The sequence below is a fragment of the Gastrolobium bilobum genome, unplaced genomic scaffold (genome assembly GCF_033153095.1).
Source record: "Gastrolobium bilobum isolate Gb01-03AN ecotype WA unplaced genomic scaffold, APGP_CSIRO_Gbil_v1 utg27505, whole genome shotgun sequence".
Classification (NCBI taxonomy): Eukaryota; Viridiplantae; Streptophyta; class Magnoliopsida; order Fabales; family Fabaceae; genus Gastrolobium; species Gastrolobium bilobum.
The window spans coordinates 166059-237974 of NW_026898864.1; the positions used below are offsets into that span (position 1 = coordinate 166059).

The 71916-nt window shown below is 34.8% G+C and overlaps 6 protein-coding genes across 8 annotated transcripts; 3 read left to right on the plus strand and 3 right to left on the minus strand.

Annotated features, from left to right (window-relative positions):
• The first annotated feature begins 11705 nt into the window (after positions 1–11705).
• On the plus strand, positions 11706–19782 carry LOC133284796 (G-patch domain-containing protein 1). The gene is made up of 11 exons (XM_061481899.1): positions 11706–11905; positions 11994–12078; positions 12191–12267; positions 12372–12396; positions 12479–12572; positions 12856–12922; positions 13787–13880; positions 18200–18384; positions 18595–18819; positions 18899–19015; positions 19422–19782. Exons 1-11 carry the CDS (start codon positions 11828–11830, stop codon positions 19485–19487), a joined length of 1113 nt encoding a protein of 370 aa, XP_061337883.1. The 5' UTR covers positions 11706–11827; the 3' UTR covers positions 19488–19782.
• A 4035-nt stretch (positions 19783–23817) lies between these two features.
• On the plus strand, positions 23818–25081 carry LOC133284776 (probable WRKY transcription factor 29). The gene is made up of 2 exons (XM_061481854.1): positions 23818–24179; positions 24460–25081. The coding sequence occupies exons 1-2, from the start codon at positions 23818–23820 to the stop codon at positions 25079–25081; spliced, it is 984 nt and encodes a 327-aa protein (XP_061337838.1).
• A 2758-nt stretch (positions 25082–27839) lies between these two features.
• LOC133284767 (uncharacterized) lies at positions 27840–38600 on the minus strand. Of its 3 annotated transcripts, XM_061481841.1 has the most exons (9): positions 38345–38600; positions 35623–38250; positions 35437–35540; positions 34746–34815; positions 32478–33263; positions 31135–31337; positions 30214–30340; positions 29000–29206; positions 27840–28587 (listed from the first exon to the last, which is right to left on the minus strand). In XM_061481841.1, the coding sequence occupies exons 1-9, from the start codon at positions 38522–38524 to the stop codon at positions 28444–28446; spliced, it is 4449 nt and encodes a 1482-aa protein (XP_061337825.1). In that variant the 5' UTR covers positions 38525–38600; the 3' UTR covers positions 27840–28443. The 3 variants fall into 3 exon arrangements, with proteins under 3 accessions (XP_061337825.1, XP_061337827.1, XP_061337826.1); XM_061481843.1 differs by lacking the exons at positions 27840–28587; positions 29000–29206; positions 30214–30340 and having other exon boundaries at positions 31189–31345; XM_061481842.1 differs by lacking the exons at positions 27840–28587; positions 29000–29206; positions 30214–30340 and having other exon boundaries at positions 31189–31353.
• A 3794-nt stretch (positions 38601–42394) lies between these two features.
• On the minus strand, positions 42395–46962 carry LOC133284759 (serine/threonine-protein phosphatase PP1). Its single transcript, XM_061481824.1, has 4 exons — positions 46419–46962; positions 44502–45061; positions 43678–43890; positions 42395–42748 (listed from the first exon to the last, which is right to left on the minus strand). Exons 1-4 carry the CDS (start codon positions 46594–46596, stop codon positions 42734–42736), a joined length of 966 nt encoding a protein of 321 aa, XP_061337808.1. The 5' UTR covers positions 46597–46962; the 3' UTR covers positions 42395–42733.
• A 14516-nt stretch (positions 46963–61478) lies between these two features.
• Positions 61479–66374, plus strand: LOC133284793 (uncharacterized). Its single transcript, XM_061481895.1, has 7 exons — positions 61479–61852; positions 62629–62967; positions 63056–63211; positions 64216–64550; positions 64767–65274; positions 65463–65498; positions 65642–66374. The coding sequence occupies exons 1-7, from the start codon at positions 61720–61722 to the stop codon at positions 66157–66159; spliced, it is 2025 nt and encodes a 674-aa protein (XP_061337879.1). The 5' UTR covers positions 61479–61719; the 3' UTR covers positions 66160–66374.
• Positions 66375–67297: 923 nt separating this feature from the next.
• LOC133284808 (protein LURP-one-related 17-like) lies at positions 67298–68161 on the minus strand. The gene is made up of 2 exons (XM_061481912.1): positions 67880–68161; positions 67298–67693 (listed from the first exon to the last, which is right to left on the minus strand). Exons 1-2 carry the CDS (start codon positions 68159–68161, stop codon positions 67298–67300), a joined length of 678 nt encoding a protein of 225 aa, XP_061337896.1.
• Positions 68162–71916: the final 3755 nt, after the last annotated feature.

Sequence of the window (71916 nt, forward strand, 5' to 3'; positions counted from 1 at the left end):
ACGGTTATCATTTATTGTGAATTAATAATTAATTAAAGAGTTTAATTTGCGAAAATCATAACCGTATATTGGCGGAAATCAACGGTATTAAAATAAGGTTGTAAGGGATTGTAAAAAAAAAGTTGTAAGTATAATCTTCCTATTGTTTTTTCTGCAAGAAAGTTGAAATAATAAAAGCTTTCTTGCATGAGCCTTGTTGCTTGTAATTTGATTTTGATTGAAAAAAAAGGTTCAACATTTGCAAACATATTTAACGCATGAAGAGATTGGGAGAGGGGAGAGAGGTCGAGAAGGTGAGGAGAAGTTGCAAAATAATTGGGGAAATATTATATAATAGCACCAAGCCAAGGAGAGGAAAAGTATGAGAACTTTCGAAACCGAAAACAAAGGCACATGCAAAGATATATTCCTATTGAGTTATCCATAACCTCTAAAACGTGTTGCTGTTGGAAAATACTGGTTCTCTCAAGCTCGGCTCAGGGGCCTTTGCAGAAGTCAGTCAATGAGATCCTCGATCTCAGATCTCAGCAATACCTCGGCCTGAATTTCACCAGGTCGGGCAGCGCAGTGGAAAAATCAAAACGAAAAACACAAAACAGGAGAAAGAGAAAAAGAACACAACCAGATTTAACGTGGGAAAACCTTCTTCAATGAAGAAGTAAAAACCCACGGGACCTGGTCCAGATCAAAAATCCACTATGAAAATAATGGTTACAAAGAATCAAATACACCAATGTGGTGGTTAACTCAACCTATCCAACAATGGTGATAATCAAACTACCCTAGAGATGTTTCACTCAAACTCTCTCTAAAGATCTCTCAAATGCAAAGCATAAAGCTTTGCTCAAACAATCAAATAATTATCTCTCAAATTTTCTCTCTCATTCACTTAACCTAGCCTCCACCCACAACTAATGAATATATAGAGGAGGTGAGATCTAGGGTTAGAATTTTTAGGAAAACCCCTTAATGGGCTTGGGCTTAGCATTGAAGGAGGAAGCCCAACAAATCTCCCCCTCCGACTTCAATGCGTCGGCTTCAGCATCAACCCGGCTCCTTCACAGCAGTCTTCAAATTTCCTTGTTGGAACTGGCTTCGTCATCATGTCGGACCAATTTTGGTCAGTGTGCACTTTGACAAGTTCGAGCTCTCCACCTTCCACCACATCCCGGATCCAGTGATACCTCACATCAATATGCTTAGTGCGGGAGTGATAGGTCGAATTCTTCGCAAGATGGATTGCGCTTTGATTGTCACAACCCATCTCGTACTTGTCTTGATCATGGCCGAGTTCCATGAGGAACTTCTTCATCCATAGCATCTCTTTGCTTGCCTCAATAGTGACAATGTACTCAGCCTCAGTTGTCGATAATGTAACACATTTGATGAGACAACTCCTCCGGCAAATCTCATCAAATATCCTGTAGTCGACTTCCTCGAGTTGGCGTCTCCCCCTAAATCAGAATCCGAGTAGCCTTGCAACTCAGCTTTGCCTTCTCCAAATCGAAGGCATAAATTGGTCGTACCTCGGAGGTACTTGAAGATCCACTTCACTGCTTCTCAGTGCTCTTTGCCGGGATTTGACAAATACCGGCTTACCATTCCAACTGCATACGCCAAGTCGGGTCTAGTGCAAACCATTGCATACATCAAGCTTTCGACAGCGGATTGGTACGGGACTTTCATCATCTCATCTTTGTCTTCATCAAATCTCGAACATTGCTTTTGGTTCAGCTTTATGTGTCTGGCAAGAGGGTGCTCACTGTTTTGGCTTTGTCCATGCTAAATCTCTTCAGAATCTTCTCAATATATTTCTCTTGACTCAGCCACAGTAGCTTCTTCTGTCTATCTCGGATGATCTTGATTCCGAGTATCTGCTTTGCAGGGCCGAGGTCCTTCATTGCGAAGAACGAGCTCAACGCCTTTTTTAGGGCGGCTATCCTCGATTTGTCTTTCCCTACAATAAGCATTTCGTCTACATATAACAACAAAATTTAAAAATCTCTGGCCTCATACCTCTTCACAAATATGCAATGGTCAGCTTCTGTTTTTTCAAACTTATGATCAGTCATGAATGATTCAAACTTCTTGTACCACTGTCGAGGTGCTTGCTTCAAGCCATAAACTCTTCTTCAACCGACATACCAAGTCTTCTTGGTCTGGAGCTTGGAATCCTTCAGGTTGCTCCATATATATTTCTTCTTCTAAATTACCGTGAAGAAATGTCGTCTTCACGTCCATTTGTTCTACCTCGAGGTCCATCGAAGCCACCATGGCTAACACAGTTCGGACCGAGGTCATTTTTACCACAAAAGAAAAAATCTCCTCAAAGTTTACTCCTTTCTTCTGATTGCAGCCTTTCACTACAATCCGGACTTTGTATCTCGACTTTTGCCCGTTCTCTTCATTCTTAATATTGTAGACCCATTTATTTTTCAAAGCTCATCTTCCTTTAGGCAACTCGGTCAGCTCATAAGTCTGATTCTCGTGCAGAGATTTCATCTCGTCTTGCATTGCCTTTTTCCATTCTTCTTTCTCTGAGCTCGTCACAACCTCATCATAACTCTGAGGCTCACCGTCTTCAGCAACAACGGTGTATTCATCAGATGGGTATCTTGTAGAGGATCTTCTTTCTCGAGTTGGATATCTCGGCTGTTTTTCAGCTTGAGAACCCGGTTCATCATTCTCATCCCGGATCTCATCATCAACTCGGACATCAATGTCTTGGTCATCCTCAGCTGGTTGCTGGTCATCAATTTCTTCATTTTCATGATTTTCTCCCCCTGCTTCAGCTCGGACAGGAGGATTGGGTTCTTCACGTCTGACAGTAACCCGAACTTTGGGCTTCGAGATGTCATGAATGTTCTCATGCTCATGAAAGATCACATCTCAGCTTCTCACGATCTTCTTATTGATTGGATCCCAAAGTCGGAACCCGAACTCACATCTCGGCGAACCAAGATAAATGCATTCTTTGGTCTTTGCATCAAGTTTAGCCCTTTCATCTTTAGGGATATGCACGAAAGCTCGGCATCCAAACACCTTCAATTGATTGTAGGTCGCTTTCTGACCTGTCCAGACTTCTTCTGGAATTTCTCCTTCAAGTGGTCGTGATGGTGAGAGGTTGATCAAGTCAACAGTTGTTTTGACGGCTTCTCCCCAGAATGATTTCGGCAATCCGACATTGGATAACATGCTTCGGACCTTTTCTTCAATAGTTCTGTTCATCCGCTCAGCCAGTCCATTCAGCTGAGGTGTCTTGGGGGCGTCTTCTCAAGTCGAATCCCGGCCACTCTGCAGTATGCATCAAATGGGCAGCAATACTCACCACCATTATCAGATCGGACCACCTTCAATTTCTTTCCAGTCTCCCTTTCAACCATTATGTGGAATTCTTTAAAGGATTAGAGCACCTAGTTTTTAGACTTCAACAAATATACCCACACTTTGCGGGAATGGTCATCAATAAATGAAACAAAGTACTGAGCTCCTCCAAGGGATCTTTCAGACATAGAGCAGACATCAGTATGGACGAGGTCAAGAATATACCTACGTCATCTAGGTTGATCCGGTCTCACAAAAGAAACCCGGTGCTGCTTTCTAGCTAGGCAATGCGTGCAACTCTCCAACGCTCGGCATTTCAACTCGGCCAGTAATCCTTTCTTGTTCAGGATCTGGAGCCCTTTCTCGCTCATGTGGCCGAGACACTTGTGCCATAGCTCCAAGCTAGGTTCATCTCGGACAGAATTGGCTTCTCCGCCATTGATCTTTCCATGCATCACGTACAAGGAGCCTTCCTTCTTACCTCGGGCCACGACCAAGTTTCCCTTAGCCAGCTTCCATCTAACACTACCGAAGTAGTTTACTAACCCGACATCATCAAGTTTGCCTACCGAGATTAGGTTCAAACATATGTCAGGAACATGCCTTACATCTTTCAACACAAGTCGGCATCCGACATCCGTGGTCAGAGTTACATCACCAACACCAACAATCTTGCTAGTCACTTGATTTCCCATCTTCACGACTCTAAAATCACCACCTCGGTAAGAGGAGAAAAAACCTTTGTGTGGAGGAACGTGAAAGGAAGCACCAGAGTCAACAATCCAGGTGCAGTCATCATATGCGACATTCAAATAATTATCCTCACCAAGGAGGAATATCTCGGCATCCGGGTTGGCAGCCACCGCAGTGGTGCTCTTGTCTTCCCTCTTCTTGGGAATAATCTGATCCGGTTTCACAGAGTCGTTCTTCTCATCATTCTGCAGGGTCCAGCAGTTTGGCTTCTTATGACCTGTCTTTCCACAGTAAAAGCACTTCAACTCATATTTTAGCTTTGACCGACCTCTGGACTTTTCTCGTCTGTCACGACCTCTACCCCTGCTTTTGCTTCTACCCCGGGAGTCGGATTTTCCTTTGTTCTCAGCAACGTTGGCCTCAGACGTGCTCGAAACACCTCATTCTCTTCTCCTGACTTCTTCGCTCAGGAGGCTGCCTGTCACGACATCCATCTTCAACTTTCCTTCTGGAGCTGAATTACTCAAAGTCACCACCAGAGTATCCCAACTTTCTTGCAGCGAGCTCAACAGCAACAAAGCCTGCATCTCATCATGAATTTTCATCTCAACTTTTGACAGCTGATTCACAATACCTTTATAAGTGTTGAGGTGTTCAATCATGCTCATGTCATCCTTGTATTCAAGCTTCACAAGTCGGCGAACCAGGTATGCTTTATTCCTGGGAGTCTTCTTCTGAATCATGGACTCCAGGTTCGTCCACAACTCATACGCGTTTGTGAACTTGGACACGTGCTCAAAGAGGCTTTTATCAATATATTTCCTGATCGTGGCTACCGCCTTCCGACTCAGGATCTCCCACTCCTTATCAGTTTTTCCTGCCGGTCTCTCATCAAGGATAATGGGCTCATGTAAATCTTTGCAGTAGAGATGATCTTCCATCATCGGTCTCCAATAGGTGAAATTATCAACAGTCAACCTGAACATGTCTCCATCATTGGTTATGCCACTGGTCTCTATCTCGTCTCCCTCAGAACCCGTCGAACTCGGGCTCTGATACCACTGTTGGGAATTATCGGTTCCCTCAAGCTCGGCTCAGGGGCCTTTGCGGAAGTCAGTCAATGAGATCCTCGATCTTAGATCTCAGCAATACCTCAACCTGAATTTCACCAGGTCGGGCAGCGCAGCGGAAAAATCAAAACGAAAAACACAAAACAGGAGAGAGAAGAAGAACACAACCAGATTTAACGTGGAAAAACCTTCTTCAATGAAGAAGTAAAAACCCACGGGACCTAGTGCAGATCAAAAATACACTATGAAAATAATGGTTACAAAGAAGCAAATACACCAATGTGGTGGTTAACTCAACCTCTCCAACAATGGTGATAGTCAAACTACCCTTGAGATGTTTCACTCAAACTCTCTCTAGAGATCTCTCAAATGCAAAGCATAAAGCTTTGCTCAAACAATCAAATAATTATCTCTCAAATTTTCTCTCTCATTCACTTAACCTAGCCTCCACCCACAACTAATGAATATATAGAGGAGGTGAGATCTAGGGTTAGGGTTTTTAGGAAAACCCCTCAATGGGTTTGGGCTTAGCATTGAAAGAGGAAGCCCAACAGTTGCACCCGAAGTCCCAATCACACATGAAATTTCAACAACATGCATTACTCGAGTTATACAGTCAATTATGAAACTTCACAAATTTGTGCTCCAAACCCGCACTAAATGAACAATATTTTCAGCACAAATTATGAATGTGGCCGAGGATAAAAACAGGAAAATTACAGAAACAGAGTCACCCAAGTTTGAGTTTTAGCTTCCCTATCTCGCGTGATGAAACTCGTTCGATGGTTACTTACTGCACTGGTAGTTGCTTTTTCATCGGTTATCCGTCGGTTATCGGTGGATAAAATGAGGGTTGTATCTAGGGGTGTGAAAAATAAACAAAAAACTGAATCGAACCATGAACCGAACCAAACCCTCTTAAAATAACCGGTTTTAAAAATCAGTTCATGAACCGAACCGATTTTTAGAACCAGTTTAAGAACCGAACCATTTTGAACCGAACCGTTTTCAAATTGAACCGAATTTATTTTTATAACTTTAATTTTTAACTTTTTAATTTTTTTCTTTTCAAAAAAGGGTCGACCCGAACCGGTTTTGAACCGAACCGAACCGTTTCCAACCAAACCGAACCACTTCTGAAATACTTCTGAACCGAACCAGTTTTGAATCGAATCGAATCACTTCCGAACTGACCATTTAAACCAATTCGGTTCGATTTTTCAAAAAATCCGGTTCAGTTCGACCCATGCACATCCCTAGTCCCTAGTTGTATCTATAAGGTCGTCCAAATTTTAAGTTGCAAGTAAAAGGAAGATGTGTATTTTATGGCTTGAGCATTTGCATTTATAGTGTATTTGACACTTACTTCTGTCACTTGCAGCCTTGGTTGTTCAAGAGGTAATTGATACGAGGCTATTTGGATTTTTTTTAAAAGGTAAAAAATACTTATAAACTTTGGTTAAAAATAACAGCTTTAAAAGTAGGTAAATGTATTTTTGATGTCAATGGAGAAGAAAAAATTTGCAGCAACACATAGAAAGTCATGATACGTATACGAATCCTGATTTTTTTTTAAATGTCAGGATCCGCATGCAGATCCTAGTATATATGTAATTGCTGTAAAATTTCTCATCTGCAGCAATATTAGAAGTGACGAACCCTTAAAAGTAAAGCTACAAGTTATCTGATAATTATATAAATTTTTTGGCTTAAAAGCTATTCATTTGAACAAAACACACATTTCAAAAAAAATTGATACAACTTAAAAAAAGTTCTTTACAAGAGCTTTTGGCTTTTGGTTTTTTCTTCGTTATAAAAAAAATTATTATAAAAGCTTTTGTAAAATCTTGTTTAGCCTCTCTTTTGCTTATAAGGAGAATAGATCTAAAAAAAGAGAGGATTCAAACAGCCACTAAAATTTTTAGCTTAAAAGTTGTTCATTTAAACAAAACATACATTTCAAAAAAAGTTGATAAAACTTAAAAAAGCTCCTCCTATAAACTTTTGGTTTTTGACTTTTTTTCATTATAAAAAAAGCTTTTTTTTATTATAAGAGCTTTTATAAAAGTCTGTTTGACCTACTTTCTGCCTACAATGAGAAGAGAAGTAGTTAAAAAAAGAGGTTCCAACAAGCACTAAGTAGGACCAAGATGCCTACCTAGGAATGTGGTTAGGGCACAATGATTGAGTCTTGTGCCTATTAAGATGCTATTAACTCCGAGATACCTACCTAGGGAATAAATCTTTGGTGTTACTGTTGCATCAAAATTCAGTGCATCCCACCAATGAAAGCATTACACATCATAGGAGAGAGAAAAAATTTGACAAAGAAAGAAACTTTAGCTGAATTGGTGGAATGTACTGAATAAATGACACCAAAGATCTCTATTGGTGGGATGTACTGAATCTTTGGTGCAACAGTAGCACCAAAGATTTATTCCTACCCAGGAATGAATTTTCAATACACTAGTTGTATGTGGTACTTCCACTCAAAAATGACACATGGATTAAAAAAAAAAATTCTTCCCCGTACAACTAGCACATTCTTTCTCCGGCTTTGATTGGCTCGTCACACTAAATAACTGGCGCGACAATAGTATTTTAGAAATTTCGCTACCGAGTGCATTTTCAGTGCACGGTTGCATGTTACTTCCACTCAAAAAATGACACATGGATTAAAATAAATAAATCTCTCTTGCCTGACACGAGCTGTTGAACTCACGCAAATTAAAATAAATTAAGTTTAATAAAATTTTGTAATATAGTGCAAACCAATGTTATTAAAACCGGCCCGGTCGAGGTACTGGGTCACTGGTTCAACCGCATGACCCAGTAATTATATGCAATTTTATAATTTATATTAAAAAATTATAAACATACTCTGATATCTAAAAAAATGATAAAAATTTCAAATATTTTAATATAAAAAATAATAAATCACATATTATTATCTGATAAAAGATCAAACAAAAATATAATGATCGTGATACGGGGCTTTAGGTTCAGAAAACGATATCTCTAACTATAAATCAAATCAAATTTTTTTGAACAGTGCATAATTGAGATAATATTAGTGTTGTAGGTACATTACTTATGTAAGTCAATAAGCAAAAAAATATTCAAATATATCCATTATTATTTCATTTTTTTTGAAAAAAAAAATTTGAAATTTTTTTTGGGACCGGGCTGGGTCACCGGTTTTCATGAAAACTGCCCGGGTCGCACCGGTTCTGATGCATGATCGGTCTGTTGCTTAAACTGGACCGGTTATATAACCGGTTTACCAGTTCCCGGGTCGACCCGGCCGGGTCGGTCCGGGTTTCTTAACACTGGTGCAAACTTGAGTCGTCTCTCTAGAAAATTTCAAGAGTTAAAAAGGGGTTTTTTTAATTGATTGAATTAAAATAAAATAGAATGTAAAAGTTGAAATTTTATAATTAAATAACCAACCTAAGGTTAGGATTCATAGGATGTCCATCATCGGATAAATAGATTTCAAAGTCGTAATTGATCTTAATTGATTCAGAATCCTTGCATTCAATTGAAAACCCTCTCTAAATAATCGTCTAGTGTTTGTTCAAATACGATTCTTCTACTCATAATATCGCAGAGTACTAGCCCGTTAGACTTAAGGTCACAAGGTTAATCATTTTGATCATCAAATTTGATGATCAATATCTTTCCAAAATTGCAATCACATATCTCAGATTGAATATCCACAATTGTGCAATATCAACCTGAGTTGGATAAAGAAACAAATTTGATTAAAGAGGATACGCAGATCCTTTAGACTCCTACGTGGAATCCATTACCCTTAGGTTGATTAAAAGATGCTTAGCCTAACATGGCTAAGATAAATATAATTCAAATTAAGAAGAAGAAGAATAAAAAAAAGAAAAAGAAAAGATGAAGAACAACAAAGAAAAGTATATTGATTGTTAGAGATAATTTGTCAATCGTACAAACTCCAAACTGAAGACTGCCAAAAAATTTCCTAAACGAACCCTTTTAACCCACATCCAAACTGGGTTAGGGTTAAACTAATTTCAGCCCACAATAATAACAAGAGTAAAATGGAATTAAACTAAATGAATGGTCTTGGACCTTAAGGTTAAAATGCCATACTGTGTTGAAGACCAAAGATGCATAAGCCTTCAACTTAGATTCTAAATCCAGACATATTTGGCCTATGTTAGTAAGAGGAAGACCCTATGCAACCTCAATGGTGGGGCATGTATGTTAATTCCATCGACAAGGGCTTATTCTTGGAGTCGTCGATACTTAAGTTACGAGAGTTTCACAATATGAAAAGAATAAGAAAAAATGATGGCTTTTTGACCCTTTTGACCTCATTAAATTAAAAAGTACCACTTTGTCCCTGTTCCAAATTACACACCAATCTGCCTTTGAAGGGACTTGGTCAATTTTTTTTTCCAAAAACTGCTTCATTGTGACCTTTTTGGCCTATTTTATCTCTGTAGATGATGTTATTTAATTCCTATTCTTATTTTCACTTTTCAATACTAAAAAATAATCATTCCAGTTTGTAGATCTCAAGACGTTACATGGAATAAAAAAAATACCACTCAGACCTCGAGGCAAAATTTATTATCTTTCAAAGTTTTATGGTAAATTTGAGTCATGTAATCGATTACATAACTTATGTAATCGATTACATCAACCAGTCAACGGTCAAATAGAGGCAGATTGATGTTAAGTTATAGTAAATGGTCAAAGTTTTAAGTAGTATAAAAATGGGGACATACTGCTAATTTTATTTTTAAAATGGACAAAAGAGTCAAAAAGCCAAAAAATGAGAATGGATTCAAGGAGTAGCGGTTCTTGCATGACTCAAGTGAAGAGGAAGATGCCATCGCCAAACTATGAAAAACACAAAGAAAGTTATATTTATTACCATTTTAAGCTTACATTCCTTACTACTTTGGTTACCGTTTGAAATCAATGTTCAACCGTTAATTTCAAATTAGTCCAACAGTAACTAAATAGATAGTAAGAGTTGTAAGCGTAAAATGATGATGAGTATAACCGCCTCCGAAAAACATAACTTTGTTACATTTAAATTTTGGTAAAATTATTTTTAAATGAATTAATAATAAAAAATTGATGTTAAAAAAATAACTTATATTCGAAAATAGTACTTAAAAAAGGAATTTATAAGAATTATTTTTATTTAAAGGATAATAATAAGTATGTTTATAAAATTTTTATAAGTCTCATACTTAGATTTAATTTTACCGACATAAAAAATTTAAATTTTTTTTTCTCCAAATTACTTCTACTTGCGAAGTTAATTTTTGTTACTAAAGAAATTAACTAAATTATGATCAATCAGTGTTCAATTTCATATTTGCCCGTATGGATGAGCTTTTTTTCTTCAAAAGCTGCTTTTTTCAAGAAAAAAAACACTTATCGTTTTTAGTTCGTTTGGATGTCTGTTTTTTAAAAAAGCAAAAGTCACAAAAAAGTCAAAAATCTACTTTTTTTCAAAAGCTAAAAATTTAACTTCTAAGAAAAGCAAAAGTCAAAAGCCAAAGATTTTTTTAAAAAACTAAATATTTTAATAAAAATATAAATAACTTTAACTTTTATAAAAAACACTTCTAAAATAAAGTAGATATAAAAGTTACTTTTTTGATAAGCCCAAACAAACGGGCTCTTGATCGCTCAACATAATTTTGATGCAAAACAAAAGACACTTTAAAAATTATATTATTATTATTTTAAAATTAAATTAATTACCATCAAACACATGAATCAAATTGGTAATGAGTTGTCTTAATTTAACCAATAGTTTGGAGTTTCCCGTATGTGATCTCTAAAGTAATGTTGAATCAATGAATAATATATAAAAAAAATCAATTTGTAATAATTTTTGAACTTATATTTTTTTTAAAAAAAATTAATCTGATTTAAACATTATACATTTAAAATAATAGTTAATTAATTTTATAAATAAATCATAATTTTGTTGTTTAAGAATTACTCATAAACTACCAAGATAATTATCATACAACCAATAATAAAGTAATGTATTATTCCCCCCTAAGATATTGTAACAACTAATTAAAGTTATTATCAATTAATTTCATCGTTAGATCGATTATGTTGATCTAATGATTATGTTTATTTTCATCTTTGTATGATTATGATTTCTCATATTTAATGCTTTTATATTAAATATAAAAAATCATAATCATACAAATGTGAAAATAAATATAAAATATTAAATATGAAGAATTATAACACTATAAAAATGAAAATAAATATAACCGTAAGATCAATATAATCAATCTAACGGTAAAATTGATTGATAATAATATTGATAATAACCTTAATTGATTGTACAATATCATATCCTTTGTTATAATATAATACTAAAATGAGAAATATTTTTCTCATGTTACATAAAAAACTTATTTCATGTTACACACCCATTAAAATCCGAGTCAATATTTTTTTTTTTTTTTTTAATTATAGGACCACGTAATTATGTCTCTGGGTGAAACAATGTTAACTCATTTAACGTGAGAAAAGCATAGCGCTGCTGAAATATATGAAAACAAATAACACGCAAATATATTTGTTTACTTCAGAATCACAGCAGAGTAGGTAAGAGTATAGCTTTGGTTTCTGAAGCCCTAAGGTTCAGAAGAGAAATTGGTGTTTATAAGAATAAGAATAAGGAAAAGCAGCGGGGCGGCGGTGCAGTGGTCGGAGCCATGGCGGCGCCTGAAACCCCTCTTTGTTACGTCGGTGTCGCTAGGCAATCCGCTGCTTTTCGCCTCATGAAGCAAATGGTCACCTTTCTATTTCTCTTTCTCTTTCTCTGTCTCTGTCGTTCGTTTCTTTGATTGTTTTGCATATTGAATTTGATTAGTTATTTAGGGATGGGAAGAAGGAGAAGGTCTTGGGAAAGAGAAGCAGGGTATCAAAGGACATGTTCGTGTTAAAAACAAGAAGGACACCATTGGTTTGTTTCTTCTTCTTCTTCTTCTTTGCTTTTCCATTTATTAATTTCAACCCAACCTCCTTCATCATATGTTGAATCTAATCTATCATGCTATGCATTCATTTTTAATTAGGTATTGGTTTAGAGAAGCCAAACAATTGGGCATTTGACACTACACAATTTGATGATATCCTCAAGAGATTGAAAGTTGTATGTTTTCTCTCCATCCATTGCTTTACCTTGCCTGACATAATTATCTTATTATTCAATTCTTTTTCTCTTCACTGAAACCTTTCTTTACATGTAATGTGTAGCAAGCGCCACCATCCCATGATGCAGGTATAATTATTTCCTACAAGTTTTCCTCTTCTCTCTCAATGTGAATGTATTATGAGGATTGTGTTTTTATGTACTGTGTCAGACATAGACACTAACACAGCTAAGGTGGAAACCGAGACTAGTGTTCCTGTTGATGATCGGGATTCTGTCTCCAAAGCTACTAGACCACAAGGAAGGTCTGTATGATTTCTATTTAAATTGTTGCCCTGACTGATCTATAACTACAAGCCCATATTCCCCGGAGGGAAGAGGGCTTCAACTGGGATTATCCGAGGCAAGTACTGCCTGTTTCGGAACTCCCGCTGCACGGGAGTGGTGACCGGACCTTACTGCCGTTCCCAGCTTAAGCGTCTACACCTCCCAACAAAGTGAATGTACCTTATGGAACCTCCGCAGGGACTTGGAGTCTATTATTTATTTAATCATACATGTTTTTTTTTTTCTTTGCTGTATTTTTAGGTACAAGAGAAGAGAGAGGGGGAAGCTTGTCTCTGAGTATTCCTTGAAGGATCTTGAAGGAATTCTTGTAGGTTCCAAATTCTAACCATGGATAAATCATTCATTGCACATCTTAAAGAACCTGAATAATATGCTTATTTTTATTATTAGTTTGTAGAATTTTCAAAAACGAAAATGGTGATGCTGCGTAGCTGCAATGTGATGTTGATTTTGAGATAAATTAAATATCTAGTGTCTGTTTTGATTTGGTATCCTAAATTGTGAAAGTATTGATGTAAATGAAATGTGTTTTTATTTATATTTTAAATTAGGTGCGTGAAATGATTTTCCAGAATTGAATGAATCACCAACTAAAATTGTTGGAAATGGAATTGGGTACTGATATTGGCCTTCAGATTCTATTTACCAAACCCTTTTAATTAGTGGATTCTACTTGTGGTTATTTTAGTTACTAGATTCTGTTCAAGGGTCTGCTTCTGTGTTTGATTTAATGAACATGGAACACCTATAACTTTTACATGGTCACTATCTCCATTTTAGAAGATATGTTTTCACTTAATGGGGTTTTGTCATCATCTGCATTGGTTAATGAACATACACAAGCTGATATTTATATTCAGAGTCTTAAAGTTGATTTGTGTATTCTAATACCTGAGAATGCCCAACTTTTATTTCATTAAACTTAATTCGAAGAAGAACTAACCAGAGATTGTAATTACATGAATCGATGCTTGAAAATCAACTGCCCCTTGTGCTTCTTTTATTTGAAATTTTTTTTCTGTTACTTTTAATCTTAAACTTCGAGTATTATGCTATTGTTATTCTGTCTATACTATTAGCATTTTCTATTATCAAGATTCTTAGATGTATATTTCAATTTATTTGATGCAAGGTTGTCACTTTTTGTTTACTTCTGTGATGTTGGTGATAGGTCAAAAAGGGTGAAATATCTGGGGACACTGATAATTCTGATGGTGAACCGGACTTGTTAAAGACATCTGAAATTCAAAACTTTGAAGATGAAGGTATAATCTTGGATTGCCATGAGTTTTTTCGTGCTATTTATATTGATTATGACATTACATGTGATGTTTGGACTACATTGCTATATTTTGCAGGTTCAGGTTAAAACCTCTTATCTTCTCTCTCTTTCTTTTTCCCTTCATGATGTTTTTAATCCTGTAGCTCTTCTATTAAGATAAAAATTCAATAGATGATTCCCCTACACCTCCAATTGCTTTATCGTATGCTAGCGATAGGCATCGTCATGTTAACAGTTAGGCCAACTTTTGTTGTGATTTTTTCTTTGGATACATGCGAAGGGTGCACCTTCCTATATGGAGGCCCCCTCATACGCCCCCCCCCCCCCCCCAAAAAAAAAACAACACACACACACAAATTAAAAGTAAACAGAGCTATCATTTTGGAGAATGATAAATGTAATATGTATATATACTGACTGTACTTCACTAATTTTCCCTTGGAATTGTAGATTTACTTACTTTGAAAAGGAAAAAGGTCATTTCAGGGATGTTTTCCTTATAAGCAATCTGTTTATGCAGGGAGTTTTAAGGGCCATCAATTGTATGCAATTAGGGGTGTAATTGAGTCAAGCCAGGCTTTATCCTAAATAGACTAGACCTATGTAAAAAATTTCAAGTCTGACTTGGCTTATTAGCTTGATACAAGCTAAATTATAAGCTTGGCCTGATTTATTTTAAAAAATATATATAACACATTCTGAATTATAGGCTATGATTACTTTGCTTCTTTTGTATGTTTAAGTTGATGGACGAGCCACAATCCAAAATATTGACAATTTAAAAAATAATGGCAAAGATGCCGAAGACTTAATTAAATTTCAAAACAAAGAAACATATTCACTCATGCATGTATATATAATCTATATATGGTTTATATTATATCTCTAACATGCCCCCTCATGCAAGAGCCTTTTGGTTTTTATTTAAGCAAAGGCAATATATAGGCTCACTTATCATGTGTTGAATTTTAACTTTTTTTTATTAGAAGAATGGAAGCGGCAATGATCAAAATCTAGAACACTTAATCATAAAGACTTTAATACCATGTGTCTTCACAACTTGGTATTAGAGCTACCAATTTGGTAGATTGTGCCTCCTCGAAGCCTTAGCTTGCTTCGACTGCAGCCTTGCCTTCATTGTAGCTGACCTCGACCTCCTTCATATCAATCAAATGCCTAATAGGGGGCATTTGGTGGAGAGATAAATTTTAAGATTCCCGAGAAACTGACACTGGGAATCTTATTTACCCACATTTGATATAAGGATTGTGAAAATTTTCCTAGGAATTTGAAAATTGTGAAGCAAAATCCCAACAAAGAATACCACCGGGTGGGTGATAAATTTTCCAAAATTTTATGGACAAAAGTACCCTCTATTGTTAGCCCTAGACGTGAAAGAATGGTTCAAGCGTGGGAAGAATGAGACGGAGATAGCGGTGGAGACTGCGGAGGAGGAGGCGGTGGAGAATCTGAGTCATGGGACGAAGGAGATGGTGGAGACGGGGAAGGCGGTGGAGAATCTGAGTCATTGAACGATAGGGATGATGGCGAGGAAGCCAAAGCCTTATCCGAATCAGATGAAGTTGACCCATTTGACGAACTTTTGTTAGCCATTTCTGATTCTCACAAAAATCTCAACTTGATTATAAAAAATGGCAAGAAAATTTCAAAAAAAAAATAAAAAAATAGATGAAATGCCTATAGGAACCAACGAGACTCGAATTGGAAACAGTTTCTGCAAGGCGAAGATTTAGTTTTGAAGGTCAAAACAAAAAGATCAACAAAAACATGTGTTTCTCGTGGTTTAAAGAATGCAGCTGAATTCAGACGATGAAGTGGCCAACAAATTGTTCAATTTGGTAAACAAAATTGCCAGCACGATGAAACACGTGAAGAGATAGTGTATGTGTGTGTCTGAGATTGAAGGAAGAGAAGAAGAAAAATAATAATATTGAAAAATGGTGGAAGGTTAGTTTTGTAAAATGACCCACATTCGTAGCAATATTTGACAATCAACCAACATAGAATCAGGAAATTGAAGCTAACATTCCTGATAATATTTTGGACTATCAAATAGTTTTTTGGTAATATTCCTGGGAAGAACAAAAAAAATTCTCCTCTACCAAACGCCTTCTTAGTTTGCGCCTGAGACGACACATTCATCAGACATGCATTATCAGATAATTTATTAAAATTTCTCATCCACCAATGGAACCGTTGTCTTGGCTATCCATTTCCCAGAGATATGTCACTGATAGCTGCCCCACGTGCTCTCTGTGTCAGATCCATGCACCACTGCTCCTACCACGCGTGGAGGCGTGTTTGGGCCACCTTGCTTTTTTTATCACTCCCAACATCACACTGTGACCTCCTCTCTCTAGATTTAGCCTTGGCCTACACACCTATCATCAATTGTGCGTACACTCTAATCTTCTGCATGGCCCAGTCTGCCCCTAGCCACCATGTCCAACTATAGGACTATCTAGACTACACAACCCACTTCGTAGTCCATTATGACCATGCTGCTCACTCGGAATGACCTTGCTTTTGCGATGACCGACCTCCTATAGGTTGTAAGTGGGTCTTTAAAGTGAAAGAAAATCCTGATGGCTTAATAACTTGGTAAAGTAAATAAATACAAGACTTGGCTAGTTGCAAAGGGTTCCATCAGCAACCTGGTTTTGATTATACCAAAACTTTTTCTCCAGTGGTTAAGCCAACCACAAAAATAATTTTGCTCACAGTTTCCATTTCCAGCAAATGAATTCTTCAACATCTAGATGTCAATAATGCATTTCTCAATGGTGTTCTAGCTGGGGAAGTCTACATGACATAGCCTCTTCGGTTGATGCAAGCACTTAGGGCCCGGTCTGGGCAGTTTGTAAATACTTTAGTCAGTTTTGGCTTCAGCCCTTGTCAGACGTTATTTTTCTCTGTCCATCCTCCCTCTCACTGCTTGTATATCCTTATTTACGTTGATAACATTATTGTCATGGGGAGTTCTCCATGGATAATTTAGAAACTCATCACCAAGTTGAATATCACCTTTGTTCTTAAACAGCTAAGCATTCTGGAATCTTTCCCGTCCATGGTTTGGAAGGTTTACAAAGGTGATGGTGTCCTTGCTAATAAGCAGAGTCAAGGAGACCACACTCTCTTCTTTGAACATTGGGAAAAATTTGCTATTCTTCTTTCTAGCTGACCTCATTATAACCGGGGAAGATGAAGATCAAATTAAAAAAAATCCCACTATAGGAAAGATTGACTGTTGAATTTGAAAGTAAAGACGTTGGGAAGTTGAGGTATTTTTTTGGGGTAGAAGTTGCCTACTCTAAACCTAGGTTGTCAGTAGCGGCCCGAAGCGTCGCTAAATCGCTACCGTAGCGGGTAGCAGCGGTCGGCCGCTACAAACCGCGACGCTACGCGACATTGGCCGTCGCGGAAGGTAACAGCGTAGCGTAGCGGCAATACTGCTACCCGCTACACCATTCCCATGTTGGAATTTGATGGAGAATCCAGAGATGATGATGAATTTCTTCATTAGTTCACTTCTTGTACTTGACTATTTGACAATTTTATTATTCATTTGTGTTTAGTTTTGGATCCTTCCTTTATGTTCCTTGTATTTGACATTGATTGTGGAATTATGTATTTGATTTTGTGTGACTTCTTATGTTTGAGCATTAATACTAAAAGCGGTATTTCCTCGTTTCTTGACTGTTAGTATAATATATGTGGAATTAATACTTCACCATAGCGGCAATTGTGCTACCCGCTACACTGCTATACCATTTTCGGGGTCGGTTGCTACCGGCCGCTAACTGCTGCTACCGACAACTATGCTCTAAACAAGGTTATTTTATCTCTCAAAGGAAGTATGTCTTTGATCTCTTCAATGAAGTTAAAATATTTGGGTTTAAAACTACCGGTGTGTCTATTGAGCATATTGACAAAATGGGAAGTGAATAAAATAATCTCAAGATTGATAAATGAAAGTATCAGAGGTTGTTAGGAGTCCAACCACAGGATCCGTTCACCTGCTTGAGGGGGTGTTGTATATATAGAATGATTAATCGTTTAATTATTGTAGTTTCATTTTTCCTTGTATTAGAATGATTATGATAGGAAAGATACGTGACAGATTATAAGTTTTGATTTATCTCATTTATTTTCCTGGAATCAGCACTTTATTAGGAAAACAGTTATTACCATTAGTTTATGTATTGTAAATATTTATACATGAATATTCACGTGAATAAAATTCAGAATTTCTCAAATTCCAACTATATTGCATTGTTACAGGAAGTAAATGTCCTGGTATCCATCCACCAGAGTGGTGGGGGTATAAATATGGGTTTGTCTCTGGTGGATTCCTTGGAGCAGAACGAAAGAAGAAAAAGTCCCTGATATCTGAAAGTGCCAAAAATAGGACGGAGAGAACTGCATTTTATGAAGAAGATCAAGAAAAACTCTACAACCTAGTCCAAGTATGTGACCTCTTGTTTTGCGAACTTATTATTTGCTTTATATTATTTTATCAGATGATAATGGTAGTTTGGTCATATGTGATGCTCAATTATCAGGATGGTTGCTGGAGATGCTTGACTGATATCTTCAATTTTAGCACATTTTGTGATATAAATATCATAATCAAACATGAAGGGTGTAATAATTTATGTGCTATAATTGTTATCCAGGAGAAATCTACAACGGCAAAGCAAGGACTAGGCATCAAGGATAGGACCAAGAAAGTAGCTGGCTGCTATTTTCAGGGTAAAAAGACATCATTTGATGATAGTGATGATGAAGATTCTGCCGACATCGATTCTCTGCAAAAACAATCACATGACTTAATTAAAGTAGAAAATATTGTTGAATCCAAAGTGAAGCTGAAAAAGTTGTGTAAACAGATTCTAGGCAGGGTATGGCCGATTTCTTGTGTTGCAATTTTTTTTTTCTCCTTAGTAGTAAATTCATGACTGATTACTGGCTTAACTACAGGTGCCTGGAGAATCATTGAAACTGAAACAGCTCAAAGTTCTTATTGATGAACATTCATCTTCAGTTTTGTCTGACTTTTCTTCAAAAAGAGAGGGTGTTGCATACTTGAAGCAGAAGGTATGATGGCCTTAATCACATATCACTTTTAGACATTTCATTTTGTATAGAATGGAGTCACTCTCCTTTCTTCCTGTTCTAATTTAAATTTAAATTTAAATTTATATTGTTACATATCTTCAGAATGCCTATTACTACATGCGGCCTGGTTTCTCTTGCATTGCATAATAAATTTGTGTATGGATTGTGGAGAACTATGCCGAATTCTTAAAGCATAATCTTTTCATGATTGAAATGTTGGATGCTTGAATTATTATTATACTTAACAACTACCTTTATATCTGGGATATGGGATCCAGTCTTAACAGAGCCCGTGCATTTATTTGTTATTATACTTGGCATTGTATGCATTATCATTTCATGTATCGTCTACGATGTTGTGACATGATTTGGTCCTTGATTGCAGCTGACAGGTAGCCGGAAGTTTTGTATTGAAGGGAAAAGAGTGCGATTGGCATCTAAGAGAAGCTAAATTTTGATACCTCTTTTGCTGCCTTTCTTAATTATATTTTGGAGGAGAAAACGGGTTGGGATTTGAGATACGTGTGCGAATGAGTAGATTGCAGCTTGGAATATAGTGTAGCTAAGTTTCGTTTCTTAGCTTTGTCGACGAATGTTGTAGTAATTAAATACCATTTTATGAAATTTTGTTTTGTTTTTGTTTTATTATTTATTATTTTTTTGTACTGTGTGTTAAGTGCTTCTGTCACCTGGATTAAATATTGAAATTATCTCTTTGTACTCATAGGAATAATGGAACATGTGCATGATGCATTAAGTTTGAAATGTCAACAGTTCCTTTATTTTATTAGCGCTTTGAAGTTTCTTATTCTTGCTAAAAAGCTTGATAGATAGATATTCCTTTTGTAGATAAGAAAATATATATATATATATATATATATATATACATATATATGAATGCCTCTCGTTTCTTTTGATTCTCTTCCCATCTACTACTCTGACAGAACATACAATGGAATATACTGGAAAGCTTGTCGCCGGAGATTGGCAAGTGAGATTGAGAGTCGATGGAAAGTTAAATTTTAACGAGGTCTTCTAATTTAAATTTAACAAATTCTTATTTAAACGGGATAAGGTTAATTTATATTGGAGTAAGAATAATAAATTTTAACTATTAATTTCTTTATATTTAATGGTTATAATTTATTTGAAATTAATTATTAATCATTGAGTGTAACTTAATAAATTATAATTATTAAATTTATGAAAATTAACGGTTAAAATTTGGTGTAAGATTTTTTATTTATAATGTAAGTTGATCTTGTCCATATTTAAACTTTATTATAATTAATTTGTTGAAATATGATTTTATTAATTTTTATATTGTAAAACTTCTTTCGGTCGAGCAACACTTTCAGGAACCATAAACATTTTTTTGTCGGATGTCCCCGAAGGGACAGAATCATAAACATTATTGGTATAGGCATTATATGTGTGTAGAGAACTCAATTTAATAGTCATAAATATAATGATTATATAAATCATAAATATAAAATTATTGGCATAAAAATTGGGCCCAGATATGTAATTTTCAATGTGTATTATTTTAGTTAAATATATTATCTAACTATCTTGTATTTTTTGAATTGTATTCATTTCAACGGAGCACTAACGCCCACACTTTTAACTGTTAAATGCATAGTTTTTTTTAGTTGATATTAACAAAATATTTTTTTTTTTAGATAACCTAGAGGTAAGCTATTAGAATTAGTCTAGTGACGAGAGACTTGAATAATTTATATTAAGTTATATGTTCAATTTTTATTATTGTATTAAAACATACCTGAAAGTAGGGGTGTAAATAGGTTAGGTTAAGCTAAACTTTAACGTAAAATAGGCCGGGCCTGTATAAAAAATATTAGATCTGGCCTGCCCTTAACCTGTTAAAGCCTATTAAACATTTAATAATTAAAAGAAGACTTTGTTTTTTCTGCAATTACTACATATAAGTTATCTGCAGTAAGTCCAATACGACGTCGTTTTGGGATGGAAATCATGGTGTTTTTATAATTTTAATTTATTTCAGGGTTATAATAGTCTTTATATTTATAATTTTTTAATATTTCAATACCAAAACGATGTCGTTTTGAGAATAAATACAGATAATTTATTTGCAGTAATTGCAGAAATATTTTTCCCTTAAAAGAATAACTAAAATAATATTATTTTATTATTAAAAATTATTAAAATTATTATTTATTTTATTTAAAATAAATAATATGATATAAGCCGCTTGTAGACTTATAGGTCCGACATGTACAAAAACTCTATTCCTGAATAGATTTTTTAAAAAGCTCAAGACTGTTCTATTTTACATAAGCTGGCCTAACCCATTTATACTCCTACCTGAAAATATTCTCATACAACTTCTTCCAATCACCTTGTTCTTGGAATACGATATTAGATCACTCTTATGGAGGAAGGGGGAGACTAATTCTCTTTTGAGAGAAAGGCGATCAAAATAAACTCTTCATCACTCAGTTGTCAACTGTGCTATCCTTACAAACATTTCTTTCGCTTAAGTGGCAATTTCCTTTTTGTCACCGATTAAGTGGGGGCAAGTTAGAAATAACACATTTGATAATTATTTAACCAAACACGTAAGCAATTTTTCAACAAAACGACACTACCCACTTGATCATTACTTGGCTGGACAAAATGGAAGAAAAATAATGAGGGAAAACCTTTTTTTTCTTTATATATTTGTTAAAAAATTCAACTAGTGAAGAAAAGAGACGCTGTTTGGAGCACAAAGTAAATGGAAACAGGGAAACCATGCCACGGAACCTACCCGGATTTCTGAGAAGCATTTTCTTATTACAAAACCCGCATGGTACACGCCATGTACACTCTTCCTAAAACTCTTGTGAACAGGCACAACACAACTGGTCGTTAAAGTCATAAAATTGGGATGTGATGACGTAATGTAACGTTTGTTGATTCCGAACTCAACGTACTAGGCGGACCACGTTGTAGGTTCTAAAAGTCCACATTTGCTTCGCAGCAGTTTCCCACCGTTTCACGAAACAAACAATATTTCACTTTTAGATGATTGTTTTTCTTTGCTTTCTTTTTTTGTTAAGCAAGTCGGTGGTCACCAGTGAAGACCATACACCATATATACATATCCCCCCCTTCAATTTAATCGCATGGGGTAGGCATATGGAAGACCCATGCAAGTTGGAACATATCTTTACTTTCTGACTTGGCCATATTATATACACAGTTACAGACGGGACATGATCATTCATTTTCAACAAGTGCAACTTACGTTTTTAACGGTTAATTTTATTTATATCTAATAATTTTAGGGTTCGGTTTGTCATTTTAAATGACATAAGTTATGTCATTCTAGGAGAGAGATAGACACAGAAAAACAGAAATCATGGGAGAGAGAAAGTGAGTGATTTTTTTTAATTTAAAATTTAAATTTTCTGTGTCTGTATATCTCTTAAAATGACATAACTCTCTGTCATTTAAAATGACAAACACTTTTCCCATAATTTTAATTTATTAAATAGATCAACCGTGAAATATAAGTAAATCAATTATTTAGATTGATAATATATATATATATATATGGTTGCCAAGAAGTTGGTTTAGTGGGGAATTTGGCGGTATTGGACAAATTTGCTTAATTACGTATGTTAATTAGCTTGCCTTGAATGAATGGAACATTTTAATCTTCGAACTTCGTTCGAGTTGTAACTCTCGGGGATAAGGAGGAAAAGAAAGAAGTAATTTTAGTTTCCTTGGCTCCTAGTTAGGATTGATAGTTTGGTAATGGTTTAGTGGCCAAGGAGAGTTAGCGTGGTCCGAACTCTCAACTATAAGGGTTGGAGACTATGAAATCCTATGTAAGAAAATCACAAGACTCTGTCATTTTATGAACTCCCTCCGTCATCCCCCAGTGGCCTCTCAAATTATAAGCAGACAAAAAGCAAGTGATTTTGGAGAAAATTTTAACTAAACTGTCATGAACATGATCTCACCAAGACTTAACTTTCTAATTTCACTTTTTTATTTGAGTAAACGATGGGTGCATAATAAAAAATACGGTTTTATTTTTATCTTTTACAACAACAAAAAAATATTTATATTAGTCTTTTTTTAAAGATTAAATTAGGTCTTCATTGAATTTCTGAAGGATTACATTTTTAAAGAACTGAAATTGTAGATAGACCAAAAATTAATTTAAGGACCATATTTTTTATTAGTAACCGGAAAATTACTTTACTCTTTTTTATCTTAAGGCTGATGCTTAATCTATATATCCAATTAATAAATCCGAATTATTGGCCCCTTACGTATGAGATTCTCCAACCAATAGTATTGTATAGTATAATGACTTAACGGCAAGACTGATTCAACTGTCTTACTCACTGTCATAGGGTCGGCCATGAGCCCATAATCCCAAACAAAGGGAAATATGGGGGTTCAGCTAGCATAGCACCCCATTGCTGAAAATATATTGGTTCCCCACTCCCACTTGCTCCCATTTTGACTTTCTTGTTAGTCAACTCAATTGAATATACTATTGCCGGTTTGAACTTTGAACTCTGAAGCAAAAAAACAACATATATATTCAAAGCACCATCCACTGGTTATCATTTCATGTATATATATAACCAAATATTGGTTGACATTTCTTCAAAAACCCTTCTCTTTACAAAAATATCTGATTTCCATTGTAACTTTAAAGGCACCTGGCCCACCAATCTTCTCTTTACTTCTTGATTTCTTCATCCTCTCTCCTTATCTTAATCGTTTACCTTGTGTTGATGGATGAGCTTGCGTGCTTGATGGACTGGGATTTGGAAGCTATTGTGAGAGGATGCACCGGTGAAGCCTCAGCTAACACCATGATCGATGAACCTCATCCTAATTTTTCTCTTTTTTGTTCTGAACAAGATGAGCTACTTGGCACTTTTCCTCAATTCTCAGAAACCACCAAGGTCCATGATGAATTGGAAGAACTTTACAAACCTTTCTGTCCAGTTTTGCACCCTCTTTCCTCACAGACCATCGTTACAAATTCCCTACCTATCCCCAAAGAAACCGAAGAAGTCAAAGTACTTAAAGCATCAGAGAAAGTAGCTCTACAAGATTTGCAAGTTCCAGCAGTATCTAAATGTAAAAGAAGGTAGGTTAGTTTATAAGTCTTCATTCAATCAAAAATACAAAGTTTCATTTGTTTTACAATAATTGTAAAGTCAATCTAGCTAACATGGAATGCAAATAGATATCAACAGTTAAGATTTGATACAAGAGTTGTTATATATAAGTTGATTTATATATGGAATTTACATATCCTAAGTTGATGCATGCTTCATATATATATGGTATATATTTCAAAGAGGTGTACGTAAGTGTTGCAAAGTAAATGATATATATATATATATATATGCATTAAATGTTTTCAGCAAGAAGAACCAAGTGAAGAGGGTGGTGAAGCAGGTGACAGCAGCAGATGGTGTTTGTGATGCGTGGGCATGGCGTAAATATGGACAGAAACCAATAAAGGGTTCACCTTATCCTCGAAGTTACTATAGATGCAGCAGTTCCAAAGGATGCTTGGCGAGGAAACAAGTTGAAAGGAGCAATTTGGATCCAGGACTTTTTCTGGTTACCTACACAGCAGAACATAGTCATCCTCACCCAACTCGTAGAAACTCACTAGCAGGGATCACTCGAAAGAACAATTCATCAATAGTTGCACCTATAAGCACTCTTGACCAAAGGACTTGTTCTTCAAATTCCTTAACAACAATTCACTCTCCAAGTACACCTTTGGTGGGGGCGACGTCATCCAATATTGAAGATGAGATTGTGACAAGTGTGCAACAAAGTAAGGGCTTGAAGAAAGAGGAAGATTTTCTTGATTGGTTGGATGATGCTGAAGGTGCTCAATTATGTGATGGTTGGATTCCAAGCGCAGAGTTAGAGGAACTGATAGGATTTAAGTGCCAACAACTTGAATTAGATGGAAGCAGTTTCATGGATGGTTTTGTTGACACTTTGTTCCTTAATGATTCTAATAAGTAGCACAAGTTTTATAACTTACTATTTCACTTGTAAGGATAGTACTTTTGTAGATCCCTCTCTAATCCTTCTCAGTTCCCCAACTTTCTTTGTAGACTTTCCATCTGTCTTTTTGCCTGTAGTGACTAGTGAATCTTTGGTCCTTCGATCGAAAAAAGAAATTGACCTTCTTTCGAAATCCCATTTTTGGGTGATCTTTATAATACAGTTGTGGTTTAAAGTGGGTATTGACATATATTGAATTACAATCAAATTTCTTTTGGTTAAAATCATGAGATATTTCAAGTTTGAATCTATCTATCACATTCTCTACATTATTATATATCCCTCATCACTGTAATCCAACTTCAGTTACATGTATTTGACTAGTCAGTACACATTTATATAAGTTGTTAACCTAAAGTTACTTTACTTTTATTACCAGAGAGAGAGAGACGAGAAATACTGGCTAAATGTAAGCATTGAAAAATTTAACATTGATAGTATATTATTCAAAAGAAATAAAGTGTGATCATCAGAATTTGCACAAGCAAAGTAATTCATTTCACGTAATTTGCAACCTTTATATATCTTTTCATGAACACACACACACATAAGATATTTTATACAAAAAGAAACTCACGGGTTTGTAGCAATTCAGACTCTATGGTAACGTGTTCCGGCCATTGTGTAGTCATCCCTTTCTAAATAATAAAATGTCAAAAGAAATGGGTTTTACATATTCAACGGATAACGTGTACATCATTATTGAAAAAGGTGTAACCAATATTGTCCTTTGTCTAGAAAATTGGGTGCAATTTTTGGCCGAGCCCCCTTAACAAATCCCATGTGATTTCGTAAGAACCAGAATGACAACTCAATAATTCACACTCAAATCAATTAATTGCATACGAGATATTATGTAAGCTTTAATTAAAATACATTTATTTCAAGTATAAAAAAATACACCTATCTCTAAAGAACTTCTTTCTAATAAGACAAGGTTTTAATATTTCTATAAAACGATGTCGTTTTGGGTTAAAAAAATTATGATGAGAAACATTATTATAACCCTGAAATAAATTATAATTATAAAAATATCTCAATTTTTGTCTCAAAACGATGTCATTTTGAGCTCAATGTAGACAACTTATTTAACCCAATGAGATAAAGAGAGAAATCTTTATACCTATATTTTTTTCTCAAATTTGAATTCCCTCTGACAAGAGAAGTTTGTGCTTAGAATTTTGTAACATGCAAGTGGGGCACCAATAGGTCCAATACACCGACTGTCCACCTCAACTGCCGACCCTTCCCAACTGTAAGGGAAACCGACTTTTTAACAAATTAGAGATGAAAGCTTTAAATAGTTGCTTATGAAATAAACATTGTTAATTATAGCAAGGGAAATATGTTACTCATATTGTAGGAGATAAAATTATTTCATGCAACATAAATGGATGAGACTCACTAAGTAAAAGAGAGAAAAAAAAAAAATTCACTCACCTTTTTATGTGCATGATTATCTTATCCAATATAACAGACATATTTCATTATTTCCCTTGTACAAACTAGGAAGTTTTCAAAACTTACCTCCTCAACTCATTCAGTCCTTCAAAATTATATGGGAGATTTCTCTGACTGTAAGATTTTGTGGGACGAAGAGGTTATGTAGGTTCGTAAAAAGAATTCATCCAAGAGGTATGACCTCAAAAGGTATAGATTTCGCAAACATCATGAAAGAAATTTAGGCGTAGGTCAAGAGGGTGGCATTTGATAAAAGTGAAAAGAACTTGCAGGTATTCATCCACAGTATAACTATGCGTATGATTTTGAGGTAGTAACAACCAATAACTTAGTGAGATTTTCATGACATATACAAGACGGTTTAATAAGATCGACGAATTTATTGACTCCAACTTTGGGTTACCTAAAGGCTAAAGAGCACCTGGATTTCTGTACTCTCTTACAGCGATGAGGCAGCATATAAAAGTTCTTTCATGCAGATATCTCATCTTACACTCACAAACTTACGTGGATCTCATTGCATAGAAAAAGAGAAAAAAGAATTTGAAGTGAGCCCACATCTTTTTCAGTGTGTAGAAGAGACTTGTTATCTCTTATCAGACTAATATTTTTCATATATATATATATATATATATATATATATAAATAAATAAGGATATGTTTTTCTCATGTTACATAAGATAACATATCCTCTTACTCATACATTAAAAGTTGTGCTAACAATTTTTTTTTTTTTACTTTTTTTAAAAGAATGGATCCCATATACTTTGTATCTATGGCATGAAATAACAAGTCTCCTATAACATGAGACTTGTATTTCTCATATATATATATATATATATATATATATATATATATATATATCTTCCTTTCTAACTATTCTTGTATAATTTAATCTGCTTTTTCATGTGGTTCCACGTAAAAACTCACTGGTTTCAAAAATCTTAAATTGAATTTCGGTGGAGCACAGAAAGATCGCTATTCTTCGTACTATTTCAGAAATAATATAGTAATTCAACTTGCCCTCTGAAGAAAGTAGAAGCATATTATTAAACAATAGATTTCTTATTTCTATACAAATCTACCATGCGTAGTAATGGCCCACCTGCTTGTTTCGTTGCTTTCCTTTTGTTCAATCAATATTATATTGGGCATGATCTCAATGTGATCATCAGAAAAACAGACAATGCTCAAATAAACTACATCAAAGCCAAGGTTCTGTACAAATTTTAAGAAAAACACAATTGACTTCTGTAATTATCTCCAACGAAATATTTATAAATAAAAAATAAAAAATAAAAAATAAAATAAAAAAACTACACAATCCTCTCTACTTGCTTACTTGGACTACTCTTTCCCTATTATTCTTTGTAGACTTCAGAAACTATTTAACTTATTCATAGATTGTCACCAAATAATCAATCAGAGTGGACAATTTTGTGATTATTTGGTCCCCAACGATAAATAAGTTGCTAACAGTTCCTATACTGTAAGGCCCCCTTGTTCTACTTTTTCTCACTATTTTACCAAAAATATAGCCAAATTTATTTTGTGTCGTACAAAGACCATCCAATTGGCTCTTGGTACCAACCAAAACATTCCTTTTTAAAGGACTTCCCGAAGAGAAATCCATCTGTGCTGATCTCTATAAATCCTCGCGAAGGCGGTTCGAACTGTAAGCGCTCCAATGAATACCTTCCTCAACTAGTATGCTAGTATGACCAGATTAAAAATCTTCTGCTGCTAGTATGACCTGCTATACATGCTAAAGGGTCGTTTCATGATACAGCCTCAACTAAAATTGTTAAATCAATGAAATTTTCCAGCAAGAATTTTAAAGATTCAGCACTAGTTGATGCTTATAACTGAAAAGTGCCCAATTCATGACCATGCCTTGTAAGAAGAACTTTCCGTTCACCAACCCATTCCAGTCGATAAGAGAGGTCCAGATTATGAAGCAATTGTTTCAAACTGTCCCCATTATTTGAATCCATACCATTATCCTACAAAAAGAAATTTTGGGGTCATTACGCATAAGGAGAAATAGATTTATGGAAATAATAGATGACCTAATAACCCGTAATGAAAGATGGTGGAAAGTAGCGAAGCTTTCATCTCAAGCTATTTACACTAGGTGGCACGAGATTTTTTTTTTCATTTATATTCATGCAGTTTAACCAATTCAGTGTAGCTTTGCACGTTTTCTATCAGGCTTTCATCATTTGCTGAGTTTAAACTAATGATTTTCCAACTTAGAAATTGAATTTTCCTGTTAAAGAGAAGTTTATATGACTCGTTGCATCTGCCCTCAGGCCTCAGTTTCTGCTGAAGATCAAGTTCTAGTTTCACTCACTAGACATAAATTAGTTTTATGTCTGAAAAAAAGAAAAAAAGAAGAAAAGAAAAGAAAATTACCTGAAAGTTCAACTGCCTGTCATTTTCAAAAATGTTGGCCATTATGCTTGACCTGGATGTATTAGGTGAGAATCCCTCCCAAGGAGGAACAAAGATTAGTTTGGTGCACTGGACAGGAACAAAGTTCCGGCTCAGTTTCTCCCACCAGAAGGATCCCAGTGACCACCATCTAATCATTAGCCCATGTTCAGAAAAAGCAACCAGCCCCTGTCAGCGAAAAATGTTTAAAGGTGTAGGAGGGAAAGAATTATCAGTTCGAGATACTTGCAGAAAGCACCAATCCCATGGCAAATAAACCCACAGATAAAGAGAAACAAAATATTTGGTATAAAGTGGGGAGATGCACAGAGCCGTAGGGAGTTTTGTTGATACAATTATTATGAGTGGCAAACAGAAAATAAAAGCAATTATAAATAAACTTTGAATGGAAATGGAAGATTCGTTAGCTTACTAAGAGAGATTTACTGATTTTTACCAAACAATATTCTGAACCAATTTCTTTGTAAGGGGGAATTATAGGGAGTAGAAAGTACAATATAGGAAACAGGAGTCCATAAAGCTTGTCATCTGGTTTAAATTGGTCCAATCAAGTATGATGAAACCAATATGGAAAGCTATGTTAAATCATACAAAATATAATGAACCAATTGCGGGTGGGAGCCATAAAACTGTAAGGAAGTAAATTGTAGGGATTCGCCATTACTCTTCTTATGTTATCAGTAGTCTCAAGTATTTCTCAAAACTGACTTTATTACTCACATTATCATTGTCAACAAAAGCACGAGTGGGAGCCATGTTAAATCATACAAAATATAGTGAACCAATTACGGGTGGGAGCCATAAAACTGTAAGGAAGTAAATTGTAAGGATTCGCCATTACTCTTCTTATGTTATCAGTAGTCTCAAGTATTTCTCAAAACTGACTTTATTACTCACATTATCATTGTCAACAAAAGCACGAGTAATCAGCAAGACAGCAACATATGGTCTGAATCCAGCAACCACAGCCCATTATTTAGGTCACAGAAATCTCAGGGTATATAGTTTACCTAATGTAACTAAGATTCTGAACTATAAAACACAAATGTTCACAAGATAGGAATATAAGACCAAATTTTTATATCATTATTTGGTTGGCTAATCCAAAACCTACCAACTAGATCATAACAAGAAACACCAAGCAATCAAGATTTTCATCAACAATTGGTTGGTACCTCTCCATTTGGTGAAAAGCTCAGCGCTGAAATTGCCGTAGTTAACATTGTTCCCGATGCTGCTGCTGTGAGCAGACTAGGAAGTCCAGGAGGTCCACTTGCATCCAAAACCTTTATCATTGTCACACTGCATAAAAAATTAAGGCTCTCCATTTTAGAAAATTATTATCTCTTCAGTTATCACAAAGAGAAGAAACACAAGCAGAGAACAATTTGAATCAGAGATTTCAGAAGGGAAGAATATAAGGGAAGGGAAAGAGAGAGGAAACACAGGTTATAAATGCCATTATCTTATGAACTGGAAAAGTAGGTCAGGTCAACAATAAATTCTTAATTCATTTCATCCAAACCTAAAGTTCTACAAAATAATAAGTTAAAAAAAAAAAAAAATCTATATCATCCATGGCCTACCGATCAATACACATTTTTTTTTGTGGGGGTAAATGGAGACGGCAAAACCCTAAACAAAATTACACTGAGATATTCCTTAATACAGAAGAGTTGTGATTTACAAATGTCTCTGAATGTATGTGGTCTGGTAATTTTCTCCAATATTTTCTGAACGTGAATTGATTATATGACCTTGAAGAATACAATTATCAAAACAGAAAATAACCATTCAGCTATTTAAGATACAATCAACGGGGAAACTAAGTGGTACGTATAGGGCCTCCACATTTTTGTACTACTATATCCTCAATATTGTTATTTTTTCCCTCCAAAATTTAATTTTCCAGTTCCATCCAATGATTTTAATTCTTTTTGCCTTTTCACCCAGCTTATAACACAGATGAAACAAAATCAAGTTTGTGCCCTTCTCTCAAGTACATGTGTGAGACAGAACTATCAATGGGAGGGTATTTACACGTTGCCAGCATATATCCATTCTGAATTCAAAAGTTAAAGTGTATATCCTGATACCTTTGCATATCATAAACCCTAATGCTTGCGTTGTTAATTTCTCCAATCACATCTCCAACTGCCAGTCTGGTCCATGATTCATTGACAGCAACCATAGGATATACACGTACAACTTCCTTGAAAGTTGTCATTGAACTCTGGAAACATGCTTTCCGCATAACTGAGTTGCTAGGATCTATAGTCTGTAAAATGAAGTTGACCACCTGCAGATCTGACCAACTGTCACAAAAATTCATGCTTTCATGTTTCAAAAACAACTAAGAAGTATGTAATTTAAAACTTAAGGGGCGGAGAAGACTACTAGCAGATCCTAAGCTAAGCATGATTCAGAACAAAAACAAGATAGCCCCCAAAAAGAGAGTATCACTCAACTCCCAACCACCAGGAATAGAGAATAACAGCAATGAGTAAAGAGAGAACCAAGACTGGGAACTTCTTTATAAGAAAGTACAAAAACACACTTATATCAAAATGAAGAACTGATAAAAAGATATTGTTATGGCTCTGAGTTCCGAGAGGCAAGTGAATTACAGTAATAAGACAAGGAAAGATGGGAAGATGGGAGAAAGGGAGAGGAAAGAATGATGTTCTTGATTAATAGAAACGAAAGAATACAAGAGATGAACTCTTACAATGGAATTCTCCCTTCACACCAAGCAATACCTCAGTTTACAACAATTTCCCCAAAAGTATCTATCAATAGGGAGTGTCTCCCTTATATACAACTGTTTAGGCTTCCCTCCTAAATTTCTAACAGCATATCCACCTCGTTAACAGCTGCTAACTAACCTGGGCCCCTAATTAATGCCCTCAACTGATCTAACTACTGCCTTGGGCATATTCCTGTGAGAATATACTTCCCAAGTTGCAGGTTGCCCCCATTAGGAATTCCGGTCATAACAGATACAGACAAGATTCAGTTTGCAAGGCATAAATACTAAATAGTTCTACCTGTCAACATTAGTATATTACAAATGAACATCTGAGATCAAAAGATAAAATACTCATATTTTATTTTATTTTCTTTTAAAAAAGGCCAAATTTCAAATAATAAAGTATCATTAATCATTCTTCCAATATAATTCTCTACAAACAAAAATCATTCACCTAAAGGAACTAGTCCAGTATAAGAAATGCTAATGTTTTTCAAGGATTCACATCTAACAAATGACAATTGCAAACAAAAATAAAAAAATAAAAAGAAATGAAAAGAAAAATACATAAATGAACATCTGGAAGTAGATATTGAACCAAAAACATGATTCTGGTGATTATATCAGCCCAGATCTAGAAACGGCAAGATGAATCTATCCGAAAGGTCTATAACAAGCGGCTTTACAAACCTTGTCGAGATACTGAGCCAAATTTCTTGGAGAACCACGCATAATCCTTATAAGAGTCAACAAGGACACCATGTGGATAGGTGAATCAGATGCAGTAGACCAAATTTGGCTTTCGATCACAGTCAAAAAACCTGGTATATCAGCCATAGCTAAACTTGGTAGAAGAACCTCAACCAAAGTCTGTTTAATAGAAAATGATGAAGCTGAAATTTCTGTCATTGACTTGGAAGATGGGCCACTCAACTCTACTTGGAAAAAAATATCCCCAATCAGATGAGGTATCTCTGAAACAATGCATTTTTTCCATGTACTCTCCATGCCCTCTGCAAGGAGCTCGGCAGCAGTGGAGCTGTACTTCTCATTCATGGCCATAGCTAACTTCATTAATGGATGAACAACCAGAGTGGCAAGACTTGGTTTTACAAGACTAGGGTACCAGATAGCGAGTGCAGCAGCAACAATAATGTGAGATGTCATCGCATCCTGACTTGTTCCACCAACACAAGAAATCCAATCTTGTACTTCAAATGATTCTAGCCAAGCAAGTATCCTGGATTCCTCATCTTGGGAAATTCCTTGATTTTCTGCCATAGGAGATATGCTTTCTACTGCCGTATCTCTCAGATGTTTGTCTCTGCTTCCAGTTTGTGGAATTGTATTAGTTGGCTCAATAGGTTTTGAGTTGCATAGAGGTAGTGGAATAGCATGAGAGGCGGCACAATGAAATATAGAGCGTGCGGCCATACGTACATGTTCACTTTCATCTTGCCAAAATGCCACCAAGAGCTGTAAAAAGAGGATAGTCTTCAGCACTTCATATCAAGTAATTGGCAAGTATTTTGATAACACAATTCATAAACATTGTCAACCACCCATAATATAAAGTACAATACAAGTCAAGCAATGGAATTGATCATTCCGGTAATATTATCATATGAAGCAATGAAATAAAAAATACTTTAGTAAAATGTTATGCTGCAGCAAAGAGTATGAACTAGACTGCCAGATTTTAAGCTATCTCAAACACGCAAGAAACATGGACAAAGCTCATCTAAAGTGAGAAGTAAGGGTGTATCCACCCTTGATAAATTTAAATTGCATCATGATCTTAATCCATTAAAATTTAAGGGTGGATGCAACCTTAACTTTAGAGACAAACTCACTTTAAAGGAGCTTTTTCCAAGAAACACATAATGTACAAGATTCAATGCCCAATGAATAATTTGTTTACCAATAAAAGGAAAAACTAAAGTTTGAGGTCATGAGGAAATTTAAGACAGATACGAGAGAGGCATGATCAAACTCTGAAGGCCATGCAAATATGAGTTTTCTCCCTCGGTTAACCCATTCCCCCCAACTGCCTCAATTTATATTTTAGGGAATTTTGAAGCAAAATGCTGCGTTTTTATGTGGAGGGGGACAGGAATTGTGAATTGTGCCACCAAGATGTACCCCAAATTACCTAACTGTACCTGTACCTGATACATGTCAAATACATATACAACAACAACAACAACCAAAGTCTTTTCCCATTAGGGTACACATATGGCATTATTTTTGAATAACCTAGCTGTTGGCATCAAATAACTGCACTCATATCTTGGCCCAAAATAACTTTTTTCCTTTCAACAATTTCTAAACTATATAGTTTTAGGATTAGCAGCTTATTTCCTCTTTGAGAAATGAAACCAAGTGATACGCATTTCCTAATCTGTACAGCAATACAATAGAAAACACGTTTTGCAAGAAATTCTAATTGAATAAAAAAGCAAGATTGATGAACAGATATCGCCAAAGAAATAAATCATTAAATTTTAAGACACAGAAAAGTGGCTAATATACTGACACAAAGGTCTCTAATCAAGAAACAAATACACCTCTAATTAGGTAAATGGTGTATGTAGACCCACGCAACAGCATGGAGACTAAATTACAGCTATTATGTCAACTAATAGAAACTAATGCATAATTATCATATATAATTACATATCATGAGAAAATTTTCATAACTACGACTAGTCACACAGGCCAGAGCAAGTTTTTCTTATTACTGAAATTGTGGAAGTGGGGGAAATGCCATCAACAAAATACTCTGTAAACTCAGTTTGGTTGGTTAAAATCAAGTTCAGAACAATGTAAGTCAGAACCAGTATGATGCATACCAGTTTATCATGCATTCCCCAGGGGCTCACGAAAAACATAGGAACATGTGTAAAATAAATTGGGATTAAAATTACAAAACTACAAAAGCACTTTCACAATTACAACCTGTAATGAAGGTGGCTTCATATCTGGAAAACTTTCCATGAAATTCCGGGTATAGAATGCTGCTAAAGCACTGCACATGATACTATCAATCATTAGCACATCTTTTCTAACTGAATGCATTTTGTCAAAGAAAGTGAGAAGAATTAATTTACAAATTAAAGAATTCAGAATTAAAGCAGAAAAGGGAATTCAAATTGGGGAACCACACAGAAACACCATTATCCAAGCGGTTAAAGTCAAATTAGTAGGGGGGGAATCCACAAGATAAACAACTGCAGAGAATCTTTGCAAGCATCACAAGAACCAGACATGGAAAACCTACTTTGTTATCTGGCCTGCACATACTAAATATTTTTTATTCAGCAGATCTACTAAAACATCAAATTTAATTATTTCACTAACCAGCTGGACAGATAGATACAAAATATCTAGGTGGCCAAGCTAAATTGGGCATTTTTCTTTTTCTTTTTTATTCTTTTCATCTTTCTTAATAGTTTTTCTATTTATGAAAGAATACTAATATGTTGCAAGTAATATTTCAAAACTCAGCTAGGCTCAAAGAATATCAAGAACCCACCCATAAAACATAAAATATACTGAGCACTAGACCCAAAACGTAAATGTTGAAGTGTACAAATAACCTGATTTGTGCAGGTTTTGTTTTCTTCTATTAATGCAATTGCCACTATACCTGCTGGCTGCTGAACCAGAGTGAGACAAGCTAATTAAACGTTGGGCAAGGGATACCATCGTCAATGACCTCATTGCACAAAACTCAGATGATGATTTCCAGAGCTGAAATGTGGTTTTTAATGTCTCAGGAACTATTGAAATGAGACATGAAAGTAAATAGGTCCCAACATACAATCCAAATTACCTCAAGAGTAGCACTCAGATCAGGAAATGTCAATGTCATTGACCCTTTATCCCCCTGCAGACCTGAAGCTACAATAAAATTATCTGGTCTCCTCAGCTTCATGTCACTTATCAGCAAATTATCGAGCTCACTGTCTACACCCCACAAATGTAAAAATGACAAGCTATATCGAAGTAAATATTCTTCAAATAGGCTAACCCAGTCTTGCCCCTCTAAAGATTCTGGATTATGGATGCTGGGATTTTGCTCTTGAACTCCCTGCTGCTTCGAACTGATATTTACTGGCTTGCCACCACCATTTTCCATGGACTCATTCTTTTGATAAGAGAACATCAATGATGCAAGATCAAAACTCAGAGACACAACCCCAGGGAATGGGCAAGAGCATTTGACAGGAAGCTTGTTACTTAAGAGACCAAACAGAGAGGATGAACTTGGTTTTGCTAAATTTCCTTTACCTGCATTTGTTTTGGAAGAATCCAGCTCCATCATATTTGAAATACTTGGCGATGACCTTGATGAGGAAAGCGAGTTCTCTGAGAGACTTAAGGGGGAGTTAGAGAACCTTGCATCATCAACTATTGGAAGAAGTAATGAAGAGACTGATGTATTTCCATTCAGCAATCTGCCAGATATAGAATTCAAGCTGATGCTTTTACAAAAATGATCAAACATTGAATGTGCAGCTGTCCCACGTAGGACTCGCTCGCGGGAACCTGTCTTTACATCCCAAATGTAAAGTAAATCAGTAGCATCGGAAGTTCCATAATGCATTTGACAGAGACAGGCAATATAACCTCTTACTCCATCCCATACAACTTTTGAAGGATAGTTCATGTGTCCAGGAAACATTCTCTCCACCCGCAGAGTCTCAAGAGAAACAAGAGCAACACATGCATCCTCTCCAACTGAAAGGAAGCAGTCACTCCAAGAATGTCCATTCAAAGATGGAGGAAGAATAATTTGACGCACTGCAGCTACATGATGATGCATTACCATAATAAGACTGCCAGAGTCAAGATCCCATATACGAATAGTGCAATCCGTACTTCCAGACAACAAAACCCGTTTAAAAGAACAGCTTTTGCCACTACCCATCATTTGATGGGCTGCTAAACAAAGTACAGCACCTGTGTGTCCTGAGAAGTACTGTTTGCACGTAGTTGACTTTTCATTAGGATTGGAACTTGCACCATCCAAGCAAATCCCTTGAAACAGATCAAATCTTACAACCTCTATTTCTCCACTTAAAAAACCATATACAACCGCATAAGGAGTAAAGAGATTCTCAGAGATAATCATGGAAGAAGAAACCATCTGCCCCTTGTAAGCATAATGATTACTTATGCTATCCACATGTATGTTGTCTATATCATTAGAACTTGGGTTTTCCCCAAAAGTTGATTTAGTCTCTAGACCATCCAGTCCCTTGAGCTGAGTAGACTTCTCAAACCAGTTGGTAAAAGATATACCACAACTGATCATTTTGCATTGACGGTACAATTTACCAGGTTTATCATCAAAATGATGCAGAGACCAAATTGTGACATGAGGTCTCCATAGTAAAGGTTCCTCATAATGAAAGCAAACTGACTTGATGCACACAAGATATTGATTTACTTGTAGGAAAAAAACAGATAACCTCGTATCAGGCTCATAATGAGAAGCAGGAACCTCATAATGAGGTTCACATTGAAAAACATCATTCTGATACGATATTTTATAGATAATTGCAGAACCTCTATTATTCCACACAACAAAATGTACTGGAATCAAGTTGCCGCATTCATTCCCCACATCATCACTTTCAAGAAACATCCCACCAATAACATGTGCTTGAGTAGAAAGCCCATCCAAACAGCAGAGATTGTCCACAAAAGAAACCTCTCCAATTTTAGTATCACCAGACAATAACCTAAATATGCAGCGATTTTTCAATATAAAAGCAACAAAGTTCCGGTAGGTTAAAACTGAAATAATTTGTTCAACACCACTCAATCCCTCAGATATTAAAGAACTTTCCAACTGAGATTTATCCATGTTTGAACTTGTCAAGCTTTCCCCGCAATCACGAGGATCCTCCGGTATCGGAACCATCTGCTGCTTCCCAACTGAATCAGCCACAAACACCGAATGCCTCTTTCCATCATCATCATCATCTGCTAATACAAGTGACATAAACTTGATAGGACCAATGGATAGATTTCCATGAAAGACAGTTTGAGTAATGGAAAGTGAATATGTGTCCACAATAAGGATAGTGCATTTAGGGGGCTTCCTGGACAGAGTTTCATTAGTATCCATTAGGCCTTCATTTTCTTCAATGGAATTGACAGAATTGTCCACGAAAGAAGAGCAAGCAATACACACATATCTTGGTGTTGAATGCAGAGTTCGAATTATACGCGGAGTGCCCACCCAAGGCGGCAATTTCCTCCTGCATCGGCAATGACCACTGCTTTTACTCCACACACACAAAAACCCATCACAACATGCACTTATCAACGCACTGAAATTACTTTTACTTGAAAGATAACCGTTTTCTTCTTCAGCTGCGACGGGACAACAGATTCCAAGATCAGTGATGGGTGCTGCGTGACCACACAACATCCCCACCGCTTTAACTTGCTGCAAAATCAAGTTCAATCTTATTGAAGAGAAATCGTAATTTCTTAATTGAAAGAATAAAAGATTGGAGAATAGAAATAAAAAGGGGAAATACCGGGGTGGAAGTGGAGTTGGAATTTGAATTTGAATGGGAAAGGGTCCACCAGATGATAGAACCATCGGATCCGGCGGTGTAAAAGGCTGGTGATGGTGGTTCAGTTAAAGCGGCAACGGCGGTCACTCTGTGAGGGAAAGGCGTGCCTGACCATATGCACGCAACGGATCTGCACTTCATTGAGAATCAGGTTCTCTATTCACTCCCTGCATTTCATTTCTTAAAGAACACACACACACATACACATACACATACACTCAGTCACTCCGGTTTGCGAATTGCTATTAACAAGTTTCGGTTTGAATCAAAGGGCTTTTTACGCTTGATTCACATTTTTCACTTGACTTTATTGAAACAAATGTGATTAATTTTTTTTTTAATATATGTGTGTGGGTGTGTAAACTGTATAAAGTGGAGTTTATTCATATGTGAATTATTATTTTAACTAGAATTTAAAAATAATACTTGTATAAAATATAGATACCAAATATTATGAGTAGATATTGAAAAATAGCATTCCTAACCAAATCATGTAAAATGTTAGAACTGAAATCATCTTGTCTCAAAAAAAAAAGGTGGTGCACAAATTCATTAATTGGGTCTACTTTTGAAATTTATAAATCATGAAATATAATTTGGTTCAAAGTAACCCTAAACGGCACTAATCATTTGAACCTAAATAACTTTCGGTTTCTTTGGTTTATCATATTCATATGGAAAGCTATACAAAGTATATATATATATTTTTTCTATCAAATCTGATGAAGTATATATATATATATATATATATATATATATATATATATATATATATATATATATATATATGGGTCAGGATCATTTTACACCAGTGTAAGTTACACTCTCAATATTGTCCGTTGATCCCACTTATATCTAAGGGCTTAAATTTTTTAGTAATGTGAGTCATTGAATACAAGAGGATCAATGTTCAAGATTGAGTGTAAGACTTCTAACTCTTACACCGGTGTAAGAATATCCTACCCCTATATACATATATATATATATATATATAGGGGTTTATATTTCTGCAGCGGCTGTACGTGCAGCAATCAAATACTTGCCATATATATACTTGAAAGTATTAAATGCAGGAAATCATAACCATACAAAGGATGAAAGCATTAAACATGAGGAATCATAACCATACACTTGTCATTGTTGTACGTAAAGTGGCTGCAGAAAAGATTTTACCATATATATATATATATATATCATTCTCATTTTTTATATAAGATAATTATTTCATACTCTTATCACATAAAAGATTGTGCCATAACATTTTTTCTTAATAGGTGGTGAACCCCCCACATCATATGTCTATGGTAAGAGATACTTATCTCCAACCACATCAGAAAATAAAATTCCATATATATAAGTATAATTTTAACCTTAAAGTATTACAATGTGATTGCTTATTTTTTCTTTTGATTTTTTCTATCAATTTATCGATCATTATTAAGGAATTTAACTGTGAATAATTGAGTGAAAAAGTCTCAATTGGTTACGCCACTGTCAGGCGGGTCTAGGGGGAAGCCCGTGGCGGGGGGCCACCACCAATGAGCTAAGGCTACACCAACCGTAGCAAGTGAATCCGACACCATGTCTCAACCCAAAACCTTAAGGCATTGGGTTCATGGGTCCTTTCACTTATATACTCTTCACTTAGCTCATTACCAACCAATGTGAGACTCATCACACTTGAATATCCCAACAATCTCCCCCTCAAGTGTGAAACCCACCATTGATTTGATCCCACTCAACTGAGTACTCCTTGCCCAAGTACTCAACCCGCCCCCTAGCCAATCACAGGCTAGCTCGAGCACAACCCGGCTCTGATACCACTGTCAGGCGGGTCCAGGGGAAGCCCGTGACGGGGGCCACCACCAATGAGCTAAGCTACTCCAAGTACACCAAGTGAGTCCGATACCACATCTCAACCCAAAATCTTAAGGCATTGGGTTCATGGGTCCTTCCACTTATATACTCTTCACTTAACACATTACCAACCAATGTGGGACTCATCACACTTGAATATCCCAACAATAAAAGAATTCATACACCTAATGCATTAAAGTTCTAGATTTACTGTATAAAAAAAATTAGATTTGACATAATTCACTTAACTCATGTTTGACATAATTTAAGTGTGAATCATTTGTCTTGTTGATTATCCTCATCAAATTTTTAACATAATTATGTATCTAAAATTTGAAGTCGAAACTAGTGATTTTGATCGCAATGAATATTTTACTCAATGATCACAATTATCAAATACGAAGACTCACAATAAATATAAATTTTGTTCAAACACATACATTCTTTCAAAAACAATCTTTCTATAATTCAAGAGTAAAATAGTTAAACAAATATAGCAAAATTTTCAGTAAAATTCAACAAGATTCAATAATAATTAGTAAAAAAAATCACTAGATCCATTCAAAAATCAATAAACACATTAAATCATGTTAAAAAAAAAAGAAAAATTAAATATAACAAAAGTATGGTAATTTTCACGTTGAAATCACACATTAATATTGTTACGGACACAACAAATAAAAATGAGAATTTGACTTTGTTTAGAAAGCCTGACCTCAAATGACTTTACTGAGGAAGCCTGACCTCTTGCACAAGTGCCTTTTGAGATACTTTTCTAATCTGATCTGATACTTTTATTCAAATACCTAAAGGTTTAAATAGATAATACAAGACAACTTAAAAAATAACTGCCCATTAACAGTAGATAGGCTCCACTAATATCTATGACCTATTCTTTAGGAAAGTTAAAATTCAATTAACTACCCACTACTTAAATAACCCAACAATTCAGAAAATAATAAAATAAAAAATCTTAACATTCTCTCCCCCTAAAAATAACTCTTGTCCTCAAGAGTAAATTTAACATCAAGTAATTGAATCATCTTCAATATCCGCTTCTCCTTCACTTTCGTCAAACACCGTCTCATTGTCGCTCTCTTTTGTCACTGCTTGGATGGTGAACAATTGTTTGCAGCGATGGCCAAGAGTGAATGCGTCGAGAGTCGAACCGGTGGAGGAGGCGCCACTGCCAAAAGATGCAGCACCGCTGGTGGGAGTGGATAAAGATGAACCCTTGGTGTTGCTGACTATTATGGTCTGTCGCATATTCTGAGCAGTAAAGATGATCTTCTGATTGTGGGCTTCATATGGTTTTTCCAGCTCAATAGCATACGAGAGGATGTTGGGCCGATTAGCCACCAAGACATCCAATCTGTTGGAGAATTGGGTGAACATCTCCTTGAATTGCTCCGACAAAGACTGAACTGCGTCTTCCAATTTCTGAAAGCGTTTGTCCATGCCTGAACTTTGATACCAATTGTTACGGACACAATAAATAAAAATGGAAATGACTTTATTGAGGAAGCCTGACCTCAAATGGCTTTAATGAGGAAGCCTGACCTCTTGCACAAGTGCCTTTTGAGATACTTTTCTAATCTGATACTTTTATTCAAATACCTAAAAGTTTAAATAGATAATACAAGACAACTTAAAAAATAACTGCCCACTAACAGTAGATAGGCTCTGATACTTTTATTCAAATACCTAAAGGTTTAAATAGATAATACAAGACAACTTAAAAAATAACTGCTCACTAACAGTAGATAGGCTCCACTAATATCTATGACCTATTCTTTAGGAAAGTTAAAATTCAATTAACTACCCACTACTTAAATAACCCAACAATTCAGAAAATAATAAAATAAAAAATCTTAACAAATAACTAACAAACTATAACATTCTAAGTCATAAATCGATGAGAAACACCACAGAACGGACTGTATTAGCCTTTAGTAACCTCGTACAAGTTACTGCTTACCTGAGTGCATCCTCATTACCCTGCTTTATTTTTAACGTTTATAACTCTACAATATTGTATTGTACGGTGAGAAACGGAGTATATGTACGATCATCATATATTTCTTCTTTTTATGGGCTGGCACACTCAGCATAAAAGTTGATGCAATTATAAAAATTATCGCAACACCATAACAAAATAGAAATTCAGGATTTCCCCTTGATAAGTTTAAATTTCCATTGTTCATTAAGAAAAAAAAGGAGAAAAGAAAAAAAAAAAAAAAAAAAAAAAAACTATTAGAAAGAAGAAAGTAAAAAACAAGGGGAAGGGGGTCAATCGAAGTCGCACGATAAAAAGTGCCTTGTCCCTTGTTACACTGTCTTTAGTAATCGTTGCCAATGAAAGCGCCATGGCATTATATCTTGAGAAACATGCCAGGCAGCAGAATGATAAGCCTTTGACCTAATATGGAGAATGAGAATGAAAGCCTCCATCCAGCTCACAGACCACATAGTTATATAGGTCGGGTATGTTAATTAAACCTTCCCACCCTGGAACAAAAGGTTAAGAGGACCAGAACTTAGTAAAATTCAGAAAATATATGTAGCATGTGATTGGATCAAAAGAAGGCAGCAAGTAAATTTTCTAGAGTTTTTCATACCACAAAACCAATAGATGTTACAGCAAATTCAAATACAAAAAACAAAACCTAGAAAATTGAGTAAACACCGTATACAAAAGGTGTGACTCCTTTCCCTTCACCTTTCTCTATTCAACATTGGGAGAAAACTTCGGTGAACTTGAATATCAACAAACACCAGAACTCCTTGACCACATGAAGGTGTAAACCTCGTGAAGAGAATTTCCCCAAAGAGCAAGTCACTTCTCTCTCATGCCCCTAAGAACACAGGCTCTGCACTATATAGGTTGCTGCTCTAAGCTCTCAGAGTTGGATGGCCATGCAAAAAAATGGATATTTGGTTTAAGAGTATAGTATAATTGTGGTTTGTAATGGGTAAAGCCCCGGGAGGTTTGAATCTCTTTTGGACAGCAAGCTTGAACGGGAACACCACAAATGGGTTTTAAATTTTAACGAGGACTCAAAGCATTGACTCGGCTATCATAAAATCTCCCTGATGATGTAAGTTTGAAGCATTAAACTTTGAGATTACCAGTTGTATTTTAATGTTACTTAAAATAATACTCATAAATCCACACAAATTCATTGATATATATATGTGCAACAAAAACATTTGGTACTACAGTTGTATTTTAATGTTATTTAAAGTGATACATATAGATCAAACGCCACATTTGCTAATACTAGTTAAAATTATGATACTTTTACCTTCTTGATTGTAACTCGAGTTTCTGCATATTTGCATTCAAAAATACAAATACATAGAACGACATACATATATAGAAATGCTCAAGTGTTAAGGAACAAGTGTATGCATAAAATTAATTCCCATATTTTTACCTTATGGGGTGGAGTTCCCGGTCTAGATGTGTTGCTGCCAAATCCAACTTTGCCTTTCTTATCAGAAGATTTAAGTATCTGGAAAGAGCATGTCAAGGTGTCATCCACACTCATCATAGCACCAGCATTATCAAATTCGCCACAGTAATTTGGTGCAGAGAATATTGTCACCAGCTGACGCTTTGCGAAAAACTCATATCCATCTTCTACGACCTGAATCACAAAGCCCAAAGTTTAAAAGGAAAATATCATATGAGATTCACTAATTAATTAAAAAAATAAAGACCCATGAGCTAAGCAAAAGGATCAGCATAGACAGACAAAGACATGATACAAAATACAATTACATCAGCAAAGACAGGCACCTAAAGAAAGGATCATCGATTAGACATAAACAGAAAATATCTTATATTTAAGAGGTGTCAAAGTTGGTTATACAGAAAGGAAAGAGAAAAGCACAAGCATTACGAGAAAACCACATTCCGTCGTATGCATTAAAAATAATGAATTCTCTAGAGTTATAATATAAATTAATCTGGGTGTTCAAAACCCAATTTTTGTCTTATTCATATCCATCCTGTCTCTCTCTTTTTCCTTAGATTCTCAGTCATCATTATAAATCTATTCAAAGATTTGTGATTAATTTTCACCTAATAATTTGAGTAATGATCAATAAATTGCAAACACATCAAGTATGCCCAACTCTAGTATTTATGAATAGAAGTGCAAACAAACTAGCAAAAGATACCATCTATAGCCATGGATGATCAATCCAGAAGGAACTATAAAACAATTAAAATCAACCAAACTTCAGGTTTCACTACCTGATGAGCTCTGCAAATCAGATCGAGATCATGTTGTTCAAGAAATTCAACAACCTTGTCAGCCCCAAATGTAAATGACACTCCTCGGTCATTTTCTCCCCACCCATCAAGATCTTTATCAGGATCAGACCATAGCAGGTCACAGAGAAGGCCATGATCTGGCACATCGATAGGGCGAGCTATATTCCTTATCTGATCCAAGTTTTTAAGATCAGGAGACAGTCCACCATGCATGCAAAGGATCTTCTCATCTATCAGAGCAGCCACTGGTAGACAATTAAAGCAATCGGTAAATGTCTTCCAGAGCCGAACATTAAACCTCCTCTTGCACTCATCATAGAAACCATATATACGATTGATGGAGGCACATTCATGGTTGCCCCTGAGAAGAAAGAAGTTCTCCTTGTATTTGATCTTGTACGCAAGGAGTAGGCATATTGTCTCTATGCTCTGCTTACCACGATCAACATAATCACCAAGAAATAAATAATTAGCTTCAGGTGGGTATCCTCCATATTCAAACAACCTTAAAAGATCTGAAAACTGGCCATGAACATCTCCTGCAAATGAATTATTTAAAACAGAAGTCACTCACTATTTAACATTTATTGATAACAAGATGGTCTGAAGCAAAAGACCACCTTAAGGCTCAAGGGTTTTTAAGGCCTGACGCCAAAAGACACAGACTTGACTAAAGCAAGGCATTAAAGTTAACAGGCAGAAAACAGTGAAAAGTTTAGCAATTTTAACATGTGTTTCCATAAATCAACTACTCAAGCATAACATTCATATTAAAATAAAACTGAAAAAAACGTTCAAGTGAAAAAGCATGATAATAAGTTGACATCAGGCTCTGAAGTATATATAGATTTTACAAACAAAATAAATGTGGCAGCCGCCACAGCAGACATAAAAATTTAAATTCATGACAAGGCTTGCATGTTAGATGGGTAGGCTTTAAGATTTTATACAATTATTAAACTGAGTATCACACCATGAAAATGTCACTAAGGCAAGTGACTTGCCTGAATCATAAATCACAATGCAGCGTATGCCTGACAGAAGGGAGCTTGCCTAAAACACCAAAAAGCACTGACCCCTTCTGTCATCTAGCCTCGGTGCTTCATGAGTCCCGATTTGCGCTTTTAATACATGGATAGATAAACAACAAACATATTGGAAATTGTATCGTGCAACTAGCAATGTGCCTATTGGAGTAGAAGCCATTGAGTCTTTCCAACAAGGCATCCAAACAGTTTATTCATTTATATAGACTCTCGACACACAATTCCACGTAAATGAAGAGTTAACAATTGTGCACATGTATTTGATTATCTCATAAGTAGTAGTACCATGACCACACTTCCCTCTGCCCTCTCCCACTCTCCTACCTGTCCACTGAATCGTCCTAAGAAAACCAAACAACAATCCTCACTTCGGCAGCACCTACCTAAAGCCCCACAGCAAAATCAAGACACCAAAGAAGTTTTCCAAGAGGTATAACTAAAAGCTTTATTTTTATACCAAGACCAATTTGTTCACTAAATAGGTTGGCAATTCAGGAGGTTCATAAATTTCAATAATATTCCATGTAAATAAGTATAATCAATAGCTGTCCACCTTAAATCACAAGGAATTGTGTAGCGGTCTCTCAACAACTCAACAGCTAAATGTAAAAATGAAAAATCAACAGAATTGCATGTGAGATATGTCAACGGTTTATATTCAATTCAATTAAAGAATTCTCACATCACAATTCACAATTAGCACTAGGTTAAAAAAAAAAAAAAGGAACCAAGCAAGCACAGGAAATGATATACGGAAACGTCGCCATGCATGATTTGTTACCGGCACAAACAGGCACGGTTATGATTAATTGGAAATCATTAAATAAATAAATAAAAAAAGAGAATTGACCACAAATCTTGATAGGAGCTTCGAGCTCGAGAAGATTGGGCTGACTGAGAAAGATCTCTTTGGAGGAAGCACAGAGCTGTTTGATTTCGGACTCCGTAAGCTGCACCTGCTTTGTGGTTCTACCGTTCTTCGCCGAAACAAGCCTCCGGATGATATCGTCGAGCAAGGTCTCGTCCATCTCGCGGAGAAATTCAAAATACCAACCACAGGATCCGATTCTCAGTCTCAGAGAGAGAACGGTTTTCGCTTTGCCTTTAAGATAAAGCAGTGAACGACACAGAGAGAGAGAGAGAGAGAGAGAGAATGGGAGAGAGAGGGAGAGAGAGAGAGAGAGGGTCTAATCCAAAACGCGAAACGGAAAGAAAGGGGGAAAGAAAACGACTAGCAAGTATTGCTATGGCCGCCGTTTCCCGCTCGTAAATCGCAAGTGACAAACGGAGTTTATAGAGGAATCAAGTCTTGTTTGTACTCCTTTGATTTTGAGGAGGGGAGTGCCCACTGGGAACCCTAGCCTAGTTGTTGACAAAGACAAATACATATTCATATCTTTGTATATGGAAATTGCAAAATGAATAATAAATAACAAACTATATATAAAAATGATACCTTACTTTACTTTCCATATATATACCCCTGAATTCTCTATCTTATCTGAAAATTTAATATGAGTGGGACCCACACCCTCGCACGTGCCATGGGTCGCTTATCATCATCTCTTCTCCTCCTGAGTTTTTCTTAATCCTTTGGCTTTCACGATTCAAACCTTTTTTTACCCCATCATTATATGATAATCAAGACCATTTGATGAACAATAATGATAATTAGCGGGAAAGATTTTCAATTTTCATCCTCGGTTATTCAAATTCAAACGACAATTCATTATTTTATATTATACCTTTTATAGATAGATATTGGTCATTTATACGAATCTTTATCTATGGTAAAGTTTTTTTAAATAGAATTTCAATCATTTCTTTTTAACAATTTAAAATCATATAATTTTCATTCTATTCAAGAAAATAATATAACTTTAATGTTCAGATTTTTTTCTAAAGAAAAACAAACGCGTGTATCAATACATCTTTTCAATCGGAAACAAAATCTTTAGGAACCTCTTCGAATTTGAATAATTTACGATTACACTCTCGGAATTAATAAAAGTAGTTATTACTTTTTCGAACTGTGAATAATTTTAAATTCTCTTAACCAATTATTTTAGGGGACGGTTGTACTTACCATCAAATAAGTTTATTACTTTTATAATCAATCTCATTGTCGTTAGATTACAATTAAATCTAACGATCCATAATTATCCTTTATAATCCTAATTTTTTCTCTTACATTTCCTCTTTGTCTTTCCCTCTCTTGCATATGTACCTTGTCCAAAAATAGAAAAAAAATCAGGATAAAGAGGGAAATGAGCAAAACAATAAGGGTAAAAATGTCATACAAAATTTTCAATTTAAGAAAAAGGACCACCTAATAATGATGGACCGGGTCCACAATAACTTTTCTCGGACGAGAGAGGTGATTCTCAAAACTAGATAGAGATAAAGAGAGTATGAAAACCTAGAGAGAGAAAGACAAAGAGGGAATGTGAGAGAAAAATTAGGATTATAAGGGATAATTATGGACAGTTAGATTTAAGGAATAAGTTATTCTACCTACTATTTTTTCTGTCTACCTCTACCTATCACTCTTCAACACCATCAGATCAGAATTTTAACTAACATTTATCTTTCTCTCTCTTCTTGAGATTCCGATCTGATGGTGTTGGAGGGGGTAGGCAGAAATAGGCAAAAAAAATTGGTAGGTAGAATAACTTATCCCTAGATTTAATTCTAATCTAACGGCGATGAGATTAATTGTAAAGGTGATAAACTTATTAAATATAATCGTCCCCATTATTTTAATAATTTCTTAACTATTAAATAAAAAGTATAAAATTATAATATTAAGAAAAAATATTAAGATGTTTTACACAGATATAACAAAGCTGTTAAATTATAATATTTAAAGAACTTTAATTTATGAAAAAATATTTGTCATTTAAATGATACAATTTTATGTTATATGAAATAAAGTGACCGTATTTTGATATATACGGGTTTTATGAATATAATGTTGGATGAGACTTCTTGTGTCATATCATAAATACAAAAATATTGTGGGTTTTACTGTATAAAAAAATATTAAAGTGAGTCCACACCTTTTTAACTTTTAGTGCATAGGAAAAAGAAGTTGTGTCATGCAACATGACGTTTCTATTTCCATATATATATATATATATATATATATATATATATATATAGAGAGAGAGAGATTATTTTCTCATATAGTAGAAGAGAATTATCTTATTGCTATAGATACATCGATAAATGTGTCTTGTTATTTTTTATTTTATTTTTTTAACATATGGTGGGACCCACCATATGTTGTTTCTATGATATAAGAGAAGTATCTCCTATAACATGAGATTAGATATTCGCATATATATATATATATATATATATATATATATATATATATATATATATATATAGGTAAAATGGATGTACAGTAACTGCATGTAAGAGTTGGTGCGGTCAAAAAATTATAATTATGTATTATGGGTAGTACATAGTTATGATATTACAGCTTGTTTCCTGTCTCTCCCTCAGTAACTTTTCAGAGACTTGTCGGGTGGCATAGGAAAGAAAAAATAAATAATTTTAATGTTATAACTATGTACTACAGGTAGTAAATAGTTATATTTCTGGGGGGAAAAATAACTTTACTATCATAACAATGTACTATATGTAGTACATAGTTATAATTTTTTGACTGCACCAAACCTTATATACACTAACATTATACATCATTTCTCTCTCTCTCTCTCTCTCTCTCTCTCTCTATATATATATATATATATATATATATATAGTAGCAGGATCATCTTACAACGGTGTAAGAATAATAAGTCTTACACCAAATCTTAACCATTGATTTTTCGCATCTAACGGTTAAGATTTATTAGGTCTCATTCATTCATTAATTTTTAATTCCCAACAAATCTCAATCGTTAGATGCACGGAAACTAACGGTTAAGATTTGGTGTAAAATTTATTATTCTTACACCGGTGTAAGTTGATCCTATCCCATATATATATATATATATGTGTGTGTGTGGTAAAATCATTTCTACAGCCGTTTTACGTACAACAATGACAGGTGTATGCTTATGATTCTCCACATTTAATTCTTTCATATTTTGTATGGTTATGATTCCTCACATTTAATATTTTCATGTATATATATGGCAAGTATTTGATTGTTGCATGTACAGCAGCTGTAAAAATGTAAATATATATATATATATATATATATATATATATATATATAGGGTTAGGATCATTTTACACCAGTGTAAGTTACACTCTTAATCTTGTCCACTGATCCCATTTATATCTAAGAGTTCAAATTTTTTAGTAATGTGAGCCATTGGATACAAGTGGATCAACGGTCAAGATTAAGTGTAAGACTTCTAACTCTTACACCAGTGTAAGAATATCCTGCCCCTATATATATATATATATATATATATATATATATATATATATATATATATATATATATATTTTGGAGTTACCCAACCCTAATTATCTCTTTGAGACGAGTTGGCTCCCTCCGGTATCCCCACGAGCTTCGACTCTTTGAGCCGGCTATGGGACTAATCCGGAGTGCGGGGAACAGTGATGGCTAAAGGTTCAGCCCCCTCCCCAAGAATGCATTCAGCGGGAATCGAACATATATCCAACCCCACTAACTCAGCGCCAAATTACCAACTGAGCTGCACCCATTGGGTATATATATATATATATACCTTTTATATTGTCTTTCCTCTACTAAATTAGGAGAGGAAAGAAAGAGATAGTAATATAGAGGAAAAAATGTAAAAAAAGTCAATAAATAGTCCCATGACACAGTCACAAAAGCGAGTTCTGTTTGCCACACTTCTAGCGCGTAATTCCCGTGCTTGACCAATTACTACAAAAAGCTTGTTCAGGACACACTATCAGTTATGGCGTGATCAAGACTCATTATGTTGCAGAGTGGGTCCATGTAGCGCAGTGTCGCAAGACCTATTGTTTGGTATAATGAGTCATTGTCATTCCAACGTCTATGTCTTGATTCCTCCCATTTCCCGTTCTTTTTCTAAAATTATCTCTTAGGTCACATCTCTTTAAAGCTTCTATACAAGTAAGTATCTAGTCATCTTCTATCTAATATTTTTAATGTTGATTATTAATTATAATATAGTGTGGTGTATGATATAAATCTTAATATGGTGAATTTTGTAGTTTATTTAGTGTAAGGATAATGTAGTGTTTTAAACCCTACGAGGATGAACCTTGCCATGTTGTTTAGTTGTTAGGTAGTAGTGTAGGATATTAATTTATTATGGATGAATTGTTAAATATAAAAAATGGTACAATGTAGTCCACCCGTCATCACTAGTTACATTATGGAAATCATATGACTTCATTATTAACTTTAATATTTTACTATATTAAAGTAGGCATATTAGGCTTTCCGAAAAAGGTATAATACTAACCATTTGATTAAGTATAGCTCGAGTTATGCAACTCACAAGTTGGTTGTTCCCAACCGGACTTCAGAAAATAGAGCATCAACTTCAAAGTGGCACCGGGTTATATCCTCACATCCAATGGTCCTAAGATTTTGTAGGATTGCAGGTCTTTCTGTTAGCTTCGCGTAGGTTCAAACCATGCTCAATATGAAGTTCTATAGCTCCAGTTATAGTTATTTTTCTAATGCATGTTATGTTGATTTCGTGTAGCGCGCTTTAGCGGGCTCTTCGAGTCTGTTTTCCTCATTTTTAGTGCGCTTCAGTGCATTTTAGCGTGCTAAACCCAAAGAAAACCCCAATAGTGTGCTTTAGCGCTCCCAAATCAAGAGAATTGGCATTTAGCTCATTTTAGTGCGCCCAGGGGCGTTTTAGCGCGCTCTCCAAAACGGGGGAATATAATTTTGAGGCTTTAGACATCTATTTCTTGTACCAAACGCATAATAAACCAATTCAATATTTTCATTAATTTCCAACCTTAGGGTTACTCAGGTTTCAAGCTATTAACATAACACAACATGTCATCAATATTTACGACATACTTTCCAACAAAACAACAGTTATACATAATTATCGTATCCAAATACATTTCATAACTAAAAGTTTACAAACTCACAATATCACTGGCACCAAGCCATTATATCATGTATAAATTCCTCTTTACATACCACTATCTCCAACAGGAATGTCTACAACATAATTTGACTTACAATACATGTACAATCATATGATTAGTGTACAAAACATGAACAAAGATATCAAAATCTACATGTCTTAAAAAAAAGCATCCTATCATGCCTCTCTAAACAAATATGCCAAAATCTCATGAAAAGTCATCCATCCCTATACTTGCATCTTGCCAAGGGAGATATCATCTGCACCACTTCGTGTACCTGAAATATAATCCACACACGGGGTGAGATACAATCTCAGTAATATCAGTAAGCTCAGGGCCTTTGGAGACTTCTCCAATCCTGAGCTCACTTCCATGACATACAGGTATAAAGACTGCATCATGCAACATCTCATAATCAATAGCATACATCTATGCAAGGTGTATTATCACCAACCAAGTCATTCTTCTGGTCTATCAGTCATCTCAGAATGCTGGTATAAAGCATAATAGAGCCATCCGTCCAAACCACCAGCCATCACAGAATGCTCATATCATTCACATAAAAGTCATCCTTCCAGACCATCAGTAATCACGGAATGCCCGTGTGAATGAAATTCCACTAGCCAGAGAATACACCCAATTGTGCACTCAAACTCAACCCATCTATGTGTTCACAATCTTAAGCATTAACACATAATTTTCACGTCAATGCATATTCATGCTATACAAATCATCACTCCACATGGAGTGTGGTGGAACATCAAGGCAAACCCCCCTCCCCCCCAAAAAAGGGTAAGAGTTTACCTCATCAAGGTTTTAATCTCTACCTCCTCATAGTCCAACAAAGCCAATGTCCACAAAACCACCAATACGACCTATTCAAAGTGTATGGTTTCATCAGCATACATACACATACACATACATCAAACTCAACCTATAACCTTTAACAACAACACATTCAAGGATTTAGAAGCTTACCATAATTTCTTGAACTCTCAAAAATACTCAACCCAAGTCCAAGAGTTGGTTCAAACCTCTTTCAACCCAATACCCACAATATTCCTACATTGTAATAACACAATCAAACCATCAATTATCCTAAATTTATGTAAAATTCCAAAATTTATACATTGGGCCCAAAGACCCTCAACTCTCAATGCAACCCTAATCTTCAATATCATGAAAATCAACTAAAATCCAATCATATTTTCATAGCTCCCAACACAAGCGGAATCCCAACTCAAGCTCAAAAAAGGGAGGATTTCCCCCAAATTTCTAGCCCTAAGAAAATGGCGACCCAAATAAGAGAGGAAGGTGATTATTCTTGGTGCCTCTAATGGTGGAAAATGAAATGAATGAAGTGAAAAGGGGTATGGCCTCTTAGTTCTCAACCTCAATCAAGAAGAGAGAGTGATGAAAGCTTCATTCCTCTCTCCCTTAAGAAAGCACTGAGGAGCTGGAGAAAAAGAGAGGTGAGAGGCGTGAGAGAGAGAAAGAATGGGATGAAATAGTGATTAGATATTTTTAAATATAAAGGGTATGTTTTTACTCATTGGTTTCTTCAATTTTTACATAGTCTCATTCTAACCATCTACTTGGATTCCCCTTTGTTTAGTTGGCTGATAGAGACATGCGTCACTTAATTTATTTTGGGTCCCACTTTGCACAATTTTCATTTTTAATTTACACTTTTATTATTTACACATTTTCTCGAAAAATGATTTAATTTATAATTAGACTTCTCTTATTAGTTAACCTTTTAATTAGACATTAATTTTATAATTAATGCCATTTAATTATTATGGTTATTACTAGGGGTGTTCATCAACCGATTTAAACCGCGGTGACCGAACCGAAAAACTGATAACCGAATAAACCAAAAACCGAAAAACCGAAAATTGAAAAAAAAACCGCAAATTTTAATTGGATTGCATTGGTTTTTGGATTGGTTGATGAAAACCGATTCAATCAAAACCGATCCAATATATTAAGTTCCCTCTACCTACTTAGACCTTTCCCCAATCATAGCCCAAAAATTTCTAAACCCAAGATCCATTAACCCATCAACTAAACCCAAGAAAAAACCTAGTCACATCTCAATAACAAAATTTTATATATGTAGAGCTTCATATCTCATTGTCAAAAAAAAAACTATATTATCGTTTACTGATGCTTTTGTATTTAAAAAAAAATATTTACAAAGTCAATATATACAAAAGATGTTATTTGCACAATAATCATGAAACAAATTTTAGAATTTTCAAAAAACCAAAAATCGATCCAATCCAAACCTAAAAAATTGGATTGGATCGGATCGGATTTGAAAAAAAATCTAAACCGAATGGATGATTACATGATCAAACCGAAGGTATTGGATCGAATGATTTTTGCTTCCAAAACTGATCCAATCCAGACCGCGAACACCCCTAGTTATTACACTTAAGGACCATTTTCTCTTGACCTTACATTAGAAACACGTGTCCATGATTATAGTCGCATTCCCAAACAGATCCATTCGTACTTGAGACAGACTAGTTTCCTACAGATAGCAAGACTTAGGAACCACGAGGTCCGAATACCCTACAAAAAACTTTGCGACTTATATCAAGCTGGTTATCAACAAAATGATATCAAAATCCAACATATAAACAGTGCATCATGAAAATTGAAGCATATAATCCAACATAAAGTGTTCACCGGAGTCTACTTTCGTGGACAGTTCAATGGATCTTATCTTAACTTACAGATGCTTTAACTACACACGCCACATTATCGTCGTCATTAATCTCTATGCCAATCCATTTCCCATCATTAGCTTCATGTCTTACCGTAAAGTGAGATATAGATTGACTCTCTTATACTCGCAACTTCTTGCGAATTGTATTCTTCAAACCATTATAGCTACAACAGGAACTCATGCCCATCATTTTGGTATCTCCTTAGAAAATAAGACCATCAAGACCATAATATTTCCTCACATTGTAATATACAATAGTCATTAATGAATCAATATTGGGACTCATTTTTATAATATGTGAGTAAAAGAGGTGGATATAGATGTGAGAAAATATACTATTGAGAAATGCTGCAAGAAGTGAAATGAGGAATGTGAAAATTGGAGGCTGTATTTTTAGACAAGAAGTCGTTATGCCACCTATCAGGTTCTACCAGATCACAACACATGTTGCAGGATGCAAGGACCCACTTTGCCACATAAAAGGTCCTTCCAAATCACACCACACGTCATAGGATGCAAGGATCTACTTTACAACATAACAAGTATTGGTCTCATCAATGTTGATAGTGTGTCCTGGACATACTTTTTTACAGTAACAAGTCCAGCACAGGCACTGCGTGCTGGATGCATGTCAAATGACCTGCTTTTTTGTTGACAACAGATCTTAAAACATGACATTTGGGTAAAAACTTTTCAACCGTGACATATCGGTAATAAGTGCGAAAAAGGTGGCAAATGAGTTGTTGTCTCATAAAACTTGTTTTAAATTTAAAAACAGTTCAACACTTGCTAAATTTTTTTCTTTGGTAAATATACTTGCTAATTTTTAAATATATTCTTAAGATTTAAATAATTTAATTTATTAATTATTTTTTCATAAGATATTACATCCTTTTAACATTTAAAAAAAAATACATAAACGTTAAATTTTAAGAAAATTAAAATAAAATTTATTTCGATAAATATAATTTTATCCTTGGATTTTTTTTTAAAATAATAATGTAAATGTCAAAATTAAAAAGAAGAAGAAGAGAAACATGTATTAAAAAAAATAGACGAAGAAGAAAGAAAGGAGATTAAGCTCCCCGGAGAAGTTAAATAAATGGCGACACCAATTTAAAGAAGGGGTTTGTATTGTCATTTAACAAGACGTAACAAACTTTCCTACACACAATATTTTGTGGGGCTCACACTTTTTGAAGAAAAAAAAAAATTACGACACAAAACGAATCTCTATAACATTACACAATCACTTTCCCTACAACATAACTCTTATAAAACCCTTTAAACAAAGCAACAGAAAGGAAAGGCACTCGTTGAGAATCGAAGATTGAATAGAGAAAAACTTTGAAAACAAGGAGCTACCACTACTCGTGATAAAGTGAGGGATTGAAAATTTGGGTGCCGAGATAACAGAGGTCGTGGGTTTCAGGAAAGAGTTGCAGTAAACTTTCGAAGAGTCCAACAGAGGTAACATATTAGAAAGTCATGTTCTTTGTTCTTAAACTTCTATGGCAATGGGGGTTCTGTGGTGTTCTGTTTTTCTTTCCTGTTTGAAATTCTTAAAAGATCAAAGATCGATTTTTATTTTTTTTCCATCCATATACGTGTTGGTCTTTGGTGGGATATTCGATCTTGTTCTTTTTGTCTTGAACAAAAATGCCCTTCTTTGTATAATTCAGTGTTCTTGGATTATAACATACTGAATTGCATTGATGATGAATCATTTATTTTGTTCTTTTCTTTATTTGCAGCTCTCGGTTCTACACAACCTTCTTCGTGCCGAAAAGACTGAAAATTCGAGTAAGTTATCGAGCCATTTATTGCATTTTGTGCTAGTTGTTTGTTTTCGTTCTTTGTAATAAAGGTCCATTCATACACTAAATTGGAGTCTTCTTGTGGTTCACGAATCTGCATCCTTCTTTTTTTGCATTCAAGCTAGCCTTGGTTTATTACTAGCCACCAGTCCATTTTGTTCATAACTCTGCACATTTCATTTATTCATTATTCTGTATATTTTAGCTTGCTGAAATTTATGTTCTCTTTTTCATTATTTAATCCATTTTATCTTTTGGTCATGGCTTCAATCTCTTTTTGGACCAATAAGATTGTGGCATGCTTGCTGTCCGTGTAAATGATATTAGAAAGTTCACTTGCGACGTCAAATTAAGTTGTCTTGTTTTGAAGTAGATAAGTTTCTCTCAACATTTTCTACATACCTTGGCACGATAACTAGCCAATACAAATATTATAAGTGAATCCGTGTTAATTGGATGCAGTTTTGCCACTAAAAGCCTGAGGTTTCATGCTTTAAATGGTAATATGGAAAGATTGCATTCGAGACGAGTACTTGCATTGCTCGAGTATGTGTAACTTTTTTTTTATTATAATTGAAGTCATAATCAAAACCAACTCTAATATTCTTTTTTTAATCATGGTGTATCAATATATTAGGGAAACCATTCTAAGATTTTTGGGCCAGTTAAAGTTGATTGGATAAATTTTTCTAAATTAATGCAATCAAATATGTCACTGATGCTGAGGGGACCAATCCCGTCAACGATACTAACTGGACTCATGCCATGTTAGTGCCACGTAGGCAGTCCTGTTATCGTAAAACTTCAGAAGACCATAACTTTTGACTCGGATATCCAAATCAGATGATTTTTTTTTTATTTCACATAACTTTTCAAGATTTACGCAATGACACCTCATTTGACATATTTTATCTCCCACAAACATAGTTCGAATTTGTAACAATGGTTCCATAATCACAAGAGCGTTTAAATACTGAAGATGGCACGTGCGGTAGCTCATGGTGTTGGTTCGGAAAGAACTTAGGATCTTCTGAATTTAAATGATCTTGTAATTGTGGAACTATTGTTGCAAATTCAAACTATGTTTGTGGGAGATAAAATATGTCAAATGAGGTGTCATTGCGTAAATCTCGAAAATTTATGTGAAATAAAAAAAATCATCTGATTTGGATACCCGAGTCAAAAGTTACAGGATTCCGAAGTTTTACGGTAATGATACTGCCTACGTGAGCTGACATGTCATGAGTCCCTATCATTGACGGGATACCAATGACGTGTTTGAATGCATTAGTTTGAAAAAACTTATCCAAATAACTTTAACTGGACAATTCTTTTGCTCAAAAGTTCTAAAATATTGCTTTTGCCCAATATATTTTATGGGTTATATTTATCTTATGTTGCATAAGATAAACAAGTTTCCTACACACACAAAGTGGAGGTGGGTCCCACATCTTTTTTTTTCTCTCTTCTTACATGTGGGTTCCACTTATAATTTTATTTCTATAACATAAGATAATTATTTTCCTACAACATAAAATAAATATAACTCATGTTATATATATGAAAATGTTTGTCATTTGAAAGGACATAAATGAGAGAGAAGGTAAAAAAACCACTGGAACACAGTAGTTTGTTTTTTTGAAATACAAAAGTTTAAGTAAGGTTAGACGCTGGTATCCCACTAGGGTCAGGGGAGACCATCATGCTCTTTGAGAATTTTCGGAAGGAATTACATATCACCTACTAACATAATCATCACATCGGCTAGTGGAGTTTGAACTCACGCCTTTGTGTGGCATGGACCAAACACTTAGCCAACTATGCCCACCTTTGTTGGCCAATAGTCTTATTTAAAATGACACAAAGTTGTATACTTTAAAATGACAAATATTTATCAATTGATGGTATATATATATATATATATATATATATATATATATTGGGAAAAATGTCAATCATTTAAAAGGATGGTCCTTTTGTTATCAAAAAAAAAAAAAAAAAAAGGATGGTCCTTTTTAGATGAATGTAACGTGTTTTTTTAAATTTTAACTTACAAACTTTTCCTTCCACTCTCTTTTTTCCATAGTTTGTTCCTTTATCTCTGTTAAAAGGATATAAGTGTGTGTCCACTTTTTCGATATATTCTATAGAACTGTTTACCAAAAAAATAAATATTTTATAGGAGAAGTGTTTGTCCTTTTAAATGACACAACTTATGTTATTTCACTCTCACCGAGAGATGGAACGCACACTTCTATAATTTTTTGTTCACTCTCTATCCTCCTTTATCTATCTGTTTCTCACTTAAAATGACACAATTTTACATCTTTTTGAAATGATAGACACTTTTCTCGTATTCTATAATCTTTTCGAGGTCGAGCTAAGAAAAAAACTTCGCTACCACTAATAAGAAGTCCAACATTGGTGGCATCGTGCATCACAACAATATGGCATTGTGCATCACAATGCCAGAAGTCATAAAGATAATCTAGAAGATACTTTTCCGAAAATAATCTCATTTTCTTATTTTATATATATATATATATATATATATATATATATATATATATATATATATATATATATATGCCAGAAGTCATAAAGATAATCTAGAAGATACTTTTCCGAAAATAATCTCATTTTCTTATTTTTTTTTCATATATATATATATATATATATATATATATATATATATATATATATTTTAAAAAGTTTTTGGCTCAGTTTTTTTAAACATATTCTTTTAAAGAAAAACTTAAGAAAAAGCTTGTTTTCACCATGGCTATAAAACTTCTTAAAATTGTTAAAATTGAAATTTTAAGTAAAATTGAAAGGGGGTTAAAATATCGTAAAATGTAAAATTATAATGTAAAAAATTGTAAAAACATAAAAGCGTTTGAAATAATGATAAAATCGCTTTAATGAAAAAAATCTTAAAAACATAAAATCGCATTAATAAATCAAGATTTTAACGACCATAAAACTTCTCATAATAATTTCTAAGATTTTAAGCATGAATTCTAAATACTGTAAAACCATGTTGATTATGAATCCTAATAAGGAGGGCATTTAGTCAATAATTAAAAAAGGCTTTAATTAATTATCACGTGGCTAAATGCAACTAGAAATTAGAAATATTTATCTCATATTGTGTATTGTTGTTAAAATATTTTTTTATTTTATCCTATTTTAAATGGTGTGATTCATCTCGCAATCTTCAACACCTTAACTTCTATTTTCATAAAAGAAAATATATCTGTTATGTAACAGGACAATTAAAAAAATTTCACGCACTAACAAATTTTGATGGGCCTCACTATAAAAGAAAAAAAAATTTAAAAGAAATGCTAATGCATTTTCCGATGAGTTAGCAGGATTTATTTTTCTTGTTATGTCGCAGGATGATGTATTCCCATTTAATAATTCATGTTACAATTCGTCTCGTTTGTGAGGTATACTAAATCATTTTCAATAAGCGTGATACTTTATCTTGTTCATATCGCATAAATATGATATATTTTGCATAAATATGATATATTAAGTTATGATTTTAATAGTTACCAAAAAACATTATGATTTTACTAAAAGCCGATTCTTTGTTTGTTGTCCTTCGTATTTAATATGCTCACTTGGCAGCTTTTGAGTTCTCTAGTAAATTAAAGATATGGATGTTTACCCACAAAAAAAAAAAAAAAAAAAAAAATTAAAGATAAGGGTTTTTTTTTTGGGTTTGTTTTTTTTCTAAAGTTACTTTAGATAACTTTATCTAATGTTCATCGAAACGACGTCGTTTTGGGACGGAAATCATAGTATTTTTGTAATTTTAATTTATTTCAGAGTTATAATAGTCTTTGTCATTCTAATTTTATAATTTTTCAACCCAAAACGACATCGTTTCGATGAACATTAGACAAAGTTATCTAAAGTAACATTAGATACTTTTTTCCTTTTTTTTTATAAACAAGATATGGATTCTTTAAATAATAGAGGAAGTAAAAAAGTTATTAAATACCATGAAATCTAAAAAATCAGAAGTTTAATTAGACATATTAAAGTGAAATGGAATGGGATCATTTTGAATATGTACTTTCCTTACATGTATATATTTTTCTTTTCTCTTTATTATTCTAAAAACTCAAACGATATTCGAGTCTGATTAATTAAATGGTTTGACTAATATGCACATTTGTTTTAAATAATTTGACCATATAGTGTTACATGTCATGCTTCACGATATGTGATTTTGCTACCGACACGTCCTGCTGATGATGCTACATCACTTGCCGAGAGCGTGAACAATGCGTGCAACGCACTCATGGGTTCACAGTGGATTAGTAACAAACTAAATTTTAATTTAATTACTATTAATTAATAAAAGACACAGGTTATATTTACAAATTTTTTTATTTACAAACTACACTATCTTCTCTCGGGAGAATACTCGTTACATTATGTTTTCTCGAGAGAACATAGTGTAATTTATAAAAAAATTTGTAAACAGATCATTTCCTTTGATAAAATTTACAAATAAATAAACAGATCAATACTTTATTCACTTAAAATATAAATACACTTTAAAGTAATTAATTACAAATAAATTTCTAATTATTTATGTTTAAATATCAGTTAAAGGACAAGTATAGGATTAATACACATCATTATATCATGTTTTGTTTGATTTTGAGGAAGGATATTGTAACAATCAAGTTGTGTTATTACTAAGTTACTACAAATGAATCTCACCGTTAAATCGATTATGTTGATTCAACGGTTATATTTATTTCTATCTTTGTATGATCATGATTTTTCAAATTTAATACTTTATATTTATTTCCACTTTTATATGGTTATGATTTCTCATATTTAATGCTTTCACTTTAAATATGGAGAATGATAACCATACAAAGATAGAAATAAATATAACCGTTAAATCAACATAATCGATCTAACAATAAGATTGATTGGTAGTAACATGGTAGTAACACAACTTGGTTGTTACAATATCATTCCCCTTTGATTTTATTTTTTTTTATTTAAAAAGTTTTTTTTTTAATTATTTTAAAATGAAATAAATTAAGTGAAACGTGTGTTTGATAAAGAAAACAACTGTAGCTGTTATTCTGATAATATGGGCGTTAACATGATTGCATTCATTGATCCATCAGCAAAGTGGATAATGCCACGTCAAGGAACTAAAAAAACCTCAGAGAAAGAATAGAAATTAGAAAGGCGCGTTATAATTATAATGTGGGATTGACCTCATCGGAATATTCCCTACCGACGGACTGTGTGGAAACACAGGAAACCCTTTCCCGAAAACTATATATAGCGATCTTTCAATCTCCGAAATTTGCCCTAGAAAAATTCCAACAGCCGCAACATGCTCCTCTCTACCAAAACACTCGCTTTCTCTCTCCTCACTCAAAATTCGCGAGCACCCTCGCCAGATTTCGAGGTTTGTTGCTGATGTGAGCGAAGGGTACGGGGGTTTAGGGTTTCTGTTCATGGATGCTGTTGAATTGTCTCTCCCGGTAGACGTGGCGGCCGCACCGAATTTGATGGGATCAGAGGATTCTCGAGTCACAGTCACCCATTCAAGTTCAATTGACTGTTGCAGCTCCCGTCTAAACCAAAATGGTTGGTCACTGGTTATCCTTGTTCTGATTTTGAATATTCATCTCTACAGATTGGTTACTCTTCGAAGTTACCCTTACTCTTTTTTCTTTTCTTTTTTTTTTCTTTTTGCTGATTTGAGCGTGTTTCATTAGCTTTTAGGTTTTGATCTGTGTTGTTATGTTGCTTGATTGATGGTTGCCTTGACCGTTATTAAGTAATGCAAATTTTGAGACTGGGGAAATGTAATTGCTACTACAAAGTAGGTTTCACAATTTCCTTTTATGGATTTGTATAATCTCTGCGTTTCTATTTTTACATAATCTCTCCATTTTTGCACAACCTTGTCATCATCCATCAGATAGATATCTGAAGGCTGAACTTAATGTTGAATATGGAAACACCCCATTGTTATTTTGCCAATTAATGGGATGAGACAGAAACTTATTGGAGTATATATTGGATGCATGCCATATGTGTTAGTTAAACGTTGGGAGTCAGGAGAACTCTGCCAAATGTTGTTGCCTAGTGGTGCAGATGCTCTATCTCTTGCTCAATGCTTGGATTCAAGTCATCCCCGGGTCACTTGGCTAGATTAAACCAATGTACTCCTTTTCCAGTTGTATAACTTTAAATAGTGTTTACTCTTACTGTCTTGAGTATTCATCCAGTGCTACCTGATAGGTCTATATTGGTTTAGCCTATTAATTCCAGTCTTCTTAACATTTTACATAGTCGTCATCTTTTCGCTTTTATATTCGTTATTACATGATTTTATCCAGTCAGTGTTGTTGTGCCAGATGTTGCAAATATGAAAACTGCTGCTGAGTTTCCCTCATGTAATGATATTCTAGAGACTCAAATCTGTAAGAATTCTAGTCAGCTGCCACATATTAAGGTTGAAGAGTTGTCCAAAAGTATACCTGGTGGTAACGGCAAAAATTGCCCTGTAATTACTTCCAGACTGGAAGGTGTACCTTCACAACGAAAAGCAGCAAAATCTAACAGGAGTAATAGTTCATGTTCAAAGAGGCCACGGATGTCCCAGTCAGAAGATTCTACAAGTCCTAATAGAATTGAGGAGTTAAAGTATATTTCTGATAAGCTTGGATCACATAATTTAAAGTGTGCTTCTCCAGGTATTTTTTCCCCCCAAAAACAAATCATCATCAGCTTTCTATCTATATGTCTTAAACTTTTTCCCCCTTGATTTTCTTTTGGTATTAGAGAAAAGTCAGTTACCAAAGCAAAAGAGTAATGCTAGCAAGCGTGGTGATAAGAGGAACTTTAAAGTGCCTTCTGCAAAGGCTAAATTTGAGCCATCCTCGATGAAGATGGGTGCATCAATCTTCAGTTCTTCCTGTGGCGGGAACAACTTTTCTGGTATGTGATTTGATTATTAGGCTTATTATTCCCTCTTTGAAAATTCTCCTGTTGTTTCCCATTCTTTATAAACTTTTTTTTTTTTTTTTTTTTTTTATGTATTCATCTGCTGTGCATCTTACATATTGCGATTGCATGATTTAGTGTAAGAGCTGCAGCTCATTTAACCTGTTTGGTATATGATTTAGGTGTTTTGAGGATTGATTATTTATCTGACAATACAGGTCATTCCATTTAATATTTGGGAAAACCCATCTGAAGTTGTGTGGTTGACTATTGTGCAGTATGCCAGTATAGATGTACATTGTGCATTCTTTTCAAAAACTAATAATTAAATTCATAATGCATCCGAGGCTTTGTTTTTAGAACTGTGGTAAATATATTGAAAGCCAGAAACAGATCTGTTTTGAATCTGTGCTTATCCAGCTTAAAAGTAGCCAAAAGTGTGTATATTGCTTTTAACAGATATTTTTGAACCAGAGTCAAGTCTCAGTAATGTCGTCATTTCTAAAGAAGTTGTGCCTTTTTACATTATTATTTTTTAATAATCTTGAAATCAATATCATTTTGGTTATATTTATGCCACCCTGGAGGCAGTTTATTAATGTTCAGTTCCTTGCACTTGTAAAACTTTAGAGTGTCATTTATTTGTTTAATTATAAATTACAATATTGATTTCTGAGCCAGCTTTTTATACGAGCTTATCAAAATTAAGGCCTCCTAGTAATATGATTGTATTGGTTATCTGTAATACCCGATAGTTAGTATCTAACCCACATGCAGCCATACGTAAGCAAATGATATATTTTCTGATCTGTCATCCCACCATTAGTATCTACAATCCAAGGAAAAAATATACTCTTTGTTTCATTGATACTTAAGAGTTTATAGCTGAGCTTCTCTACCAGAATGCTTTGTCTGTTATTTTTTTTTAATGATTTATAGCTGCGATTACTGAGTACAGCTTAAGTACATTCAAATGGAATTTTTGGAAACCTTGACAGGGTTATATGGTCTGAAACATGATTTTCGTGATGTCACGAAGCTTATGGATGAGCCACCGTTAGATGAGCTCCTAAAGGGCACATTTGTCTGCCCCGTTATAAGCAAAGATAAAGGGAAGAAAGCAAATATGAATGAAAGTTTTTTGAATTCAGTTAGAAAGGCTTGCTCAATCGTTCTCCCAAAGCCTGTTCAGTCCCAAAATATGGCTGAAATGGATTATTCCTCCAATAATAAAATGCCCACTTGCCAATTGAGTTCAGTTTGTGCATTAGAAAGTGTTGGTAATGGGGATAAAGAGCAGTCTTGTACAGCAGACATGTCTTCATGTCAGAAGGTTAGTGTTAAATGGTTTCAAGTATGCGTTCAGTTTTGGCTTTGATAAAATAAATTTTGAATTTTAATGGACTGCTTCATATTTGCTACACTAATTTACTAAAAGAAACTTTTTTCTTGTGCTTGGTCATTTATGCCTACACTAATTTACTTTCACTGATAATAAAACTGTATATGATGTTAATGTGATTTGTACTTATTAGCGCTTAACATCCAGGATCCTTGTAGTGAAACAGAAAGTACAGCTAGTCCACTTGACTTTCCATTATATCAACCTAAGGATATCTTGGAACGGATTGCATTCCATCCATTTCGGGATCTGGAGTCTTTGATGCTTGATGTGCCCAAGCCTGCCATTACCACCAAGAATAGTAATGACCTACGTTCAGGCAAGCAGGTATCTTGTCGGCCAAGCTTGCCAGCCTTTCCATGGTCACATGCTTTTGGTGGTCATTCTAGAACTAATTCTGACACAGTTAAGTTATCAACAAGTAGAAGCACATGCCAAGGTAAATGGGCGAGGATAGGTCTCATTGCTAGCTCTGCAGATATTGACCGCAGTTGCTTCACAGACCTTGATTCATTCAGTTACGATCAGAGCCTTGTTCCTTCATCTGGTTGTTCAGACAAACAAAATTTCCAATCATTATTTCCTAATCTTCCTTTCCATCAGTTGGATTCTTCATCTTCTGTTACATGTTCTAAAGATTCTCAGGTTAATGCAGGTATAAGTTTTTCTCAGGCTACCTGAATTTTTTACTGTTCATCTGTGCTGTTGTCTTTTTAGTCGCTCCCCCCCCCCCCCCCCCCCCCCCACACCCCCACACCCCCCCCCCCCCCCTAAAAAAAAAAACACCTCTTCTTCATTCTCTCTGTTGGAGTCGTGTGACTGATCTCTGTCCTGAAAATGCAGAATTTGGAGGCCAAGTAGATACTAAAGGAAAAAATGGTATGATGTCATTGAGTACAACACATCTTTTGCATGTGTACACTTGTTTGTCTTTTTGTGTACATCAATTTTTTTAACCGAGATAATATACTGAAGTTGCTATTAGAGTGACACTTCCTGCTTAACATTTTTGTTTATGACAGACGAGCATTGTCCAAGAGTATTAGCTGCGGCACAAACTATCTGTGACATTGCATCTTCCTCACGGAGGCAGGGCCCAGATGGAATTTTGAGATGGCAAAGGAAAACTTCACATAAGGCCATGAAAGCTTGCTACTTTAAATCAACTGAGAAACATGAAGAAATGCCTTCGACACCTATTTCAGTGATTGGATCCGACATGGTGGCCAGAAGTAAGGAACAGATAATGTCCTCAAAGAAGCCAAGGTTCACCATAGTCGAGAATAAGAATAGTAATCACTCCAATAATGTTAAGAAAGGACCCTGTGCGTGGCCCACTTCAAAATCAAGTAGATCATTACCCCCTAAACAAATTAGGGACTCGAATGTGGAAAACAAACGTACAAATGCCAGCATCTTGAAGCAACATTGGATGATGCCCCCACCTTCGAGTGATTTGGGTAAGGCTTATGATGGTCAGCAGCAGGTCGGTAAATTAGTATTGATGGATTGGAAAAGGGCAAGGGACAAGTCAGATTGATCGATCATTATTGACTGTAGACACATTAGTGGCTGGCAGCTGTTGTGGGATTAGCAATTGTTAGGTTAGTAAAAGGCTGCTTTGTATATATTATGCTGTGGCTGCAAGCCTGCGATGTATTTGTTGCTAGTGTTCATGTTCAAGGGCAAACATGATTCAAATGTTGTAACATTAAACACAGGTGTATAAAACAGCAGAGTTCTTTGCTTACTGGAGAGCACAGAGGCAATAGCGAGATGAAGTTCTCTTGTTGTGTGTGTGTGTGCATGTGTGCTCGTCTTTTATGAACTGCATGCACCTATTCTATAGTGTGCTTCCTCTACTATTATTTTCCTGATGTAATTGCTAGTGCCAGTGCAGGTGTGAATCACACACAGTAGTGCCCAATTTTTGGGTATTGCCTGGTTACAAGAATATGGTACAACGATAGAATTCCTTCCATATGCAATTTGGTATTTGTTTTGAGTGAACACCAACTTGGATAATAGGGTAAGTGTTTTTGATAGGTTGCTGATGAATGCGATGTGGTACTGGTCAAGTGTGGTTCTGATAAATGTGTAGGCTCAGTAGTGATGACTGAATGTAATGTAATTCTCATTTAGTATTGCTTGTGTATTTATAATAGCTATTATGAGCGGTTATAGGAGGGAATGGTGGGTGGAGAACGGTTATCCAGATGTGTTCATGGCAGTTGCATAAAAGAATGGTGATCGTAGGATTAAACCCATGATCCGGGCTTATGATCAGATTCCATCCCGGGCAAGGGAGCAACTCGGTTATAAGCCCAAACCTGGAATGAGGCCCAGGTATAGGCTCAAGAGGAATAACGGGTAAAACACCCGGAACAGTATTTATACGTTATATATTGAATTAAAAACAGTTTTCAGTCTTTTAAGGCATTTACAGCGAGGATACAGTCTGATGTGTGCCGTTTGAAGCATAGGCACGAAATGAATTTCATTACTATGAATTTTATCCATTACTGATATATACTTTGAGAGATTAAATAGCATACTATTTCAATTGGTTTTTTTTCCTCTTTTATCGTTTATCTCTCCCGTGCTGGTTTTAAATCCCTTTCAAGTAAAATGTTTTACCAGGTACAGAAAGTGGAAATGTAATACTCAAGAGTGTTAACTTATGAGAACATTTGATCCAGTAATAAAACGAGTGCCATGGCAAAGCCAGGATCAAACCCGGGATGAACAATTAACTGAAAAATCTCTATCCCGAAAGAGACGTCTTTGCTATTGGCCTCCTTCCTCTTGATTTCAGCTACGGCCCTTTTGCATTCATCCAACACCTTACATGTCCTATGCGCATAGGAACCTTCAACGGTAAACACCGTATGTCGTTTATCAGAATCTGATGCTACGCGGTACACGCAAGCCTGAACCTTGGGATTGCCGTTTAATATATTCACTCGCTTCCTTACACAACAAAATGGACTCTCACTTGACTCACCGAACTTACTCCTCGTACGCTGATCCCCCATTTCCCCTTTATACACGAACCAGCTATCTACTAATCCAAACTTGAACAATCAAATCAAAACATGTCAACAATACCATTTTAAATGGCATTTTGTATAATGACAGAAATAATAATTTTTTTCTCTCTCTATAATTGCATTTAATTTGATCCTTAGATAAATGCTTGATTAGGATAGATATATACATATAAAGAAGAAAAGTGATAAACTAGTGGATGTCTGTCATACCCTGCGTTGGCGGCGCACGGTGAGGACACATTTTCCGGAAGCGTCCATAAGAATGAGTTGGTGGGGATGCAGGATGTAATTGTCAACACGATACACGAGGTTTCCATATGAATCGATCACGGTGAATCCCTTACAACTAAGTAGAAGGGATTTTCTCCAAACTGTTAGGGATGTGCACAAACTTGCTTCTGTTATAAGGTACTTGTTTCTCTCCCCATCAACATGCTCACTTTCTTCTTGTTCCTCGTGCACTGCTCTTGATAGAAATTTGAACACCCTCATAGTCATATTCATGGTCATAGATCTCTCTGCTCTTTCTGTTTCCTTCGCTCTGCGTCCTGTGATCTTAATGAACACTGTGTTACTATTTACAATACAGCTAGCCAGCTAGCTAGATAGATAGACTCCAGTGTTATATTATATCTATAACAAGAAGATCCTACGTGTTTACACCACTTAAAATTGACACGTTTTCAACGAATAAAAAAAGATGTAAGTTGGCTTATAATTATGCTCCTAGTACGAGTGGATTAGCAGTTAAGCACACAGGCTCTTTCGGAAGCTAGTATAGGACGAGAACATGGATGAGTCAGATGTGTCCTTTAGAAAAGTTACTACCGTCGTCTAGGACCAGATCCATTGTTCTTCACTTCTTTCTTTTGCTTTTTAAGGCACAATTTGAAGTATGAACACTTTATTCTAAGTCTGCGTGCTCATATTATATATTATACAATAATGCTAGGTATGTATCACTTGCGTTTACAACTGTTGACATATTCAGGGTTTTTAGATTGCGGCTGATTCTACAAATACAAATACACTTAAGGGGCGAAACACTTGTTAGCGGATGTGTCTCAAAGATTAATCTTATCCTACCACCAATTTGATACGCCCTCTGTTACAATGAGGTGGCTGGAGATGTTAAGTGGAGATTCCTCCTGAATTTAGAAATAAAAATATATATATAATTTGGTGTTGGAAAATGTATTTATAAAAAATACCAAATACATCCGTCCAAGTATTTGGAATATAATAATTATCTTCCTTATATCAGATATTGCAAATACAGGCAGCTTTTTTCCTCAAAAAATTATAAGTAGATTTAGGTGATGGGTAATATCATTTTAAACTTAAATGTTTAAAAAGCAAAAGCATATTAACAACATGTGAATTATTCTATGATACTAAATCATTTATTTTATTTTATTTTGGATAAACCATAGATAGCCTCCACATGAGACAATCATGTTAAGAGCGGGTCCAAAATTAAAATTTTAAATCATTCCCAAAATAGTGAGGGAGAATCGAATACATATTTTCACATACACCTGCTCAGCTCTCGTGTGTCAACTAGCTACCATCATTTGGTGATACTAAATCATTTATGTTCATATAAAATATGAACAACATATCTTTAGAATGTGTAGATCTTCAAATCAATTCTTCTAACGCAAGGGCCAGCTTGATCCTCTTCCCCAGGATCCCAGATGAGGAAACCCTAGGAGAGCACGAAGGCTTCTTATTCCACAACAACGAAAGCGGGTGTGTGTATACACTTATCGTTGTCCTTACTCTAAACATTGGTCTTATAAGAATCTAGACAATTCCAATTTTCTTCTACATTTAATTCGTATTAATTAAGTTTTTTAATCTTTATTCTAATTTAAACACAAGAGCACAGCCAGTAGGAAAAGTCCAGTATACTGATGGTAAGAAAGATACCATATATTTTTCATGTTTACGGATATATGATGTTTCTACACCAAGGTTATGATTTCTGAAATGTCAAAATAGGCTGATGTCAATAAGCCAAACCTTGGAAGAATCTAGACTGGCCCGAGTCACCTACCTTAGTGGGTAGGTATGCTACCCCACACCGTCAGCCCCTTGGATTAGGCCTTCTATTTGCAGGCCTTCAACTTTTTGGGTTGAAAGATCCATAACTTTTCCTCCTCAATTTTCTGGAAGAGGTTGTTTTTACACGATTTGGAGATTCCTTTTCCTCTTGAACCATTAGTATTATGGGTGAAAGCTGTATCCCAACATTAATGACATGTTATCCTATATGTTAGAAGAGATATACAACTTGGAAGAATTGGGAAGTGAGATTTACGTGGGTTCCACTTTGAACAAATTAAGCAAGTGGGTGTAAAGAACTTACTAAAGTCCCACATTTTGCTTCTGGGGTGGCTTTGAAGTTTAAAGGTTACCCAAGCCTATAAATAATAGGTCCCTAAAAATGCTTCAAGAACAAAGTGAACGTATAGGACAAGCAATAGCAATTAGTATCTATGGGAGATATATATGTGCATTTGGCTTCATTCTATTCTGCTAAGTGCTAACCCAGTAATGGGATTGAGCTATACCTATTTGTCCTTTTTCTTGGTGAGTAATATCATTAATATGACATTCATTTAATAATTTAAATTATTGGATTAAATTTGTTGCTTTATATAATATTAAAATCTCTGTGACTAAGATTGAATTATTCACCCTCACTCTTCTAATAAATATTTAATAATAAAATGTATTAACACAAGTAGTTGGATATATTCGTCAAAAATACATTATAATCTCAAGCATAAATGTTAAATTTATTTGTATATCTTATATGCGTATACAACATCAACTTATTGTTTACATTCGGCTTAATTCGTTTAAGTTGGGATAATTGCACATGCAACGCCAACAGTGGTCATAATGTGAATTATTCGAAAAAGGAAAATGTTAAGCATAGTATGTTATCTAATGACTTATAAAATAGCGTAATTATGTGATTGAAAATATGTGCAAATATTCGGGTGCTTCGGGGGCAAAGTGGCTTGACCCAGTCCAACCCCCTCCTAATGTGCCCAAAACAGGACGGAGGAGTTGACTTGCTCTTAAAAATGGTTTGAAACGTCCCGTTGTATGATTGTTTGATGGGTTAACCCGTATCAAAAATTAAAAAAATAAAAACTTAAAAATAAATATTATTTTATGAGTTTTATAATATTATTCAATTTCATTTCATACTCTCGTTATTTTTTTTTAATCCTAAATCTAAAATTATATTAATATTTTGTCTCACAATATCTAAGAACTCATTTTTATCTTCATGTATGATAAACTTTATCATAAATAAAATACTTTTTTCTTTATCTTCTGGAGAGGAGAAATAAGATAATTTTTTTGGATATCACAAAACTTGACATGACAAATGCAATGTTACTCGATACTAAAAAAAAAAAAAAAAAGACCCGTTGGGTTCAACTCGTTGTGGGACGAATCACGATGAGTTGAACCTATTTGATTTGACCCACCTCTATGCAGGTGCTCAAACAGGTTGACAGGTTGAAAATTTTAATCCAACCCGCCATTTGTGGATTGCTTAAATGAGCCAACTTGATGGTTGGACTCGTTTTATCACCTCTACCAATGACTACTATTATAGTAAGACATACCAAATTTATGTTTTAAAATAAATAAATAAATAAATATATATATATATATATATATATATATATATATATATATATATTTAAAAGCCTGGTTTATAACTTGCATTGTCATGCTTAGTTTGTAACTTACATCATCAAGCCTGGTTTATGTGTGCGATGCCCAACTTAAAATGCGTGAGAAAGGCATTGTCATGCTTTGAGAAGCCTAACGCGTTAGCCCATTTACTTCTACCGTATGTATCTGAACCCATGTTACATTTTCAAATAAAGTGACGCATCAAAGTACAAAATATTTTAATAGGTTTGATGATGTTACATTTATAACTTGCATATGTATATCATGCTCTCTTAATAATAAATACATAATATCTAATTGTGTAACAATAAGAGGCCAATACATATCTTAGTAAATGTTAACATTACATATTTTTTAATACACTCTTAATTATTAAATAAATTTTACATGATTCACAGTAAATGATTTAAATCTATTTTTTATTTAGTGAGAACTAGGTGAAATTCATATAATAATAAAGAGAGTGTAAGATAGTGTATTGTTAACAGAAATTCCTCTCATGTGAAAAAAAGCATGACATG

Excerpts from the sequence above, each read along its gene's own strand:
- LOC133284793 (XM_061481895.1), top strand. The coding sequence starts at position 61,720 with ATGGATGCTGTTGAATTGTCTCTCCCGGTAGACGTGGCGGCCGCACCG. Across the intron at positions 62,968-63,055 it reads TTTAAAGTGTGCTTCTCCAG|AGAAAAGTCAGTTACCAAAG; the intron begins GTATTTTTTCCC and ends TTTTGGTATTAG. Across the intron at positions 64,551-64,766 it reads ACATGTCTTCATGTCAGAAG|GATCCTTGTAGTGAAACAGA; the intron begins GTTAGTGTTAAA and ends CTTAACATCCAG.
- LOC133284759 (XM_061481824.1), bottom strand. The coding sequence starts at position 46,596 with ATGGACGAGACCTTGCTCGACGATATCATCCGGAGGCTTGTTTCGGCG. Across the intron at positions 45,062-46,418 it reads AGCTCCTATCAAGATTTGTG|GAGATGTTCATGGCCAGTTT; the intron begins GTCAATTCTCTT and ends ATTCATTTGCAG. Across the intron at positions 43,891-44,501 it reads TGATTTGCAGAGCTCATCAG|GTCGTAGAAGATGGATATGA; the intron begins GTAGTGAAACCT and ends TTTGTGATTCAG.
- LOC133284808 (XM_061481912.1), bottom strand. The coding sequence starts at position 68,161 with ATGAGGGTGTTCAAATTTCTATCAAGAGCAGTGCACGAGGAACAAGAA. Across the intron at positions 67,694-67,879 it reads CCGTGCGCCGCCAACGCAGG|TTTGGATTAGTAGATAGCTG; the intron begins GTATGACAGACA and ends TGATTGTTCAAG.
- LOC133284776 (XM_061481854.1), top strand. The coding sequence starts at position 23,818 with ATGGATGAGCTTGCGTGCTTGATGGACTGGGATTTGGAAGCTATTGTG. Across the intron at positions 24,180-24,459 it reads GTATCTAAATGTAAAAGAAG|CAAGAAGAACCAAGTGAAGA; the intron begins GTAGGTTAGTTT and ends AAATGTTTTCAG.
- LOC133284796 (XM_061481899.1), top strand. The coding sequence starts at position 11,828 with ATGGCGGCGCCTGAAACCCCTCTTTGTTACGTCGGTGTCGCTAGGCAA. Across the intron at positions 11,906-11,993 it reads TTCGCCTCATGAAGCAAATG|GGATGGGAAGAAGGAGAAGG; the intron begins GTCACCTTTCTA and ends TTAGTTATTTAG. Across the intron at positions 13,881-18,199 it reads TCAAAACTTTGAAGATGAAG|GAAGTAAATGTCCTGGTATC; the intron begins GTATAATCTTGG and ends GCATTGTTACAG.
- LOC133284767 (XM_061481841.1), bottom strand. The coding sequence starts at position 38,524 with ATGAAGTGCAGATCCGTTGCGTGCATATGGTCAGGCACGCCTTTCCCT. Across the intron at positions 34,816-35,436 it reads TCTGGTTCAGCAGCCAGCAG|TGCTTTAGCAGCATTCTATA; the intron begins GTATAGTGGCAA and ends TATCATGTGCAG. Across the intron at positions 29,207-30,213 it reads GCTTTTCACCAAATGGAGAG|GGGCTGGTTGCTTTTTCTGA; the intron begins GTACCAACCAAT and ends TTTCGCTGACAG.